Consider the following 72,089-nt stretch of genomic DNA (forward strand, 5'->3'; position numbering starts at 1 on the left):
TTCAGTTCACTGCCCAGAAACACTTTGGTCTGTATCACCATTATTTCACTTCCACGGGGTCAAAAACATGGAACTCCCTTCTCAACAGTAGATGTACCGACACGAACTGGACTGCAGTTGTTGTAGAATGCGGCTAACCAACCCTTCTCAAGGGCAATTGGGGTTGAGCAAAAATTCTGCCTCGCCAGCAACACTTACATTCCAGGGACGAACTAAAGAAAACAAAAAGCAGCTTGTTGGTGAGGAGCTGGTGAGTCTTTTTTTAAAGTCTTGATTGACAGGGGGAGGTGTTCTGTGGGAGCTGGTTGGAAGAGGGCATTCGTTTTCTAAGTGTTTAGTGAAATACTCATTTTCTCATACGCTTCAGAGAAGGAGTTGACATTTAAATGGAGCTTAGTTTCAGCGTGAGCGTGCAGGTATGTGTTATCTTCATACAGAAGCTCGATGACTGAGTCTGGGATGAATTGCTTTTGTATTGTAGGCGGTGTAGACTTAACAGTGTCCTGTCTTTTCTGTGGATTATCTCCACGCCTGTGAGTAGTTTGCTGGAGGTGAAGTGCAGCATTGCGGCAAGAAAAACAGGGAAGAGGGTTGTTGTGATGGCATAGCCTTGCTTGGTTGCTGTCTTGACTGAAATAGGGTCCAATGTGGTTCCTTTGACGAGGAGCACGGCTTGCATGTCATTGTGGAATAGATAGAGGATAAATCAAGATTAATGGCGAGATCCTGGAAAATGTGGACCATTTTCCGTATCTTTGGAGCCTCCTTTCAGCGAAGACAGACAGCGAAGATTCATTATCATCTCCAGTGTGACAGCACGGCCTTCAGCCGATTGAGGGAGGCAATATTTGAGAATCAGGATCTTGAAGCCGACACTAAGCTCATGGCTTACGTGGCGACAGTGATCCCTGCGCTTCTATATACTTCAGAGTCTTGGACAACCTACAACAGGCACTTCAAAGCAGTGGATGTGCCTCGACGAGATCCTACAAGTGCGTTGCCAAGAAAGGTTGCCCAACTGAAGCATGCTCTTTCATGCCAAACACTTCAGTGCCAGTCACCCAATGCCAGATCCGCAGGATCGGGCATGTCATTTGCATGCTCGACACCAGACTCCCGAAGCAGCTGTTCTACTCAGAACTTGACCACAGCAGGAGACTCCCAGGAGGGCAGCAGAAACACTTTAGAGATGTCCTCAAAGCATCCCTGTTTCGTGAACTTCCTAGATGGAGAAAACTCATTCTATGAAGCATTGTATACCGTGAGGGACATGTCCAGGACATGCAGAGGCAAAGTCAAATTATCAACGGGAGTGCTCCAACCTCCGAACTACTCACCTACCTGACCCTTGAAGCACCACCTTTCCCTCATGTGGCAGAGTCTGCAGATCACACATTGGACTTATCAGCCATCTCTGAACCCATCAATCCAGACTGCAAGCTAGCTATTCGCCATCCCGAAAGACCACCGAAGAAGAAGAACATTTAAATCGTAATTATCTTTATGTTAGTCAGATAATAGCCTTACAAACAGAGGCATGGCAGGAAACCTCAGTCTCGGACAATGCACATCCTGCGACATGTGTTAACTCCAGGATGCTTTTCGTATCCTAGAAAACCACTTGTGCAGGAAACGTCGGCAGCTGGAGGTATTCGAGGTCCGGGTTGCTGAGCTTGTTCAACAGCTGGCGTCGCTGCAATGGATCCTTATGCTGGGTGCTTCTTATTTCTAGAGGTGGTCACCAGGCTACTTAAGACTGTTCAGGCAAAGAGAGAATGGACGACTGCCAGACAGTCAAGGAGGACCAAGAAGATGTGCATGAGTCATTCTAGTGTCTTGCTCTGCGACACGTCCAGCTGCTGATGAGAATGATGGTTCATCTGTGAAGTACAGCAAGAGCGATGGTTGGCTCAACTGTAGAAGGGTGGCAGGAGGACGACTGGGACAGCAAAAGTGAAGGGGAATTCTATAGCTGGGGAACAGAAAGGCCGCAGATGTATGTTGAGGTGAATTGAGCGTGGTAATTTGCCTCCCTCGTGTTACTGAATGGCTTTTTTTATTAGTTCCTGGAATGTGGACATCGCTGGCGAGACCAGCATTTATTGCCCATCCGTATGTGCCCTTAAGAAGATGGTGGAGAGCTGCCTTCTTGAATCGCTTAAGTCCTTGGAATTACACCAGAAGTGCTGTTAGGAAAGTATCTTCCAGGATTTTGATCCAGCAACAGTAAGGAACGGAGATCTCGCTCCAGGTTAGGAAGATGTGTGGCTTGGTGGGGAACTTGCAGGTGATTATGTTCCCATGCATTGCCTGCCCTTGTCCTTCAATGTGGTAGAGGTCGCGGTTTGGAAGGTGCTGACTGAGAAGCCTTGATGGTTTTCTGCAACTTGTATATGGTACACACTGCTGTCACTGCGCGTCACTGGTGACGGTAGTGATGTTGAAGGTGATGGATGGGATGCCAATCAAGCGGGTTTCATTGTCCTGAATGTTGTCGAGCTTCATGTGTGTTGTGGAAGCAGCATGCATTCAGATAAGTGAACATTATTCCATCACACTCCTGACTTGTGCCTTGCAGGTGGTGGACAGTGTTTTTGGGATCAATTCCAATTGACTCCAGAAGTTTTCATTCATTTGTCTGCACTGTAACTCCATGCATCGCATCTCCAGTGAACCTGGATGTTGTTTGACTCAGCCTTCTCCATGATTCATTTTATTAATTTCCAGTTGTGTGATCTCAGTGCTTTTAGTTGTATGCCAGCCACCACATTCGGACATAGCTCAGGCTGCCGCTTGGAGGTGTTGAGCGAGTGCTGCATTGCGGGACCTGTAGTTCTTCCATAGCATATTAAATTGCTGCTTCATTTAGGTAATTGGAATGCAAGTTCCAATTTTATTGCTCTATGCTCCTCTGGACAATATTATATCATCAAACGTTCGTAGATGAATTGGTCAATAGTTACGCTGCTGGTAGTGCAGACTGACTCATTGAGAGTCTCTGCTGTGTCTGTCGAAGTCAAAACTTTCTACTGTGTTGAGAGCACAGTCAAATGGTCACGTCCTTAAAAGTCTTCAAAATCTTTATTCCATTTATTTTGATATTAACTTAAAAGTTATTTTTGGCTTCATTTTTCAGGCTGTGCTGGCTACGACTTTTAATTGAAATCTTTAATTTATTTGCATTATCTATTGATGCCCTAGCTTTATATTTTTTTCGGGAAACATTCTTTTAGATTTGAAAGTCGTGCATTACTCTGCTATTTAAGAATGGTGGGAGAGGGCAAGCAGGAAATTACAGGCCAGGCCTTAAAATCAATTGTCGAGAAACTGATGGATCTTCAAATTAAGGGTAGTGTGACAAAATACCTCGAAAGCTTTCAGCTGATCAAAAAAAAAATCAGCATGGATTTGTAAACGGTAGATCATGCCTGATGAACTTGATCAAATGACCTTCTCCACGGTAAATACAGACGAGAAATATTGAACAGGATCATGTTTATCGATGTTATTTGTATGGTCTTCCAGAGGCATTTCATAAAGTCCTTCATAAAAGGCTGTTAGCTAAATTTGAAGCACATTCAACTGAAAGCATTTTTTGTCCGGTGAGGAAATTGGCTGACAGGCAGGAGACAGAGTGCAGGGAAAATTGGTAGGTACTGTAATTGACAGTGTTTGACCAGTGCTGTCCCACAAGAATCTGTATTGGGACCTCAATAATTCACAGGATATATTCATGACTTAGATGATGCAACACCAGAGCCACGTATCCAAACGTGCCAATGACAGAAAGATAGGTTGTACCATGAGTACTGTAGTTGAGTAACATTATGAAGAGACACTGATAGATAAAACAAAAGAATGAAACTGACAAACGGATTTTGATGTTGGCAAATGTGTGGTCACTCACTTTGACCAAAAGGGATAGAACAGGATGCTTTCTAAATGGAGAAAAGCTAGAAATAGCGGCTATGCAAGGAGATCTGGGGGTCCAGGTACACAGAGCAGTAAAATTGAATGACAGGGACAAAATGGCTAATGGAATTCTGCAATGAAAACAAAAAGTGCTGGAATATTCAACAGGTCTGGCAGCATCTGTGGAGAGAGAAGCTGGAATGGAATGCTGGCTTTTGTCTCCAGAGGACAAGGATACAATTGGGTAGAAATTATGTTTTAGCTATTGAAACGTCTGGTTGGATCACACTTAGGGTACTGTGAGATGTTCTGGGAAGGATATATTGACCTTGGAAGAAGTGCAGCATAGATTTACCAGAAAGATACCTGGGTTAAATTACGCTGAGTGATTATAAAAATTAGCGTATAGTTCCTTGAACTGTAAAGTTCTGAGGCTAATGTTATCGAAGTGTTCAAGATATTATGAGGAACAGGTAGGATAGATAGATACAGAGAAAATGTTCCTAAGGTTGGGAATGCTGGGATAGGGGCCATAGTTTACAAATCAGAGCCAAATCATTTAGATGTGAATTTAGGAAACAAGTCTACACATGGTAGAAGTTTGCAACTCTGTTCTGCAAATGTTAACTGATTCTAAACCAATCATTAGCTTTAGATTTGCCACACATAGATTTTTGTTAATCATAGGCAGTAAGGAATATGGAGCAAAGGCAGGTATATGGAATTAGATAAGAAATCAGGCATGATTTCATTGAATGACCTACAGGCTCGAGGGATTAAGTTGTCTACTGATGTTCTTGTACTCCTATGTTCCTATGACTGTATTCACCATTGCACGACTGACCATTTTTCATTTCATTGAAATTTCTATTTCTTTAATGCCTTTGCTTTCATTATGAATGTCTATATTTTGTTTCATTCAACTGAGACCATTTGTTTGGCACAGCTTTGGTTTGGAAACTGACATCAGTTCCCATCACTGCAGTATTAAATCTGAGACATTGGACCATAAGAAACAAAGTCGGGCATGAGCCTCGAGCCTGTTTGGACATTCAATGAAACCATACCTGATCTGCTGATCCAATCAACACCCTACTCCTACTGCAAGTCTAATCTATTTTCTCTCTCTCCCACCTCTCTCTTACAGTTAATTGAGTGGCGCTGGTGATCCTGTCCCGAGGGAGGTGCGGTCTCTCCAGATGGATCACTCGGTATCTGCTGTCCATGGCTGTGACGGATTTGCCAGTAATGATCACTGCCGTGCTATTAAACCGGATTCCTGCTGTTTATTTTCCAAAAAGCTTCTTGTCCATTACTCCACTGTGCCGTCTCATCATTACATTAATTTATGCATCCAGAGACAGCTCAGTTTGGTTGACGGTCACTTTTACCTTCGATCGATTTGTGGCCATTTGTTGCAAAAAGTTGAAAACAAAATTCTGCACAGAGAAAGTGGTGGCCGTGATTATAGGAATGGTCTTTGAGCTTAGTTGTTTAATCAATATACCCTGGTACTTTATACACGAACCAATATACATAATAAATAATGGCCCGTGGTATTGCAGACTGAAGCAAATCCGTTAAACTTCACCAAGTTGGGCTGCTTTTCATTGGACTGACCGTATTTTAACTCCTTGTCTCCCATTCTTTCTGATTCTGTTTCTCGATGCTTAGACCGTCAGACACATTCTCGTGGCCAGTAGAGTCCACAGAAGTTTCCGGGCCCAGATCAATGGAGAGAATCAGGGTGATCCAGAAATGCAAAACCGGAGAAAGTCCATCGTTTTACTCTTTGCCATCTCGGGCAGTTTCATACTGTTGAGGATGACGTATTTTGTCCAATTCTTTTATGACAGGTTCACAAATGGTTATAAAATCAAAGGCTTCAGTGACCCCAAGTTTATTCTCCGAGAACATGCAAACATGCTTCAACTTCTGAGCTGTTGCACAAACACATTTATTTATACAGTGACTCAGAGTAAATTCAGGGTAAAGTTGAAGCATATTTTGCAATATCCGCTGACTTGGATGAGGAAGTGGAAGGCTGGGTTAGCAAGTTTGCCGATGACACGATGGTTGCTGAAGTTGTGGATAGTGTGGAAGACTGTTGCAGGTTGCAACGGGATATTGACAGGATGCAGAGCTGGGCTGAGATGTGGCAGATGGAGTTCAACCTGGATAAGTGTGAAGTGATTCATTTTGGAAGGTTGAATTTGAATGCAGAATGCAGGCTTAAAGACAGGATTCTTGGTAGTGTGGAGGAACAGAGGGACCTTGGGGTCCATGTCCATAGATCGCTCAAAGTTGCCACCCAAGTTGATAGGGTTGTTAAGAAGGCGTTTGGTGTGTTGGCTTTCATTGACAGGGGGATTGAATTTAAGAGCCACGAGGTTATGCTGCAGCTCCATAAGGCCCTGCTTCGACCACACTTGGAATATTGTGTTCAGTTCTGGTCGCCTCATTATAGGAAGGATGTGGAAGCTTTAGAGAGTGTGAAGAGGAGATTTACCAGGATGCTGCCTGGACTGGAGGGCATGTCCTACGAAGAAAGATTGAGGGAGTTAGAGCTTTTCTCTTTGTAGCGAAGAAGGATGAGAGGTGACTTGATAGAGGGGTAGAAGATGATGAGAGGCATAGATAGAGTGGATAGTCAGAGACTTTTTCCCAGAGTGGAAAGGGCTATCACCTGGGGGCATAATATTAAGGTGATTGGAGGAAGGTTTCGGGGAGATGTCAGAGGGAGGTTCTTCGCACAGCGAGTGGTGGGTGCGTTGAATGCACTGCCAGCGATGGTAGTAGAAGCAGATACATTAGGGGCATTTAAGCTACTCTTGGATAGGTACATGGATGATAGTAGAATGAAGGGTAGGTGGTTTGTTTGATCTCAGAGTAGGTTAAAGGTTCGGCACAACATCGTGGACCGAAGGGCCTGTACTGTGCTGTACTGTTCTATGTTCTATGCCAATGTTCTATGAATGTAACAGTAAAATTAGTTACATGATGAATATAATAAAGTCCAGAAATAATTATGTCGTATCCGACTACCTTTAGCCTGCCTTACATTCAGAAAGCAATGATTTCCACGACAATCTTTCCAACAACCTGCTGTCAATGGATTAAATGTGAACAGGAGGCACGTTTTCGTTTTCTGGCCTGTATAGAGAAATCGAGCGTCCCAATTTGCAGACAGACGACCTTCCTGTATCAAAGAGACAAATATCCCAATTGATCAACAGGTAAAGGTCCTTTACCAGAGTCAGAAAGAAATGTCTTCCAGCACCAATGGTGCAAACAGTGAAATTTACTGCTGAGCATCAGTCACTTGAGAAGTGTTTTGCAGGCGTTGGCCTTATGTTTGTCTGTTGTAGACGAGAATCTTCATGATAGCATCATATTCAAGTCTATCTCAGGCTATACCCCAGGATTATTGACAGAGTGTCACAAACATTTTGTGGCAAGTATGTATTTAATGTGGAAATAAAGCTGCTAATTTTCTGATGCTGATTTGATCATAGAGAGATGCAGCACTGAAACAGGCCCTTTTGACCACCAAGTCTGTGCCAACCAACAACCACCCATTTAAACTGGTCCTACATTAATCTCATAGTCCCTACCGACTCCACCCCCCCGTACTTATACGAGGGACAATTTTCCTATCAACCTGCAAATCTCCAACTGTGGGAGGAAACCGACACACCCAGCGAAAACCCACACAGTCACAGGAACAACTTGTAAACTCCGCACAAGCAGTACCCAGAACCGAACCTGGGCCGCTTGAGTTGTGAGGTTGCTATGCTAACCACCGTACCACTGTGCCACTCAGTGCGACCCCACCCCCACCCCACCCCCCCTCCCGTATCCTCTGCATCTCATTTGCTATGTCAGGGTTCATTTCTCTGGTATCTCTGGATAGCTCAACAACCCACAGGGCTGGAATTTATGGGCCCCCATGAGGCTTGTTCAGAGGTGCGCGGGGCCGATAAAATAGTGACATCTGGCGGGGAAGGAGGGCTGATCGTCACACATCTTCTAGCGAACTTGCTGCGGGTAGAATAGACCAAAAATGGCCTTCCCCCCAGTGGTAAATTGAAGCCCATAAGTGGCATTTTACCAGTCATTTAAGGGCCTTCCCCGCCGCCACTGAGAACGAAGCAGCGGTTGGGACTGACTTTGCCTGCTGGAAGGTTACCCTGGAAATCAAGGCGCTCTCCCTGTTGGCTTGGGGAGTGCCTTTTCTGTGGACAATCTGTGGCCAACGCATGTCCCTAGCTTTAAAAAAATGCAGCTCTCAGGACACTCCTCCCCCTGGGCTTTACGATCACCTCTCAAACCTTGGCTGGATCCTTCCAGACTGGCCCCTGCGACCCCACGTCACTCAACTGAGGTATGAGGTTCCAGCGCTTGATCAAGGTCCAAGAACCAAAGCAATACCGGAAGTGGACACTGCTCCCTGTGACGTTGCCGATACTTCTGAGCTGCCAGCCCTGGGATTGGTCAGCTGCTCTTGGGGACTGGATCGTTAGTTTTCAAAGGGACGGGGATGCCAGCGTGGGACACTTAGGCTTGAAAACTATGACGGATCACTGTTAAGGGGCAGGAGGTGGCCGTGGGATGGTTCCTCCAGCGGTTCAGTGCAGTTGTGGAAGCGCTGCCTCTTCCATAAAATCCAACCCATAGAATCATAGAGTTATACAGCACAGGAACAGGCCCTTCAGCCCATCGTGTCTCTGCCAGCCATCAAGCACCTAACTATTCGAATCCCATTTATCAGCACTTGGGTCGTAGCCGTGTCTGCTATGACTTTTCAAGTGCTCATCTATACTTCTTAAATGTTGTGAGGGTTCCTGTCTCTACACCTCTTCAGGCAGTGCATTCCAGATTCCAACCACCCTCTGGGTTAAACTTTTTTCCCCTCAAATCCCTTCTAAACCTTCTGCTCCTTACCTTCAATCTATGCCCGCTGGTTATTGACACCTCTGCTAAGGGAAAATGTTTATTTCTGTCTGAGCAATCAATGCCCCTCATAATTTTGTATACCTCAATCATATTTCTCCTCAGCCTGCTCGGTCGAAGGAAAACAACGCCAGTTTTTTCAGTCTCTTTTCATAGCTGAAATGCTCCAGCCCAGGCAACATATTCGTGAATCTCCTCTTCACCTTCCCCAGTGCAATCACATCCTTCCTATAGTGTGGTACCCAGAACTGTACACAGTACTCCAGCAGTGGCCTAACTAGCGTTTTATATCGCTCCATCATAATATCCCTGCAATTATATTCTAATCCTCGGCTAATAAAGGCAAGTATGCCATTAACCTACCTAACCACCTCATCTACCTGTTGTGCTGCCTTCAGTGATGTTGGAACAAGTAAACCAAGGTCCCTCTGACGCTCTGTACTTCCCTGGGTTCTACCATCCATTGTATATTCCATTGTCCTGTTAGTCCTCCCAAAATGCATCACATCTCACTTCTCAGGATTAAATTCAATTTTCCACTGCTCCGCCCATCTTAGCAGCCCATCGAGATCGTCCTGAAATCTAAAGCTTTCCTCCTCACTATTTAGCACACCACCAATTTTCATGTCATCTGCAAACTTAATGATCATACCACCTGTATTCACGTCTAAATCATTAATGTACAATACAAACACAAGGATCCCAGCACCGATCCCTGCGGTACACCGCTGTTCACGAAAGCACTGCAATGCCCTGTTATATAGCTTTATATGTGAGGTAAAGGTCTGCAAAGGAAACCGGACCGAGCCCAAATGCTGGAACCGGAAGTGCGACCCGATCCGAACCCGACACATGTCCTCCGATCCCGTCAGCGTCGGGACGGGTGGCAGGTCTTTACAATGTACTGATGGACATGCCAGCTACGCGGCCCGACCCCGACCGGACCCGACTTTACTGGTCACAGGCTTCAAATCGCAAGTTGGGATTGATACAGGCTTCTGAGCAGTTAACGGGCACTGGGATCAGTTTGAGGCTCAGAAGAAAGCTATACCGAGATGGCAGACAGTGGGATTTGTTATAAATTGCTATGAGGAGAGGGCATGGTAATGAGATACTTTATGGATTTTAAAGGCCTATGGAGAGAGCGTGGTGGCAGTCAGTTGATTTTTGAGATTGACACAAGACTGTGTAGAAAGGCTGCCGAAGTGATTTTCTTTGCATTGATGCCGATGGAGAGTGTGGAGTAGTGGAATTGGTTTGGGACTGGCACCGTGCTATGAGAAAGAGCAGGGCAGCTTGATTAAACCTGGATTGGGAGAGAGCTACGGGGAGAGATAAGGGCCGCGGAAATTGCTTTGGATGGATACAGGAATATGGGAGACAGTGGGTCTGTGGTCATTGTTTTGCATTTTTTCTATGAAACTAAAATAAATTTTGTTGTCCACTTTGGGATGTCTTGAGATCATACAGAAAAAGCTAGTTGTGGTAAATACTTGTTTTTCCAACTGAAGGATGATAGACAGTGGTATTCCCAATGGTCAGGGCTCGGACTTGGATATTGGAACACAGAGCAAAAGTTTGAAAAATTCCCAAGACTTCCAAAACTTGGAGGTATGAAAAACAGTGAGGATGATACAAATCAACTGCAACAGGACATATATCGGTTAGCAGAACGGGCGAAGTGGCTGATTAAATTTAATACGGACAAATGTGAGGTAGTGCATTTTGACACATGGGATAGGCACTGTAGACTTAATGGCTCAGTTCCAAAAGTACACAGGGACAGAAGGTCAGAAGATTTATTTGCATAGATCTTTGAAGGTGGCAGGACATATTGAGAGAGTGGTTCGAAAAGCATATGGATCTTTGGCTTCATCAATAGAGGCATACAGTACAAAAGTAGAGAAGTTGTGCTGAACAATTCTACAGCTCTGTTTACTCCTTTAGCTATCCTATTAGTTGCAGCCCTTAAAAAGCTCTGCCATAATGATTTTCTTTACATAAATCTGTGTTGACTTTGTCCGCAATTATATTAGTATTTTCTGAATGCCCTGATACCTGATTCCTAATAATGGATTCTAGTATTTTCCCTGGAATTAATTGGTCTGTAGTTTCCTGTTTCCTTTTTTCCTCTTTTTTGGACATAGTATTACATTTGCTTTCTTCCAGTTAGTAGGGCCATTTATAAAATATATGGAATTCTAGACGGTCAGATCAAAAGCAATACAGGCAGCTGGACAAATCGACAGTACGGTTAGTAAAGTGAATGAGATCTTGGGCTTCATAGATAGGGGCAGTGTAGGCAAAAGCAGCGAAGTTATGCTGCACCTTTATCAAGTTCTAGTTAGGCTCCAACTGCAGAATTGCACCCAGCTCTGTTCACCACCCTTTGGGAAGCATACGAGAGTCCTTGAATGGGTGCAGAGAAAATTTAACAGAATCATGCCAGGGATGGGGCGATTTTAGTTACAAGGTTAGCATAGAAAATTTGCGGTTGATCCCATTGGAATAAAAGAGATTGAGCGAAGATTTAATAATGGAGTACAAGATTATGACAGGCTTCGATAAGTTACAAAAGGAAAACCGGTTCCCATAAACTGATAGTACAAGGTGCAGCGGACAAAGATTAAAGGCTTTTGGCAAGAGATGCAGGGGGATGTGAGGAAGAACTTTTTTTTTCACAGCGGGAGTTAATGGCTTCGAACTCGCTGCCCACAAGCGTGGTTGAAGCAGAGACAACCAATGACTTCAAAAGGAAATTAGATGGCTACCAAAAGGAAATAAACTTGCATGATGATTGAACAGGTGAGTGGGCCTGACCGTATAGGTCTGTGGAGAACTGACTTGGCCTCGAAATGTCTCTATGACTCTACTCTATGACCTGATGGATCCTTCGTATTGGTGGGAGACCAATTGGACATTGATGGAGTGGAAGCCCTTCCTGTTCATGAAGGCTGCTTTGCAAGTGTCCTGATGGCAACATATGTACAGTTGATCAAACCATGCAGCGGGGGAATCCATCCATGGCGCCGAATCTTACAGCCCTCTCAGCCTGACTGGACAGATCAGTGTTGACGACGATGAATTAGCTGGCCCTCCTGAACATGGAACTGGTGACCATCTTGATGACTCATTGAGTCATCTCCAGAAGATCCATGAAACTATCCTGAGGCATAAAAATTCAATGGTACGGTGACCTTCAGCACCACTGGTATAGGGTACCCACCATTGTCCATGAACCTGGGCTCATCCTTCATCATGGTGAACAGCTCTGTGATGGGCTTCCTGGACGTCAGATTCTTTGGTGACACTGCTGCACTGACATGTGATAGTCATTGACTCTGGCACGATAGACCCCCTCTGGTGGTTACACCATTTTGATGACAGCAAGCTGTGACACTCTGTGCCCTCCTCCTACGGTCCCCACCCGAGGGTGAGGCTCCTGATGGACTACAGGTTATTGCTGCTACTCTCTCTGTTAGCAACTGCAACTTACAACTCTGATGCTTCTCCTCACCAGAGATTCCAAGACCTTCTTCCCCAGACGCCCCAGGCCTCCTTAAACTTCCGAAACTCCCAGGAGCGCCTCTTGAAGGTTGGCACTGTGACACTGAAGCCATCATGCTTAAATATACTTTTGATCTGCTCCCAGCTGTCAATGGCAGTGCCCACACTGTCCGACTCTTCCCTTTGTACTAATGGCTGCCTGCTGCAACTGGCCCTGACGTCCCTAACGCCTCATATTTCCTTACAACTGTCGAGGCTCTGAAGCCAATTAATCCCCTTGCAGCTCTTCCAAAATTCCATTTGGCCCATAACATTAACTAATTACCATATTTACGATGATTTAATTAATTGCTTAATTACCTTGCCGCCACCTTGAAGTGTCATACAGTCATACAGTCGTACAGCATAGACATAGGCCCTTCGGCCCACTGCGTCCATGCCGACCATAATGCATATCTATACTGATCCCACCTGCCTGCATTAACTCCATATCCCTCTATGCCTTTCTCATTCAAGTACCTGTCCAGATGCCTCTTAAATGTTTCTACTGTTCCTTTCTCCACCACCTCCTCCGGCAGCTCATTCCAGATAGCCACTATTCTTTGTGTGAAAAATGTACCCCTTTGATCCCCTTTAAACCTCCTCCCTCTCACCTTAAATCTATGCCCTCCAGTTTTAGTCAACCCTACCATGGGAAAAACAGACTATCTACCCTATCTATGCCTCTCATAATCTTATATACCTTTATCATGACTCCTCTCTGCCTCCTTCGCTCCAGGGAAACCAGGCCCAGCATATCCAATCTCTCTTCATAACTTTATAACTCAAGCCTCCAAACCAGGCAACATCCTTGTGAATCTTTTTCTGTACCCTCTCTAGCATAGTCACATCTTTCCTGTAGTGCAGCGACTAGAACTGCACACAGTACTCCAAATGTGGCCTAACCAACGTGATGTACAACTGTAACATGACGTCCCAACTCTTGTACTCAATGCCTCGGCCAATGAAGGCAAGCATGCCATTTGCCTTATTCACCACCCTGTCTACCTGTGTTGCCACTTTCAGGGAACTATGTGCTTGCACCCCAAGGTCTCTCTGCTCAACAATACTCCTCAGGGCCCTGCCATTCACTGTATCTGTCCTGCCCTGGATCATCTTCCCAAAATGCATCACTTCGCCCTTGTCTGCGTTAAATTCCATTTGCCAATCCATTGCCCACTTTCCCGGTTGATCTATATCCTGTTGCAACCTTAGACAACCTTCTTCACTGTCACTGTGCCACCAATTTTGGTGTCATCTGCAAACTTCCGAATCATGCCCCCTCCATTCACATCCAAGTCATTAATATATATGGCAAACAACAGAGGGCCCAGCGCCAATCCTAGCAGCACACCACTTGTCACCGGCCTCCAATCTGAAAAACAAATCTCCACTACGACCCTCTGCCTCCTATCACCAAGCCAATTGTGTATCCAATTGGCTAGCTCACCCGAGATCCCATGTGTTCGAACCTGCCGGACCAGCCTACCATGCGGGACTTTGTCAACGGCCTTTCACAGGTCCATGTAGACACCGTCCGTTGCCCTGCCCTCGTCAATCCTCTTGGTCACCTCCTCAAAAAACTCAATCAAGTTCGTGAGGCATGATTTCCCACGCACAAACCATGCTGACTTACCATAATCAGCCCATGCCTTTCCAAATACATATAAATCCTGTCTCTCAGAATCCCTTCCAATAACTTTCCCACCACTGATGTAAGGCTCACAGGCCTGTAGTTCCCTGGCATATCCCTGCTACCCTGCTTAAATAAGGCACAACATGAGCTATCCTCTAATCTTCCAGTACCTCACCTGTGGCTAACGATGGTCCAAAACTCTTTGCCAGGGCCCCAGCAATCTCCTCCCTTGCTTCCCATAGCATCCAAGTACACACCTGGTCAGGCCCTGGGGATGTATCCACCTTAATGTGCTTCAAAACCTCCAACACCTCCTCCTTTGTAATGTTGATATGCTCCAGGATATCGGTGTTCCCTCACTTGAACCCATTAGCTTCCGTGACCTTCTCCAAGTTAAATACAGACGAGAAGGATTCATTTAAGTCCTCGCCCATTTCCCTTCGCTCCACACATAGATTACCACACTGATACTTAACGGGACCTACTCTCTCCCGAGCTGCCCTTTTACTCTTAATATACTTATAGAATCTTATAGGATTCCCCTTTATCTTTTCTGCCAGGGAAATCTCATGGCCCCTTCTCACCCTTCTAATTTCCTTCTTAAGTGTAATCCTACAACCGCTATACTTAGAGAGACTCGCTTGCTCCCAGCTGCCCATACCTGACATATGCCTTCTTCTTTGTCCTCAATATCCCTCGTCAACCAAGGTTCCATAAACTTGCCAGCCTTGCCCTTCAATATAACAGGAACATGCCGGCCCTGAACTCTTCCTGTCTCACTTTTAAAAGTCTCCCACTTGCCAGACGTCCATTTACCTATAAACAGCCTCTCCCATTCAACTTTTGAGAGTTCCTGTCTGATGCCATTGAAATTAGCCTTCCCCCAATGTAGGACTTCAACTTGAGGATCAATCCTAACCTTTTCCACAGCTATAGAACATAGAATATTACAGCGCAGTATAGGCCCTTCGGCCCTCGATGTTGCGCCGACCTGTGAAACCATCTGACCTACACTATTCGATTTCATCCATATGTCTATCCAATGACCACTTAAATGCCCTTAAAGTTGGCGAGTCTTCTACTGTTGCAGGCAGGGCGTTCCACGCCCCTACTACTCTCTGAGGAAAGAAACTACCTCTCACATCTGTCCTGTATCTATCACCCCTCAACTTAAAGCTATGTCCCCTCGTGTTTGCCATCACCATCCGACGAAAAAGACTCTCACGATCCACCCTATCGAACCCTCTGATTATCTTATATGTCTCTATTATGTCACCTCTCCTCCTCCTTCTCTCGAACGAAAACAAACTCAAGTCCCTCAGCCTTTCCTCGTAAGACCTTCCCTCCATACCAGGCAACATCCTAGTAAATCTCCTCTGCACCCTTTCCAAAGCTTCCACATCCTTCCTATAATGCGGTGACCAGAACTGCACGCAATACTCCAGGTGCGGCCGCACCAGAGTTTTGTACAGCTGCAGCATGACCTCGTGGCTCCGAAACTCGATCCCCCTACTAATAAAAGCTAACACACCATATGCCTTCTTAACAGCCCTATTAATCTGGGTGGCAACTTTCAGGGATTTATGTACCTGGACACCAAGATCTCTCTGCTCATCTACACTACCAAGAATCTTCCCATTAGTCCAGTACTCTGCATTCCTGTTACTCCTTCCAAACTGAATCACCTCACACTTTTCCGCATTAAACTCCATTTGCCATCTCTCAGCCCAGCTCTGCAGCCTATCTATGTCCCTCTGTAACCAACAACATCCTTCGGCACTATCCACAACTTCACCGATCTTCATGTCATCCGCAAATTTACTAACCCACCCTTCCACACCCTCATCAAGGTCATTTATAAAAATGACAAACAGCAGTGGCCCCAAAACAGATCCTTGCGGTACGCTTGAAGCTAATAGAGTTATGGTCACTTTTGCCAAAGTTCTCCCCCACTGACACCTGCCCAGCTTCATTTCCTTAGAGGAGGTCGCGTGTAACCCCTTCTCTAGTTGGACAATCCCCATTCTGCTTCAAAAAACTATCCTGGACACACTTAACAAATTCTTCCCCATCTGATCCCTTAGCATTAGGGAAGTCCCATTCAATATTAGCAATGTTAAAATCACCTACTATTACAACCCTATAATTCCGACACCTATCTATGATTTCCTTCCATATCTGCTCCTCCAATTCCCTCTGACTATTGGGGGCGTATAGTATAATCCCATCAAAGTGATCACCCCTTTCTTATTTCTATGTTTTAGCTGTATGGCCTTGCTGGACATTCCCCCCGGAATGTCCTCTCTAAGTCCTGCCGTGATGTTCTCCCTAATCAACTCCCCTACCTCTCTTACCTCCACCACTGTCACGCCAGTAGCATCGGTAACCCGGAACATTGAGCTGCCAGTCCTGTCCATCCCTCAACCACGTTTCCATAATAGGTATAATATCGCACTCCCATGTACCGATCCATGCTCAGAGTTCATCTGCCTTATATGTAAGCCTTCTTGGATTAAAGTAAATGAAGTTTAGCCTACAAGACCTTCCACGCTCTTCATCGGAGAGACTACTTCTTTGGCTCCCAGCCCCCTGCCAGAATAGTTTAAACCCTCCTGTGTATTACTATCAAACCTCCCCGAAACGATAGTTGTCCCCTTCCAGTTCAGATGCAACCTGTCGCTCTTGTACAGGTCACCTCTGCACCAGAAGAGATCACAATGATCCAAGTAGCTGAAGCCCTCCCGCTTACACCATCCCCTCAGCCACACATTCATTTGCCCTATCCTCATATTCCTACCCTAACTAGAACGTGGCACAGGGAGTAATCCTGAGATTACAACCCTAGAGGTCTTGATTTTTAACCTTCTCCTAACTCCCTACATTCACTTTGCAGGACTACATCCCTTTTCCTGGGTTTGTCGTTTGTACCAATATGGACCCCGACCTCTGGCTGCTCACCCTCCCCTTTCAGAATGTCCTGCAGCCGCTCCGAGACATTCTTAACCCGAGCTCCAGGGAGGCAACATACCATCCTGGAGTAAAAACAAGAAATGCTGGATCCACTCAGCAGGTCTGGCAGCATCTGTGGAAAGAGAAGCAGAGTTAACGTTTCGGGTCACTGACCCTTCTTCGGAACTACCTCTGAAGAAGGGTCACTGACCCAAAACGTTAACTCTGCTTCTCTTTCCAGAGCTGCTGCCAGGCCTGCTGAGTGGTCCCAGCATTTCTTGTTTTTATTTCAGATTTCCAGCATCCGCAGTATTTTGCTTTTATTGTACCATCCTGGAGTCTCGTTTGCGGCCACAGAAGCGCCTATTTGCATGCCTGACGATAGAATTCCCGATCACTATAGCTCTTACACCCCTTTTCCTCCCCGCTGTGCCACAGAGCCCTGCGTGCTGTCACGAACTTGGCTGTTGCTGCTTTCTCCTGATAGGTCATCCCCTCAACAGTATCCAAAGTGGTATATCTGTTTTGGAGAGGGCTGTCCACAGGGTACTCCTGCAGTACCTGCCTGCGCCGACTGACCGTTTGGTGGTCAGCCATCACTTTTCTGTGATGCTGATTTTCTTTCTATACCAGACGCCCTTCAGAAATTATGGAACTAAGGTCAAGACAACAGTTTTGAAGCTTTCCATCATTATTTTATTGGACGTCCCACCGCCTGGATCGTCTGCCACTCGGTAAGAAAATTCAGTCCCAAACCTCCGTCTTTCTCAGCATTAAATGTATTCAATGATGGAGAATCCACAACCATCTGATGTAAAGAATTGCAAAGATTTAGAACCCCTGGGTGAAGGAATGTCTCCTCATCTCAGTCCAAAATGATTAACCCCTTATCCTGCGACTGCCCCATGTGTTTTAGATACTCTAGGTAGGGGAAACAATCTCTCACTGTCCACTTTGTCAAGCCCCTTTCGAGTATTGTATGTGTCATTGAAATCACATCTAATTCTTCTAAACTCCAGGGAAAAGAGACCTAATTTAGTCAGCCTTTGATTCGAGATCAATCCCTCATCCTAAGGAACCAATGTAGTTAACCTTTGGTCTACCGTCTGCAATACAAGTATATATTTCCTTTCATATGGAGATAAATACTGCGCACAGTTCTCTAGGTATGGTCTTAGCAAGGTCCTGTACACTTGTAACAATGTCTTTTTATTCTTGTATTCTAATCTCAGCAATAAAGGTCATCATGCCATTTGCCTTCCTTCATTCTAACGTTGTGTGTTTTTGGTACAACATTTACAAGTTTCCCACCTTTTAAAACTATTCTGCTCTTCTATTCTTATTACCAAAGTGAACAACCTCTCATATCGCAACACTATACTTCATCTTTCACCTTGTCGCGCGCTCATTTAACCTGTTTATACCTATTTGAAGCCTCTTTATGCCCTCCTCACATCTTGTACTCTCACCTAGCATTGTGAGAATAGCATCCTTAGGTAGATTGGATATTTTCTCTGGATGGGTAATCACGACACGGGGTTACATTTTCAGCACAAGCGGCCGACCACTTGAGTGAAATTCCTTCACTCTCAATCTATTGAATTCTTCACTTAATAAGGTGATGGATGCTGCATCGTTTAACATATTTAAGACTGAAATTGACAGATGTTTGGTCTCTCAGAAAATCAAGGGATATGGGGAGCGCGCAGAAAAGTGGAGTTGAAGCCGAAGATCAGCCATGCTCATATTGAATACTGCAGCAGGCTCTACAGGCTACATAGTCGACTCTTGCTCAAATTTCTTATGTTCTTACGTTCTTATGTTTATTGTGCAAGATCTTTGTATCAGCAGCCGATTGGAAGCAACCTTGGAACATCTATGGATACCAAACTGCAACCCAATACTATGCCCACATACCATCCAAGAAAAGGGGGAGCAGAACCGGATGGAACTTGCTGCTGACCTATCTCAAGATTGACAACACAGTCTGACTTGCTCAAGAACGTTCAGAAAAAAAACTGAAAGGAAGACTGGCGTAAGCGGTTTTGGATTAAAACAAATACGTTTAAAGGCTTAAAACAACAGTTAAAACTGCTGTGAGAAAGAAACAAGCTGCATACTCTAGTTTGAAGAAAAAGGCAATTGGATTTTGTTCTCTGTTTCTGACCGTTGGGGAAGTATCATGCGAATGAAAGACTGAAATAGTCTGAATTCTGCTTTCTTTTCAGTGTCAGCATGCTTTTCTATTCTGTTCAACCTATTATAATTATTAATCTGTATTGCTTTAGGTTTGTTGATTTCTCTTTATGTATATTGTTTTTCGATTAATTAAGACATATTTTTGGTATTGAACGGTTTAAAACTGCGGACTGGATTTTATTCCAGTGATAGGAGTCTCAGCGGTAGGCTGGAAGGCAACGAGACTCCTCGGCTCCACTCCCTCTGAGACCCTTGGGCCCCACATTTATGCCCAACCCCAGAGCAGACGAGGAGCCTGAGGGGCTGGCGGGCAACATTCCTGTCACCTGCCTGCCCCCACTGTTATTTTACCAGTGGTGGCGGATTGAAAGGCAGCCTGCTCACCCTGAAGCCATTTCAGGCCAGTCGAGGGTCATTTACTGCGCACGTCGACACCAAACGAGGCCACCTAGCATTGCCTCCTGGTCTCCTTGCGGGATGGGGGGGGGGCACTCCTGATAGGACACCCTGTGCCCAATGGATGAACAGCGCAGGCTACCCCATTGCCTTACGTTACAATCATCACCTGCCTGCTGGGAATATTCGATTGCCGTTGATCCCACTTAGTTTCTCGGAGGCTGATGTCCATGATCCTTCTCTCTTTGGGTTCCCGCCCAGCAGTGGCCACTTGTCCCGGTGTCGCTGCTGGAACTGAGTAGCCTCTGGCACTCTGATTGGTCGGCTGCTCTTGGAGGAGCTACTTCGCACCTCAGTGGGGCGAAAAATCAAACTGCGTTAATTCAGAGATTGAGCCATGCTGAATAGCAGCATGGCCTGTAGGCTGGGTCAAGCTGGCCTCACCGCCGCTTGCCAGCCAGTGGGTGTGGCCACCTACTCCACCTTAAATTCCAGCCGGAGTGTTCAGTGGCATTGTGTTTGACAGGGCCATTGTTTCTAGGCCCGCCGACAGGTTGGTGGGGGGCGTTTGTGAAGAAGAGTCTTCTTGGTGGGGGCAGTTATGGCTCCCTGCAGGCCCTCTACAGCTATGGATTCATACCTCCAAATGAGCCTCCCCAATCCCCACCCCACTTTACCTGACAGCATCTCCCAACAGCAGCAGACGCCTCCCCATTCAACAAAATTGAGGTGGAGAATGGAAGCAACCCGTAAGTGCCCATTCATTAGGCACTTAAGGGCTTTAATTGGCCTGGGATGGGAAGACGAGACTGTGGCCGTCCCCGCCGAGGAAACATAGCAGGGAGCCAGCGTGACATCAGAAACAGAGTCCCCTGGCATTTTGCTTGCCACCACCTCTCTGTCCACTTCTATGGGCAAGGCAGAATCCTGTGCCGTTGTCTTCCTTGGGCTTGAGACCTTGTAATGGAGCACAACATTTGCCAATTTTCGTTTACATTTCATTACAGGGATCAATATTTCCAAGATGCATTGAAGCATGAATGTGTGGAGATGATTGTTGCATGTGTTCATTTCAATTTAGGATATTACAACCAATGTTGTGGAAAAATTGGATTGCATTTTACATTGAAGAATTTAGTATGGAAGATTCTCAGCTCATAGGCTGGAGGACGAACCATCCTACTAAACTTTGGTCTACGTGTTGAAGCTTTAGTTTCACTGTAAATTCTAAGCTTTTCTTCAGTTATTTTCAGTATTATAACAATAATTTCGAAAGGCGCCTGATGAAAGACCAAAAACAGTTATGATATCTTAGCATGAATCGAAGATTGGCAAAATAAAAGGAAACAGAGGCCAGAATTAAAGGGTCATTTTGAGATGGAAACGCAGGCTGTCGCGGGATGGGGGTGTGGGGGCGTTCGGGGGGCTGGTGATGCGGGGGTGCATAAAATAGGGAGGGAAGACGGTGGAAAAGAAGTCTGCCCTCTCGTTGCCCGTTCTGGATTTTACTGTCCATGGCCATCACAGACGGTGGGCTTCGCACATCTACAATACCGGAAGGTAAATAAGGTAATTATGGGTCCAGTAGACTGCAATTTTATTTCATTTAACCGATTCCACGAATGGTGCGTGGACACTACGGCCGTGTAGGGCCTCGCCTGATTAAAGGTGGCGGCAAGGGGGCGGGACATCTGTCGAAGCTTCCCTAGGAGGCCAGCCGGCTGGATTTTACTCTGGTGTTGGGGATCCTGACGGCAGGCTGGAAGATGTCTGAAGACCTCGCCTCGGCCCTCCGACTGAACACGATTGCCATTCCACAGAGGGCAGTCTCTTACCTGCCCACTGTCGAGGACACCATCCCTGAAGGATGAACTTCCACTTCCAGAGATGACGTTTAATTGGAGCGTGGTTACTACAGCTCTTCAGAAAGAGAAGGCCTGTGGACTCAAGTGAGTGGGGTTGGGGTCGCGGTAGCCAGTCAGGCATACCCCTGCAATGGGGTGAGGGGTATGCTAGTGAAGTTGGTGGTGTCCTGCCTGGTTGTTGCTGTCACTGCTGGGGGGTTGGTGCGGTGGGGAGGGGGCGCCTCTGTGTGCCTTGGGAATTTTCTAAATGAGGGAACCCACCAACTCCACTAGCAGGACGCACTTTCACACATGGCAGCGCTTCCACTCGGCGGCAGAACGCTCCTTCTTCCACATGACGGCAGTGGAGGTGGTATAGGCCCTAATTGGGTACTTGGAGCCTCAAATTGCCTGGGAGTGGATGTCTCCAGCGCAGGGATGAATCCTTGGGAACAAGAGCTACTCACTGAGGACATGGCTAGTGACACCTACGAGGAATCCATGCACGAAATCAGAGGAGAGGTACAATCCCTGCTGTAGGTCAAGACGAGGGATCATCAAGCTGGTCACTGATCTCTTGAAGATGAGATTTAGGTGCCTAGATCGATCCAGTGGAGATCTTCAATATGCCCCAGCGAAGTCCTCGCATAATCTGGTGGCTTGCTGTGCACTGCTCCACCTGAAGCCACAGATGGGAGAGGCATTGACCAGTGAAGATATTGTGGGACACGATGAGAATGTGAAGAAGAATGATGCCCAGAGAGTGTCAGATGAAGGCCCCCAAGAAAAGCGCCATGAGATACACGCAATACATTTAAATTTCATTTGTGCCTTACCACCTTCTGGAATAGCACCAATGAAGCGTCACATTTAAGCAGCCCTGTTGTCACCTCAGTCCTCTGCACTGCAGCGCCCAGGAGCACTGTGCAAAATGACAAGGACAAAGCTTTGCTCGCTTGGGGCATAGTCCCTCACTTCCATCCCCTTGGGAGGAAGGGTTGAAATGAATTCCTTCCTTATTCCATTTAACACCACATGCAACCCTATCCATATTAAATTCACATTCAACTGTGAACCCTAAATGCATCTTCTAAAATATTTTCCAGGTGCTCTATTTGGTTCTCCCCATATGCTGTCAGCTGCGGTGGAGGCAGGCTGCTGACCTTGCTGGCCCCTGGCTTGGGATGAACGTGGCAGCCATTCTCTGGCTGCTTGAGACTTCAGGCCTCTGGCATACTGACAGGTGCAGGGACATCCCTCTGTTCTCGGAGATGATACAGGTGAGGAGCTTTGGAGCGACTGTCCACTCCAGGAGTATCCTGAGAGGAGCCCCAACAGGCCTCAGCCAGCCACTCTGCCTCATCTTATAGGGCAGACATGTACCTTCCCAGTGACCTGAGAGGGACATGGGCCTGGTGGAGACTCCCGGTGACTCACCCACTCTCACCTGCCATTGCTACATGGAGTTAATTAACAATGTGATGTTGTAAGTTCTGCGTGCAGTTCTGGCAGCATCTGCTTGGTCTGCTGGATCGGCTTTCCATGACGGTCGCCAATCGCTGAATGCAGAAAACTAGATGCACAGCTGGAAGAGACTGTGCTGCATCCAAGGCCAGGATGAACTCCTCCATCGCCCATGCTTGGGTACACAAAGCCTGTGGCATCTCTGCCAAATGTTGCCTTAGCTATTGCTGAAGCTGCGGGATATCCCATGTTGCCAGCGAATCTGGAGGCATGTCATCAGCCTGTGGTCTTGTCTCATCTTGAGTTGCACGAGAAGGTCTAGACATTAAAGGGTTAATTTCCGGTTATCGCGACACTACAGCGACACTTTCTGAGCAGCTCCATTGATGCAGTGGTAACTGGCTGAGTGGTATGGTTCCATTGCAGCAAAGGCACGCTTGTGCCCCAGGAAATGCTCACTCCCTTGCTTGTGTAAGCGCCCGTCTCGCCATGAACTATGGAGCCATCGCTTTGCTGCTTTGCCAGCTTGATGGCCTCCTCCTCCACCACACTATTTCCAATTGTATTCTGTCTTCTCCTGCAGCCACAATGATGAACAATGTTAGTCTCCAAGTGGAAACCTATATTGGTCATAGACAAGCAGCAGATGATGCGGGAACGCATATGCCTCTCGAGACACTGTGTGGGTTTATACAATGAATGACGTGTGCCTGTTACAGAGATGTAGCCAAGCCTCAGGCAGCATGTCGTGCTGCCCTTCCCCAATGCACATAACTGGCTGGTTTACACCAAACGTTCCCTCTCACTCCGCCACGAACAATGTCTGGAGGATTCAAAATCTTCGGGATATTCACAGATGAGCGCATTCACCCGCTTCCTGCACTGGCTCCACGTTCTGTGAGCGACCTCCTGGCTGCTGAACTCTCCGCCACCCCGCCTCTAGCAGCCTTACGTAGTCAGCCAGGCAGGTCACCTCCTTCCATCAATGGGAAGAGGACCTCATGCCTTTCCCTTGCATCCAGGAGAAGAACATGTATGCAGGCATCACTAAAACGTGAGGCCACCCAATCCCTTCCTTCAGCCACGGTCGCTGCAGGCTCACGTTCAATTCCTTGCCTCTGAAGCATGAGAAGCTCCAGAGTGGGATCTGGGACATCAGAGGCAGTAGAACGCGTCCAGTAGCGGCAGAGTCAGGAGGATGTGTCCAGGGGCGTCAGAACGGATCCATCAGCTGCAGAGGCAACAGAAAGGATCTTGGAGCAACAGGCAGCAAAACTGGTACTGGGGCATCTGAGGCACCCGAAAGGGTCCAGTGCCTGCGGAGGCAGCAGAACGGGTCATGGTGAAGCAGCGGCAGCAGAAGGATTCCTGTGACAGCAGAGGCAGCAAATAAAAAAGGTCCTGGAGCCGCTGACGCAGCAGAAGGCTTCCAGAGGCAGGAGAGGCAGCAGAATACGTCATGGGGAAGATTTCAGCTGCCACTGCAGGCCTCTGACACTTGAGTGCACTGAACAAAGAACAAAGAACAGTACAGCACAGGAACAGGCAATTCGGCCCTCCAAGCCTGCGCCGATCTTGATGCCTGCCTAAACTAACACCTGCTGCACTTCAGGGGCCCATATCCCTCTATTCCTTTCCTATTCATTTATTTGTCAAGATGTCTCTTAAACCTCGCTATCGTATCTGCTTCCACCACTTCCCTGGCAGCAAGTTACTCACCAGGTACTCACCACCCTCTGTGTAAAAAGCTTGCCTCGCACAACCCCTCTAAACTTTGCCCCGCGCAACTTAAACCTATGTCCCCTCGTTACTGACTCTACCACCCTGGGAAAAAGATTCTGACTATCCACTCTGTCCATGCCACTTATAACTTTGTAAACCTCTATCATGTCGCCCCTCCACCTCCGTCGTTCCAGAGAAAACAATCCGAGTTTTTCCAACCTCTCCTCATAGCTAATGCCCTCCAGACCGGATAACATCCTGTTAAACCTCCTCTGTACCCACTCCAAAGCCTCCACGTCCTTCTGGTAGTGTGGCGACCAGAATTGCACGCAGTATTCTAAGTGTGACCTAACTAATGTTCTGGACAGCTGCAACATGACTTGCCAATTTTTATACTCTATGCCCCGACCGTTGAAGGCAAGCATGCCGTATGCCTTCTTGACTGCATTATCCACCTGCGTTGCCACTTTCAGTGACCTGTGGACCTGTCCGCCCAGATCTCTCTGTCTGTCAATACTCATAAGGGTTCTGCCATTTACTGCATACCTCCCACCTTCCAAAATGCATTACCTCACATTTGTCCGGATTAAACTCCATCTGCCATTTCTCCGCCCAAGTCTCCAACTGATCTATATCCTGCTGTATGCTCTGACAATCCTCATCATTATCCGCAACTACACCAACCTTTGTGTCGTCCGCAAACTTACTAATCTGGCCAGCTACAGTTTCTTCCAAAGCATTAATATATAGTACAAACAGCAAAGGTCCCAGCACTGATCCCTGTGGAACACCACTAGTCACATTCCTCCATTGAGAAAAACACCCATCCACTGATAACCTCTGTCTTCTATGACCGAACCAGTTCTGTGTCCATCTTGCCAGCTCACCTCTGGTCCCGTGTGACCTCACCTTTTGTACCACTCATGCGGGACCGTGTGAAAAGCTTTACTAAAGTCCATATAGATAGCATCCGCTGCCCTTCCTTCATCAATCATCTTCGTCACTTCCTCAAAAAACTCAATCAAATTAGGAAGACACGACCTCCCCTTCACAAAACCATGCTGTCTCTCGCTAATAAGTTTGTTTGTTTCCAAATGGGAGTAACTCCTATCCCGAATTATCCTCTTTAATAGTTTCCTTACCACTGACGTAAGGCTCACCTGCCTATAATTTCCTGGATTATCCTTGCCACCCTTCTTAAACAAAGGAACAACACTGGCTATTCTCCAGTCCTCTGGGACCTCACCTGTAGACAATGAGGATGCAAAGATTTCTGTCGAGGCCCCAGCAATTTCCTCCCTCACCTCCCTCAGTATTCTACGGTAGATCCCATCAGGCCCTGGGGACTTATCTACACTAAGTCCTTCTCTTTGGTGAATACTGATGCAAAGTACTCATTTAGCACCTCGCCCATTTCCTCTGGCTCCACACATAAATTCCCATCTCTGACCTTGAGTGGGCCAACCCTTTCCCAGTTACCCTCTTGCTCTTTATATACGTATAAAAAGCCCTGGGATTTTCCTTAATCCTGTTTGCAATGACGTTTTATGACCCATTTTAGCCCTCCTAACTCCTTGCTTAAGTTCCTTCCTACTGTCTTAATATTCCTCAAGTGCTTCGCCCGTTCCTAGCCTTTTCGCCCAGACAGATGCTTCCTTTTTCTTTTTGACTAGGCTCACAATATCCCGCGTTATCCAAGCTTCCCGAAACTTGCCCAACTTGTCTTGCTTCCTCACAGGAACATGCTGGTCCTGGATTCTATTCAGCTGACGTTTGAAAGACTCCACATGTCAGATGTTGATTTACCTTCAAACAGCCGCCCCCAATCTAAATTCTTCAGTTCCTGCCTAATATTGTTAGAATTAGCCTTCCCCAATTTAGCAACTTCACCCGAGGACTACTCTTATCCTGATCCACAAGTACCTTACAACTTATGGAATTGTGGTCCCCCACTGAAATTTGGACCACCTGGCCGGGTTCATTCCCCACTAGCAGGTCTAGAATGGTCCCATCCCTAGTTGGACTATCTACATACTGTTTCAAGAAGCCCTCCTGGATGCTCCTCACAAATTCTTCCCCATCCAATCCCCTGGCACTAAGTGAGTCCCAGTCAATATCGGGGAAGTTAAAATCACCCACCACCACAACCCTGTTACCTTTACATCTTTCCACAATCTGTCTACATATCTGCTCCTCTACCTCCCGCTGGTTGTTGGGAGGCCTGTAGTAAATCCCCAACATCGTGACTGCACCCTTCCTATTCCTGAGCTCCACCCATATTGCCTCGCTGCATGACCCCTCTGAGGTGTCCTCCCGCAGTACAGCTGTGATATTCTCCTTAACCAGTAATGCAACTCCCCCACCCATTTTACATCCCCCTCTATCCCGCCAGAAGCTTCTGAAGCCGGGAACATTTTTCTGCCAATCCTGTCCTTCCCTCAACCAAGTCTCTGTAATTGCAACAACATCATATTTCCAAGTGTTAATCCAAGCTCTAAGTTCATCTGCCTTACCTGTTATACTTCTTGCATTGAAACAAATACACAGGCCTTCCATCTCCCTTTCTTTTATTGGCCACCCGCTGCACGAGGTGGTCGGCCAGCTCCATTTTGCTCACGCGATGATGGCACCTGCTTCCTGTGCTTCGGATGCCATATGCCTATCCTGCCCCTGGGAGACCACTTGGCGATGCTAAGAAGATGGGCCCTCCAACTCCTGTACACACCCCCACCCACCTCCCACCGCCACCCGTTGCAATACTTTGTGCTCCGTGTCTGTCCTCCCGCATCAGGTGGGTACATAAAATCCAGGTGGCTCTGCAAAGAGATGTAGTTAGGTTAATTGAACTGGTAAAACATTGGCAGGCTCAGTATAATGCGTTAAAATGTGAGGTGAACCACTTTGGTTGGAAGAACAGAAAATAAGATTAATATTTAAATGGTAGGAGATTACAGAATACTGCAGTACAGAGGGACCTGGGCATTCTTTACTTGAATCACAAAAAAGTCAGCATGCAGGCACAACAAATAATAAGGAAGACCAATGGCCTTTCTTGCAAAGGGGATGCCATAAGAGAATTATAATAACAAAAGCAAAGTGCGGCAGAAGCTCGAAATCTGAAACAAAAAGAGATATCTCTGGAAATACTCTGCAGGCAGGCAGCATCTGATGGGAGAGAAGCAGAGTTAATGTTTTTGATTTGTGACCTTTCATCAGAACTGGCAAAGGTTGCAAATGTGATAGGTTTCAAGCAATTAAAGCAGGGGTGTAGGGAAGAGATGTGTGATCGAGCAGAGAGCAAGAGAGATTAAATGACAAAGGTGTCACGGAACAAAGGGATCGTTCTTGGCTCTGTTGGAAGACAACATATTAGTCCAGAGAGAGTGTTAATGGCAGAATAATGAACAGCTCTGTCCAAAAGCACAACATGAAAAACCAAGTTTAAAGCAGGCACATGGTTAATAACATAAAATGAAATAAAGTACCGTAATAAAAAGATCAGTCATGCTCTGAAATTGTTGATCTCAATGTGAAGTCCAGAAGGCATAATTGGAAGGCGAGGTGCTGCTTCTCGAATTTGTGTTGACGTTCACTGGAACAAGCCAAGGACAGGAATGTGGGCATGGGAGCAGGGTGGTGAGTTGAAATGGCAAAGAACCGGAAGCTTGGGGCATGCTTGTAGACTGAGTGGAGATGCTCTGCAAAGCAGTCACACAATTTGTTTGGTCCCTCCAATGTAGAAGCGACCACATTGTAAACAGCAAACAGAGTTTATTATACTGGAGGAAGTACAAGTAAATCGCTGATTCACCTGGAAGGAGTGTTTGCGGCCTTGAAAGGTGAGGAGCGAGGAGATATAAGGGCAGGTATTACACCTCCTGCAATTGCATGGAAAGGTGCAGTGGGAAGGCGATGATGTTTCTGAGGTAATGGAGGAGTGGACCAGGGTGTCACGGAATAAATTCTCCCTTTGGAATGCTGACAGGAGAGGGGAGGGGGATATTTGTTTGGTCGTGGCATCACGCTGGAGCTGGTGGAAATGGTGGAGGATGATCCTTTGGATGTGTAGGCTGGTGGAGTAAAAGTAAAGGTAAGAGGAAGACTTAGGAAGGGAGGGGAAGGGCTGATGGCAGAGGTGTGGGAAATGGGTCAGGCACAATTGATGGCCCTGTCAGTCTCATTGGGGATGGGGGTGGCGGGGGTATGGGACGAGGGGGGAATCCTCGTTTGAGTCAAATGACGACATACCAGAAGTGCTAAAATACTGCAGATGCTGTAAATCTGAAATCAAAACAAGAAATGCTGGAAGTACTCAGCAGGTCTGGCTATATCTGTGGAGGCAGAAGCATAGTTAAAGTTTCAGGCCAGTAATGCTTCATCAGAACCAGTTGTGGAAGATTGCACCATCTGAACAAATACATTGGACACAGAGAAACTGGAAGAGTGGAAGAACGAAGTCCTTTCAGGAAACAGGGTGTGAGGAAGTGTAGTCAAGCTATCCATGGAGTCAGTGGGCTTACAATGAGCATTAGTGGACAGCCTATCCCCAGAGAAGTGGAGGAAGGGAAGCGAATTGCCGGAGATAGATTATGGAAATGTGAGGGAAGGGTGGAAACTGAAAGCAAAGTTGATTACGTTTTCCAGTCCGGGGCCAGAGCGAGAAACAGCACTGATATAATCATCAACGTACCAGAAAAAGAGATGAGGAAGTGTGCCTGAGTAGGAATGGAACATGGAATGTTCGATATATCCCACAAAAAGGACAGGCATAGTGAGGACCCATGTGGGTACTAATATCAACAGCTTTTATTGGAAGAAAGTGATTGGAGTTGTTGAAGTTTTTCAATGTGCAAACAAGTTCAGAGGCTGAAGGGGATGCTGATGGATGGGGACTGATTATGCCTCTGTTCTTGGAAGAAGCAGAGAACTCTCAGACCGCCCTGGTGCTATATGGAGCTGCAGAGAGAATAAATGCCCAGAGAAAATCTTAAGCTCTTCTGCAACTGTACAGTGCATTGGTAAGACCACACCGACAGAACTGTGTACAGTTTTGATCACTTTATTTAAAAGAATTTGTTTGCATTGGAAATAGTTCAGGAAAGGTTCACCAGTTTGATTCATGGGATGAAGGGTGTATTCGCTAAAGTGTATAATGTGTCATTTTAATATTGTCCAGAAGCAATTTTATACATTTCATTGCATAAAAATGGTAAATTCGACGATATTAATCTGTCTGTTCAATATCTGTAATTAAAATTAATGTTAATGTAACCAAATCTATTTGTTTAGTGACTGTACCGAATGTAACTGGTGATGTTTCCGAAGTTGGTTGTTCAGTGACTGTCGCTAGCATTAATGGTGATGTTATCTAATTGTGCCTCTGGGGGTTTAACATCGGGTATATTAGGGTATCCTTTGAATGGCGAACGGAGTGCATGTGGGATCCCAAAGAGACATCACTGCTTCTCAGAAAAAAATGCATGCCCCACCCAAAGGCCTCGTGTATGCCATTTACTACACTGCCCTTGCAGTTTTTGCAATTCCAGGTAAGTATTGCAGCAGATTATGCATTGTCTAATTGAAAATTAGCCTTTCTTGCAAGGGGCTGGAGTACTAAAGCTCGGGTTAGATCGCATCTGAAGCATTGCTTTCAGTTCTGGGCACTGCGCCCAAGGAAAGATTTATTGATCTTGGAGGGCCTGCAGCGTAGAAGCACTAGAATGACATCGGAGCTTTGGTTTCTTTACCTCACTGCCTTTGTTGGAATGCAACGATGCTAATCAGTACTGCTACCGACCTCTCGTTTTGTTCTTTCCCGATCCTTTGAAACAATTGAATCCTTGAATATTCAGCGCCCAGTCCTCACCATTTTAATTTACGTTTCCGTTATTGCCACTACATCATATTCCCACGTGACTGTTTGTTCTTATCGCTCACCAACCTTTTTCACCATACTTTGTGCATTTACATATATGATTTGTAAACTTGTCTTTGCATTCCTCATAGTCTTTCTTATTCTTTTCTATTTCCTTCTCCAGTCGTATCCGACACTCACAATCTAGATGCACCGTATTCTTCTTTTCTACTCTATATGCTGGTGCCCATCCCACTTTCAACAATTCAGGTGTTTCATTAGTCTGAATGAATAGCAATACTTTGAGCTATAACTTATCTTCATTGGAACACGGCAGCAAGCCCAGGACAGAGAGTCTGGCATGAGAGCAGGAGAGTGTGTTGAAATGGCAAGTGACCGGAAATTCGAGGTTATCTTTACGGACTGAGTGTATGTGTTCCACCAAGTGGTCACTCAATCTATGTTTGGTCTCCCCATTGTAGAGGTGACCGCAGTGCGAGCGGCGAATGCAGTATACTAAATTGAAAGATGCACATGCAAATCGCTGCTTCACGTGAAAGGACTGTTTGGGGCCTGGGATAGTGAGGAGAAAGAAGGTAAAAGGGCACGCATCACACCTCCTGCAATTGCATGGCAAGTTGCCATGAGAAGGGGACCAGGTGGTGGGATAATGGTGGAGTGGACCAGGGAGTCACGAAGGGAATGATCCCATCAGAATGCTGACAGGGGAGGGGAAGAAGCGTTTGGTGGCGTCATCACGCTGGAGGTGGCGAAAATGACGCAGGAAGATCCATCGGCTATGCAGGCAGGTAGGGTGGAAAGTGAGGTCAAGGCGAACCCTGTGGCAATCTAGCAAGGAGGGGAAGGAGAGAGAGAGAAATGCAGAAAGTGGGTTGGACACGGTTGAGGCCCTGTCAACCACAGTGGGGCACGGTGGGGTGGGGATGGGGGGTGGTTGTGGTGTCGGGGTTGCGGGGGAGAATCCTCGGTTGAGGAAAAAGAAAGACATATCAGAAGCGCTGTTGTGGAAGGTTGAATCATCAGAGACTTCTACCCTTACCCCTTCCCTCCCTCTGTCCCATTTCCGTCACCTCCAGTGTGATGCCATCAGCAAATGCACCTTCCTTCTTCCTCCCCGTCAGCATTCTGAAGTGATTGCGCCCTCTGCGACATCTGGCCCGCTCCTCCAGTACCCCAACACCTTACCACGGCACCTTTCAAAGCAATCGCAGCAGGTGTAATCCCTGCTCTTTTACCTCCTCTCTCCTCCTGCTGTGCTGGGACCACTGTTGTTTGTGATATACATAAATGATTTGGAGAAAAGTATAGGTGGTCTGATTAGAAAGTTTGCAGACGACACTAAGATTGGTGGAGTAGCAGGTAGTGAAGGGGACTGTCAGAGAATACAGCAGAATATAAATAGATTGGAGAGTTGGGCAGAAAAATGGCAGATGGAGTTCAATCAGGGCAAATGCGAGGTGATGCATTTTGGAAGATCCAATTCAAGAGTGAATTAAACAGTAAATGGGAAAGTCCTGGGGAAAATTGATGTACAGAGAGACTTGGGTGTTCAGGTCCATTGTTCCCTGAAGGTGGCAACGCAGGTCAATAGAGTGGTCAAGAAGGCATATGGCATGCTTTCCTTCATCGGACGGGGTATTGAGTACAAGGGTTGGCATGTCATGTTACAGTTGTATAAGACTTTGGTTCATCCACATTTGGAATACTGCGTGCAGTTCTGGTCGCCACATTACCAAAAGGATGTAGATGCTTTGGAGAGGGTGCAGAGGAGGTTCACCAGGATGTTGCCTGGTTTGGAGGGCGCTAGCTATGAAGAGAGGATGAGCAGATTAGGATTATTTTCAATAGAAAGTCGGAGGTTGAGGGGGTCCTGATTGAGGTGTACAAAATCATGAGAGGTATAGACAGGTGGGATAGCAAGAAGCTTTTTCCCAGAGTGGGGGATTCAATTACTAGGGGTCACGAGTTCAAAGTGAGAGGGGAAAAGTTTAGGGGGGATATGCGTGGAAATTTCTTTACGCAGAGGGTGGTGGGTGCCTGGAACGCGTTGCCAGCAGAGGTGGTAGACGCGGGCACGATCGCGTCTTTTAAGATGTATCTAGACAGATAGATGAATGGGCAGGAAGCAAAGAGATACAGACCCTTAGAAAATAGGCGACATGTTTAGATAGAGGATCTGGATCGGCGCAGGCTTGGAAGGCCGTAGGGCCAGTTCCTGTGCGGTAATTTTCTTTGTTCTCTTTGTTCTTTGTTCTCACTATCCAATGCCCCAAACACTTATTTCAGGTGAAACAGCAACTTACTTGCACTTCTTTCAATTTAGTATAACATATTCGTTGCTCACAATGCTGTCTGCTGTACATTAGGGAGATGAAACAAAGATTTGGTGACCGCTTTGATGAATACCCCAGCACATTCCGAAAACATGACCCCGAGCTTCCAGTCGTTTGCCATTTCAACACGTTCGTTTATAATGCATGTCAAGCGAATTCTTCAAGTGAGAACCATGCCTTGTAAAGTAAGTTGAGAGGGGCGGTGAAGATGAAAATAGGAATGACGAAGAGAGAAGAGGAGAATAGAATGGCAATCAACATAAAAGGCAATCCAAAAATCGGCTACTGGCATGAAAATAGCCAGCGTGTAGTGAGAGGTGAAGTGGGCCCTTTTAAATATAAAGAGGGTGATATATTCTCAGAGGCACAGAGATAGGCTCGCATACTTAATGGGTATTTTGTATTGGAGTTTACTAAGGAAGATGAATCTAACAAAATATCGGTGGACGCAGAAACAGCAAGGCAATGGACAGGGTAAATATTGATTTGCAGTAGTACAGGAAAGAATGCTGAGGGTAGATAGGTCACCTGGTCCGGATGCATCTCAGGTTGTCAAATGAAGTAGAGAGAGCAGAAGGGCTTGTCGTAATCCTTCATTCTTATTTCGATATGGGGACGTGCCAAAGGATCAGTGAGTGGAAAATATGTCACCCTTAATCATGAAAGGGTGTAAGGATGGTTGTAGCAACTGCAGGACAGTGAGTATAACATCAGTGGTGGCAAGATTCCAGAAAAAAATAATCAAGAGAAATCTTGGAGAGTTTGAGTTAATATAGGATAGCCAGCATGGATTTGTAAAAAGGCAGGTCTTGCTTGACTGATCTAATTGAATATTTTGATGAAGGGAATGCATTGGATGCTGTTTGGGTTTTATGAAAGCGTTTGAAAAGAACCACATAAAAGGCTGGTTAAAGAACTTGAGGCTCATTGGCTTGAAGGGTAAGGGACCAATGCGATGAAAATTTGTCTTCAGGAAAGAACACTGATAATCGTGATAATTGGTTGTTTTTCAGACAGTAGTATGATCGAGAGCGGTGTTCCTCAAGGGCCAATGATAAGGCAACATTTTCTTATACTTTATGGAAATGGCTTGGATCTTGGAATACAGAGAAGAATTGCAAAATTTGCCAATTATGACAAATTTGAAGCAGTGGAAAATATTGAAGATTCTAAGAACTGCCCAAAGCAGGGCATAGAAATGCTCGCAGAATGGGCAGACATGTGGTGGATGGAATTTAATCCAGATAAGGGTGAGGTGATGTAATGTGGCAGAAGGACTGTGGTAAGGCAATGTAAGCTCAATGGCACAGTTCCAAAGAATGTGCAGGAACAGAGGGACTTGGGAGTGCATGTGCATCCATCTTTGAAGCTGGCAGGACATGTTGAGAAAGTGGTTAGCAAACCGTATGTGATCTTGGGATTCATAAATAGAAGCATACAGTAGAAAATGAGGGACGTTTTGCCAAACCTTTATAAAGCTCTGGTTAGGGCCAAACTAGCGTATTGCATCTAGTTCTGATCACTGCATTTTGTGAAGGATGTGAGAGTCCTAGTGCGGGTGAAAAGGAGATTTCCCAGAATGGGACCAGTCTTAGAAATTTTAGTTGCAATCCTAGTTTTGAACTGCTGTGATTGTTTTCCCTGGACCAAAGGATATTTTGGGGATAGTGGCCATAATACAGTTAGCTTTCGCATACTCATTGGAAAAGACAAAGACAAAACAGAAGTGGTGCAGTGCTCAGCACCACAGCTCCAGGGACCTGGATTCGATTCTGGGTACTGCCTGTGTGGAGTTTGCAAGTTCTCCCTGTGACCATGTGGGCTTTTGCCGGGTGTTCCGGTTTCCTCCCACAGCCAAAGACTTGCAGGTGATAGGTAAATTGGCCATTGTAAATTGCCCCTACTGTAGGTCGGTGGGAGGGAATAAGGGATTACTGTAGGGTTAGTATAAATGGGTTGTTTTTGCTCGGCACAGTCTCAGTGGGCCTTTTTCAGTGCTGTATCTCTAAATAAATAAATACATTGCGGGGAAGGCAAAGTTTGCGAAACTGAACATGGCAATGTGGCCTGGATACAGCTACCTGAAGGAAAATCAGTGGCAAACCACTGTGAGGCATTCAAGACCGAGATACTACTGGCACAGTGTAGGCATGTTCCCAGATAAATTATGGGTGGTACTCACCAATCTAGAGACCCCTCGTTGTCTGAAAGCTTACAGGGTAAGTTAAAGCAGAAAAAGAAAGCTTATTATGATCACAAATATCTAAATACGTTTGACAACCGAGAGGAGTATAGAAAGTGCAGGGCATATTATAAAGGACATTAGTAAAAACAAAGATATGACATGAACAATTACTGGCAGGTAAAATCAAGGAAAACCCGTAGATGTTTTAACACTAGATTAAGAACCAGAGGATAACTAAGCAAAGGGTAGGGCCTGTCAGAGATGTCCAGGGGAATTTATGTGTGGATACAGAAGATGTGGGAAGAGTTTTGAATGAGTTTTTTGTCTCTGTCTTCACGAAGGAAAGGGTTGATGCATATATTGTAGTTAAAGAGGAGAGGTGCGTAATATTAGATACGATAAGCATAAAGAGAGAGAAAGTGCTTGAGGGTCTGGCATCCCCTAAAGTGGATACAACGCTAGGAACGGATGGATTGCATCCCAGGTTGTTAAAGAATGCCAGGGAGGAAATGACGGATGTGCTGGGGATCATCTTCAATTCCTCCCTAGGTACAGGTGAGGTAGCAGATGTTTGGAGGTCTGCGAGCTTTGCATCATTGTTCAAAAAGGGTACGCGGGATAAGACAGGCAATTATAGGAAGCCAGTCTGAACTCTGTGGTGGGTAAATTGTTAGAATCTATTCTGATGGATAGGATAAACTGTCACTTAGAAAGGCACAGATTAATCAGGGATCGGCAGCATGGATTTGTTTGGAGAAGGTCATGACTTACTAGCTTACTTGAGTTTATTGAGGAAGTGACAAGGAGGGTGGATGAGGGTAGTGAAGTGGATGTGGTTTACATGAATTTCAGTAAGGCATTTCAGAAGGTTCCGCATGGCAGATTGGTCAGTAAAAGGAAAACCCATGCGATAATTGGGGATGTGGTAGGTTGGATCCAGAATTGGCTAAGTGATAGAAAACAAAGGGTAATTATCGACGGATGTTTTTTTAATGGAATGCGGTTTCCAGTGGTGTTACAAAGGGAACAGTGTTGAGTCCCTTGCCGTGTGTGGGATATATTAATGATTTGGACTTAAATATGGATGACATGATTGGGAAATTTGATGATGACGCAAAAATCGTTCGTGTAGTTACTAGTGAGGGGAAAAGCCATCGACTCCAGAATGATATCAATCTTTTGGTTGAGTGGGCAGAAAAGTGGTAAATGGAATTCAATCCAGAGAAGTGTGACGTAATGCATTTGGGAATGGCAAATAAAGCGAGGGAATATACAGTAAATGGGAGGATATTGAGCTGGGTAGAAGAAGTGTGATACCTTGGAGTGCTTGTCCACAGGTCTCTGAAGGTGGCAGAATCGCTGGATAGAGTGGTGAAGAAGGCAGAAGTATTGCTTTAATTATTGGGAGAGGTATAGAGTGCTGGAATTGTATAGAGCATTGGTAAGGCCATTGCCGGAGTATTGCGTGCAGTTCTGGTCACCACATTAACGAAGGGACATAATTACTGTGGAGAGAGTACAGAGGATATTTATAAGAATGTTGCCAAGGGAATGTTGCTAGGGCTTGAAGGTTTCAGCTTTGAGGGAAGATTGGATAGGCGTGTGTTGTTTCCCTGGAACTGAGGAGGCAGAGGGGTTACTTGAATGAATGAGGTGTATAAAATTATGAGCGACCGAGACAGAGTGGACAGGAAGGACCTGGTTCCACTAGCGCAGAAATCAAGTACCAGGTGACACAGATTTCTGGTGATTCGTAGCAGGATTACAGGGGACATGAGGAAAACCTTTTTACCCAGAGGGTGGTGGGTGTCTGTAATTTACTGCCAGGATCGGTGGCGGAGGCAGAAACACTCAATTCCTTTAAAAGGTACCTGGACATGCACCTGAAGTGCTGTAAGCTGCAAGGTTCTGGACCAGGTTCTGGAAGGTGGGATTAGATTGGGCGGCTCGTCTGTTCGGCCGAAGCAGACTGGATGGTCTGATTGACCTCTTTCTGAGCCGTAATTTTATCTATGGTTCTCTGGCTCTCTGACTTGATGGCGCAAATTCCCTCCTTCTCTGTTGCAAAAGAGCGAATGATTCTATTGTTAGAAACGGTTGTTGTGCCAGAAGATTGGAGAGTGGCAAATACGAAACGCTTCTGCAAGAAAGGAAATAATGACATTCCTGGTACTTATAGGCAAGTAAGCTTGACATCAGTAATGGGAAGGTTTTTAGAAGAGATAACCAGGGGGGAAATGAATAGACAATTCGAGAGGTTTGGCTAAAGAGCGAGAGCCAGCAAGATGTTTACAGAGGCATATCATACTTGACGAATCTCGTTGATTTATTTTGATGAAATAACAAAAGTGTGATGAAGTGAGTGCAATGGATGCGGTCTATTTGGATTTTAAGAAAGCATTTGACAAAGTACCACATGAAAGGCAGATTAACAAAATTGAAGCTCATGGCGTATGAGGGTCAATGTCAGCTTGGATTAAAAAAAATAGCTAAAGGACAGAAAACAGCGATTTGTTGAAAATTGCTGCTTTTCACACGAAATGATGAGAGAAACTAGTCATCCCCAAAGTTCAGTGCTGGAACCTCTGCTTTTTTGCTACATACGTAAATGACTTGCCGATTGGAATACAGATTTCAATTTCAATGTTTACCTATGATACCAAATTCAGAGGTTTGGCACACAGGCAGAAAATAGCAATTAACTGCATCAGGACATAAGTAGGCTCGCAGAATGGGCCGACAAGTGGCAGATGGAATTTATTGCAGAAAAATGTGAGGTGATGCATTTTGGCAAAAGTGGCAGGGAGATGCAACATAGACTTAATGGCACAGTTAGAAAGAATATGCAAGGACAAAGGAACCTCGAGTTCATGTGCATAGATCTCTAAAAGCGGCAGGGCACGATGAAGGAGAAGTTTGCAAAACAGGTACAATCTTGGAGTTCAGAAATAGAGGTATTGAGTACAAAAGCAGGGACCTTATGCTGAACCTTTAAAGGTCTCAGGCTAGGCTATAACTAGAGTATTGTTTCCAATTTTGGTTACCAACTTTAGGAAGAATGTAAGAGTTCCTGAGGCGGTGCAGAGGAGAGTTATCAGAATGGTTCCAGGCAGAAGCTGGGGTTGTACTTCTTGGAGAAAGGGAGATTGCTTGCTGAAAAGGTAGAAGTGTACAAGATTATGACAGCTTTAGATGGGGAAGAGAAAGAAAAGTTGTTCACATTAGCTGCTGGTACACGACTAGGGGGCACAGATTTAAGGTTATGGGCAAATATAGTTGCAGGGAGTTGTGAGGACTTTTTTTATGCAAGAGTGGCAATGACCTGGAACTTGTTGCCTACAACTTGTTGCGGAGATGATGAATGATTTCAAAAGGAAGTTGGATGGCTACTTGAAGAAAATAATCTTACAGGACTGCAGATTCGAGCAGGATTCTGCGGCTGGTTAGATTGAGCTACAGAGAGAAAGTATGGACTTGATAAGACACCGTGGTTCATCAAAGATCGGTTTCCCATGGGCGTCCATCTTTGACTTCTGATTCCATCCATTTGGTTTAGCTCTCTCTGCTCCTTCCATCCGTTTGATTTATTTCAGTTCCTTTCCAAACCAGCTACTACAGTTCTTTTATGCTAGAACCAGCACTCATCCCAAATGTTATTTCTGATCCTTTCACTGGTCATGGTACTTGAAGTTTCTAATTCTAATGTTTTTGCCCAACCTTGTTTGTGGATTGAAACATCTCGTATAACCCTTAGATTCCCACTTTAGATTAAAGGACGATTCCTTTCCATCAGATCACTGGCTCACTTTTACTCAATCATGTATTTGGAAGCCCATATCTCAATGAAGTCCGCAAGATTACTCTTCCTGGTATGACTCAATTTTCCGCTGTCCCGGTGACCGAAGATGTTCTTTGAAGTGCTCTCATACCTAATATTGTACATTTATTTCATGCTGCACTACCTTTGTTCAATTGATCAGGACTTAGTCCACGTTAACACTGAGAAGTATTGAGGGAGTAATGCATTGCAGATACTATGGTTTTCACATGAGACGTCAAGCCAATAGTATGATTTGTTAATTGGGATGGAAGTTAAGCATTACATTGAAGAACATCTAGAAGATTTCCTGGTGTTTTGGACAATATTATTTTCTCGACTGATATGGTTAGTTCAAGACCGATGGGTTCAATTTCTCACTACTCTTTATGTGGTCTGGTTCATAAAGACTGTCTGCTGTGTCGAACAAAGTGAAACAGTTCTAATCTATTGTGTGAACGTTCAGACGGCAAAGCAAATACAAAGCTACACACACGTTTTTCATTGCTGCATTTTCCTATTAAATATATTCTGATTTTTATTCAATTTGTTCCTGTGTCGATTGTGTGTTTTAATTCATTATCTTAAATTTGTATGTATTACTTAGTGATTTATTTCATTTTTGACTTGGTAATCAAATATTTTTACGTATTTGACATTTCCATTTATTTTAATGTAGTTTATTTCCAAATGATATTTAATACTTTCTTTGAAGTCTCTGACCTATATTAATCTCTATTGCATTAAGTTTCAAAGCTGTGAACTGCATGTCACTCTGAAAAATGTATTTCCTCTACTGTGAGTGTATTCTGTAGTTTCTTCTCTGTCTCCCTCTCTGGCAGTTAATTGCATGAACCGATGTACATAATTGACAATGTCCCGTGGTTTTGCAGGAAAAAGGATATCCGTTACACGTCATGTGCATGGACAGCATTTGATTGGACTGACCGTATTTTAACTCCTTCTCTCCCATTCTTTCGAATCCTGCTACTCAATGCTTTGACCGTCAGACACATTCTAGCGGCCAGTAGAGCCCGCAGGATACTTCGGGTTTGCAGTCATGGAGAGAATCAAAGTGACCCAGAGATGGAGAGCCGGAGAAAGTCCATCATTTAACTCTTTCCCATCTCGGGTAGTTTCATCTCGCTATAGACGACAGACGTTCTACAATTCTTTTTTGAGAGATTCATAAAGGATTATGAAATCAAAGGTTTCGGTGACCCCAAATTTATCTTCTTAGAAAGCGCAAATATGCTTCAGCTGCTGAGTTGTTACACAAACACGTTTAGTTATGCAATGACACAGAGAACATTCAGGGGAGAAATAAGTAACATGGTGCAATATCCACTGACGCTAATTAGAAAATTATGTAAACAATGAAAAGAACAAATTAAAAAACTATTTCTCCCTTACATGAATAAACCTATCCTAATTTACATTTGGAAAACAAAAATCATTTGCCCGATGGCTAAGGAAAAATGTGAGGTGGAAACATTTTTCTGTTTAGTGACATGAATGAAAAAATCTGACTTTTATTAGTGTAAAGACATTGTTGAAACAATAAAATGAGCGGAACAGTGATGTGCAACAGGGTTTCTGACCTAAAAACTAATTTAAAGACAGGTGAACACTCTCTACCAGAGAGACAAACATTCCAATTTACTGTTGGGTGACGGTGTTGTATCAGAGGCAAAAATATCCGAACTTACTGGCAGGTGACCTTCCTGTACCACATAATCACAGAATCATAGAAGGTTTAAGGCACAGTGCCTGTGCCAGCCAAAAGAAAAAACGATTAACCTATTCTAATCCCACTTGACTGCATTTGGTCCGTTGCCCTTCAGATTACGGCACTTGAGGTGCATATCCAGTCTCCTCCTCAATGAGTTAAGGGTTTCTGCCTCAACTATCCATTCAGGCAGTGCGCACCAGATATCCAGCACCCTTTGGAAGAAAAAGTTTTCCCTCATCTCCCCTCTAATCTATCTACCAATCACTTTAATCCATGCATTCTTATCATTGACCGATCTGCGAAGCAGAATAGCCCCTTCACTTCGAATTTATCCAGGCCCCTGAAAATTTTGTACATTTTAATCAGATCGCCCCTCAGCCTTCTCTGTTCCCAGGAGAACAAATCCAGCCGATCCAATCTTTCCTCATAGCTGCATGTTTCCAGTCCTGGTAAATCTCCTCTGTACCCTCTCCAATGCAATTACATCCTTTCTGTAATGAGGTGACCAGAACTGTACACAAAACGCAAGTTGTGGCCTAACCAATGAGTTGTACAGTTCCAGCATAGCCTCCCTGCTGTTATATTCTGTACCTCGGCTCAGAAAGGGAAGGATTCCATATGCCTTCTCAACCACCTTATGGCCTTGTCCTGCTAACTTCAGGGATCTGTGGACATTCACTTCAAGGTCTCTCACTTCCTCTACACTTCTCAGTATTTTCCCATTAATCGTGTATACTTATGCCCTGTGTGACAGCACCAAATGCATCACCTCACACTTCTCCAGGTTGAATTCCATTTGCCACTTTGTTGCTCATCTGACCAGATCATCGATATCTTCCGGCAGCTTACAGCTGATCTCCTTGCTATCTACCATACGGCTAATCCTTGTACCGTCTTGTTCTTTAGAAACAAACATCCCAATTTACTGACAGGTGACCTTCCTGTACCAGAGACACAAACATCCCAATTTACTGACAGGTGATCTTCTTTTACCGGAGAGACAGACATCCCAATTTACTGATGGCTGACCTTTCTGATCCAGAGACGGGAACATACCAATTTATTGAATATGATCTTCCAATACGAGTAAAACAAACATCCCAATTTACTGACACATGCCATGACTCCAACAAACACCAAGTTTAATGTGTCCTTACTATGTCAATCTGACAAGCCTTGCAATTACTGACCGGTGGAAAACAAATTCCAGTCAATTGGGAAGAGTTAAGCAGGTTCTGGGCCTTCATATTCCTTGAAAAACATGAATCTTCATGAGAGTGCGAACACTAATTCTGCCCTGATTAGCCCATATTTCCTCTACGAAAGTGAATAGTCGTTATTTTACTTTTGTGTATCAACTGGTTGCTGTTTGTTAAATCCGAAATAAAGCTCACAATGTTCCATTACTGATTTATGCCTGTGCACATTTTCTGGAATTTAAGAGCCCATTATTCTGTGTAGCCTCATAGTCCATGATTCCTCTGATTGCGATCAGTTTGGGGTTGCTATAACGATATTGGGAGGGAATGGACACTTTGTGATTAATTCCGACCTTTGGATAAAGTTTGGGGCCGGAAGATGATTTTGGGATTAACACGAGGTTATGGGGAGGTAGCAGGGCATTTGGATTAAAGAAAAACTGCAGAGAGTACTATCTGTGGGAATAACTTTGGATAACTATGGGGAGAGAGCATGGTGGTGAGATTAGTTTTGGATTGATATAGGGCTGTGGGGAGAATGGGGCAGTGAAACTAGTTTGGGGCCTAGTACAAGACTATAGGGAAGCAGTTCAGTGGCATTAAGTTGTAATGAGACAGGGTTACCAGGAAAGAACGCCGCAGCAGGAATATGTTTGGATTAATGCAGTGCTTTGGGGACTGAGCTTAGCAATAGCAATTTTCGTTGATTTATCTATCAGTCCAAACCAGATCCCACATTCACTTTCGGATATCCTGAGGACTTGCAAGCACTATATAAATAGAAATTAATTCTGGTTTTCGTTGTCAATTGGCTGGCGCAGGAGGGTCGAATTTTCTACTTCTGTAAATTTAAGTCACTCTATGGCTAATGCATATTGATTTGAAATGAGATAACACGGCACTATACTTTTAATTTAATGAAGTTATCCTTCTCGACACAATTAGATTATCAATACATGAGTCCTTGGTTGTTCAGCAAAAGGGTGGGAGGAAAATAACTGGTGCGAAGGTCAATTTATGTTCTAGATCAGTCTTTCATCCTCTGTGATAAGCGAACAATTCAACATAATTTAAACCAATGCTGCACTTTACTACCCGTAATTGAATGTATGTGAAAGAAAAACAAAACATGCATTTACATAGTGCCCTTCCTGACATCAGGGCGTCTCAAGATGCCTTGTGGCCTATGACATATGTTTCAAGTGTAGTAAATGCGGCCGCCTAACCAGTACCCAGTAATCTGACACACGCAACAATGTGATGTTGCCTGCTTCGAAGTTTTCCTGACGTTGCTTGAGGAATAAATATTACTCAGAACGTTGTTTTTGACTGAGTTTCTTTTTAACTAATGAATCAACCCATCAATGACAAATCTAAGTCCTTGTTTTAGCTTAGGATTCTCCAAGTGGCATGAATGCAAAGAACTGGGAGTTGAACTTGTTTCTAGATGGTGACGCTAAAAGGGCAATGTCAGATGGGTCACCAGTTGTACACAGCACATGATATTTCATTCCACTGACCGTTTACCTTCAGAGATGAATTTCGATCACTGAATATTTAATCAACTGAACTAAGTACATAGTCAATTTTAAGTGACAGGAAGATTAAACTAAATGTTTTCCTGTAGCTTATCTTCCTCCGCTGTTTAGAGTCAAAGAATAATTCCAGCACAGAAGAAGCCCATCGAGTTTATGCCGGCTGTCTGTAGATAAATCCACTCCGTCTCACTCGCCCGCTTGATCCCGGTCGCCTTGGAAGTTTATTTCCCTCAAGTGACATTACAGAGAAGATTTACAAGGTTGTTGTCAGCAACGTAAAATTGCAGCTGTCAGGAAAGATTGGATAGGTGCCTGAGGGAAGATTAGATTGAGGTGTACAAGGTTGTGAAGTGGCCTGGATAGAGTAGATGGGAAGGACCTATTTCCCTTAGCAGAGGGGTCAGTGACGAGGAAGCATAAATTTAAAGCATTTGGTAGATGTATAAAAAGGGATATGATGATAAAGGACTGCAAAGGAAACCCGACCGAGCCCGAATGCCAGACACAGAAGTGCTATCCAACCTGACCCGAATCTAACACATGTCGTCATGTCCAGTCGGGGTCGAATCGGGTAGCGGGCCTTTACATCAGTCCATGAGCCTGCTACTCGACCCAACCCCATCGGGACTGGAAGACCTGTGTCGGGTTCCGGTCGGGTCGGGACGCACTTCCGGGTCCGGCATTCAAGCTCTGTCGGGTTTCCTTTGCAGACCTTTACTTCACATATAAGGCTATCGAACAGGGCATTGCAGTGCGTTAGATGAGGATTTGTTTTCACCCAGCGAGTGGCAGGGGTTTGTAACGCACTGCCTGAAATGATAGCAGTGGCAGAAACCTCAACCTATTTAAAAGATATTCAATTGAATGCCATAACCACCAGGGATACCTCTGCTTAACACAAACCGTTCCAAGTGCCTGTTGATTTTTTTTTCTAAAAGTGTACTTATCACTGATGTTAAACTTGCCAAACTGTAATTACTGAGAATGTCCTTACAACATCTCATGAATAACTTTGTCTTATCTGCCACTCCCCAATCCTTTGTCACCCCCCGCCCCCTCCCCCTTTGTATCTTGGGAAGATTAGAAGCTAATAGGAATCCCTTCTGCTAACCTTCACCATAACTTCCTGTAGCAACCTGGGATGTAAGCCATCCGGACCAGGTGGCTCTCCACTCTAAGCGTAGCCAGCTTTCCCAGTACATTGTGAATATCAATTTTCACCCTATCCTTTTGCCCTACCAACTCTGCTTCTACAGATAGTTTAACAGCATCTTCTTCTGTAGGTAACACCGATACAAAGTAATTACTAAGAATTCCAGTATAGTGTTGCGTCTCTAAGCCTTCTGCCCCTAATCAGACCAAACCCATATCTTACGATCCACTTATCATTTACTTTGTAAGATTGCATTCCCACTTATGTTAACTGCCATTCCATCCTCATATACTGTTTTTGTCAGTCTTAGCTTCCTTTTCATTTCGCCTCTTACCTCATTGTTTTCGGTTTTGCTTCCGCTTGATGAATTCACCTGATCTGCATTATGCAACCTTTTTTGTTTCATCATATTTTATATCAGCCACGTCATCCACGAATCCCTGAATTTGGTTACCCTTGATTTCACTCTTTTTAGAATGTCGCTCCTGTACCTAAAACATTTCCCCATTAAGGTTCACGCAATGTTCTGTTGCAGGTTTTCCTGTCAATCGTTGGTTCCACTTAACCTTGGCTGCATCCCCTCTCATTTCACTTAAGCTATCCCTCTTCCAATTTAGAATTCTGCTTTAGAATTTGTCTTGCTCTTCTCCATTATTGGACTGAAGCTTGCAATTCGACAATTACGCTTACCAGAGACACTTGGTCCACTTAGCCCACCTCATTCCCCAGAACCAGATGCAGCAATGCCTCCCGCATAGTTGGACCGAGAACATATTTTTCAAGGAATATATCCTGAAAACATTTCAGAAGTTCATTTCCCTCCTTATCCTTGAAGCTAACGCTGCCCCAATCCATATTTGGATCATTGAAGTCACCCAATGTCACCACTCTATCATTCTTGCAGATATCTGTGATTTCCCTGCAAATTTGCTCATAGCTCTCCCATTATTGGGAGACATATAGAATGCCCCAAGCGGCGTGTTACTTCCAAGATATCCTTTTTTTTAATGCTACAGTGTCTTCAAGAATCACGAAGAACATCACCTCCCTTTTCCTTTCCTCATCTTTTTACTGAACACTTTGTATTTTTAAATATTAAGCGCCCAGTCCCCGTCCTTTTTAAGCCACATGTCTGTTCTTGCCACCACATCAATGTGTGCCTGTGTCTCACCAACATTATTCACTATATTTTGTGCATTTTCATTCATGCAGTCCAAACTGTCTGTATTTCTTGCAGTTCTTCACAGTGTATTCCTATCTATTATGAGACTGCTTCCTTCCCCAGTCCTTTCCAACATTCTGCCTCCCTTATGCATCGTATCCCTCTTTTGCACATCGATGTAGGTGCCCAACCCCTTGTCAATTAATTTTGAACACTCTCCAACAAGAGTGGTGAAACTCCCTGCGAGGACATTGGTCCCAGTCCTGTTGAGGTTCAACCTACTCACTTTCACTAGGTGCCCCCAGAGCAGTACTCAATGCCCCGAGAATCTGAAGCCCTCCCTTCTGCACCGTACCTCAAGCCATGTATTTATTGTTCCTCGCGAGAAGATGGAGTAATGCAGAGATTAATGTTTTCAATGTTCTTTGCGCCTGGAAATCTTACCAAATGACCTCAATAACTGTATATTTCATTGGCACCGATGTGGACCACAATGTCTGTCTCTCTACTTTCAACTGCATAATATACTGCACCCTCTTCATAATATCCTTGACCTTTGCCCCAGTGAGGCAGGACCCGATGCGGGACTCAGTGTGGTCAATACAGAAGTGCCTTTCTGTTCACCTAACTATGGAATCTCCTATAAGGACTGTCTTCTGGTCTTTGCTGGCCCTCCTGGGCATGCCCTTACCCTTTGGTGTCATGGTCTGGACTGCAGTTCTTCGAAGTGTTGGAGCACACTGCCGTCTCCAATGCTGTGTATTGGTTTGGGAATACTCTTACTTGCTGTGATACTTCAACTGATTGATTCGTATGAAAGAAAAGGCTCCTTGTAGTTTGAACGAATGCCCTTGCTTGGAGAGAGAAAAAGGGAAATGCTCACCATTCGAGCACTTACCAATTACCAATATACACAATTTCTTCCTTTTTTGTCAATGCGTTCAGTGCACTCCAAACCTCTTTTGCAGTATAGCTCTGCTGCTGCTTATCTTCAGCCTGCTGTGCCACCACTGTTTATCCCCGTGCCCATCTAGCTATCTGCCCACTCTTGCTGCTCTCCAGGGCCTGCTCTGACTCTGATCGTTATTTGTCTCTGGTTTCACACTGCTCTTCCTCTCCCTGCTCGTTTCGGGCCGCTGGTTCTCTCCAAACTAGAATCGGTTTGTGCTGGGATGTCACTTTGTAATTTTTCTCCTTTGCCATTTACAGACAGACAAGCCACTGTTTTTATACCATGTTGCTCTCAGTCTCACCCCTTTCTCCCACTGCATTCTCGCCTTCGCCTTTTTCTCAAACGGTTCTTCCCCAGAAACTTTTCAGATCATTACATTTATGCAATAACATTTCTGTTAACCACATTATGGAATAAAATGACGTAAGCACAAGCGAATTATCTGATTGGTTAGTAGCTGGTGAGTCTTTACTTAAGTGGCATATTCAATCGTGTTACGACCGCGGCTGAAGGAATTTACTGCCGTTGTCAAGTTCCAGAGAACCAAGAACAGTAAAGCACAGGAACAGGCTATTCGGCCCTCCAAGCCTGCGCCGATCTTGCTGCCTGCCTAAACTAACACTTTCTGCACTTCCGGGGCCCATATCCCTCTATTCCCTTCCTATTCATGCATTCGTCAAGATGACTCTTAAAAGTCGCTATCGTATCTGCTTCCACCACCTCCCCTGGCAGCAAGTTCCAGGCGCTCACCACCCTCTGTGTAAAATCCTTGCCTCGCACATCCCCTCTAAACATTTCCCCTCACACCTTAAACCTATGTCCCCTAGTACGGACTCTTCCACCCCGGGAAAAAGTTTTTGACTATCCACTCTGTCCATGCCGCTCATAACTTTGTAAACCTCTATCATGTCGCCCCTCCACCTCCATCGTTCCAGTGAAAACAATCCGAGTTTGTCCAACCTCTCCTCGTAGCTAATGCCCTCCAGAGCAGGCAACATCCTGGTAAACCTCTTCTGAACCCTCTCCAAAGCCTCCACGTCCTTCTGGTAATGTGGTGGCCAGAATTGCACGCAATATTCTAAGTGTGGCCTAACTAAGTTTCTGTGCAGCTGCAACATGCCTTGCCAATTTTTATACACTATGCCCCGACCGATGAAGGCAAGCATTCCGTATGCCTTCTTGACTACCTTATCCACCTGCGTTGCCACTTTCAGTGACCTGTGGACCTGTACGCCCAGATCTCTCTGCCTGTCAATACTCCGAAGGGTTCTGCCATTTCCTGTGCACCTCCCACCTGCATCAGACCTTCGAAAATGCATTACCTCACATTAGTTCGGATTGAACTCCATCTGCCATTTCTCTCCCCAAGTCTTCAACCGATCGATATCCTGCTGTATCCTCTGACAATCCTCATCATTATCCGCATCTCCACCAACCTTTGTGTCATCCGCAAACTTACTAATCAGACCAGCTACAGTTTCCTCCAAACCATTTATATGTACTACAAACAGCAAAGGTCCCAGCACTGATCCCTGTGGAACACCACTAGCCACATTCCTCCATTCAGAAAAACATTCCAGTTCTCCACTGGTCACAACCTATATTTAAATGATTAGCTCGTTACCGATACGACCAATTATATACTCTATTTTTATTTCAGAATAAAATCTGACAGGCAGATTTCTTTCATGAGAAACAAAATTATTAATTTATTGTAAAGCAAGGCTTATTCAGTAAATGTGCAGAGCATTAACACATATTGCGATATGAAAGTTCCCTTTTAAATTAACCCAACGCACACACACCAATTAAAGGAAAAAGTTTTCTCTGCAGAGATCTCTTTACATAAAAGAAACAAAGATATTTTGGCGAAATCCCTATCAATTCTTGAAGAAAATGGAGAGGATATAGTGTCATAGACTTACACAGCACATAAACAGGCCCTTCGGCCCATCGTGTCTATGCCAGCCATCAAGCATCTAACTATTCTAATCCCATTTTTCACCACTTGGCCCATAGCCTTGTATGCTATGGCGTTTCAAATGCTCATCTAAATACTTCGTAAATGTTGTGAGGGCTCCTGCCTCTACCACCCCTTCAGGCTGTGCGTTCCAGATTCCAAGCACCCTCTGGGTGGAAAATCTTTTCCTCCAATCCCGTGTTAAACTCTTGCCCTTTACCTTATATCTATGCCCCCGGTTATTGAACCCTCCGCCAGGGAATATTGTTTCTTCCTATCTCACCGATCAATGCCCCTCATAATTTTGTAAAGCTCCATCAGGTTCCCATTCAGCCTTCTCTGTTCCAAGGAAAACAAACTTCGCCCTTTCAGTCTCTCTTCATAGCTGAAATGCTCCAGCCCAGGCAACATCCATGTGAATCTCCTCTGCACCCTGTTCAGTACAATCACGTCCTTTCTGTAGATATGGAATTATACCAGTTGTCCCTTTATTCTGGCATCCCAAATACATGTAGACGGCTGTCATTGGGATCTTTTTAGTGCAGTTCTCTTCAGCCACGTCGAAGATTAGTCTGTCAGGCTTTCCAGGGGAGATGCAGCATCAATTTCTCCAGTCCCCGCTCTGGATTCTCAGGGTTTCTTAGAAAGGTGAAAAAATGATGATCTGGGTTCCTCTCTCAGGAGAATGCAATCCCAACTTACACAACACTATCTCCATAACGGAACCGACTCGACCACCTTAAATATTGACTTGTCACGCCACGTTAAACAACTGCTCTAGTCAAAAAGGCTCCTGTTGTGCATTTAGCTTAAGGCGTGTGATTCCAGTAAGGGTTTGTTTTTATAAACATAATTTCCAAGTCCTTCTTGTGACTTAAAAAAAATAATAAAAAAACAATATCCTGCATCTATGGAATGCATTCAGTCCAAAATCCATCTCCACAATCTTGAAACACAATTCCTCATAAACTATTAAAAAAATGAAGTACTTTAATAACAATAGTCAGATAAACACTGTTACTTGCTGTGATACGTGGTGCATCTGCAAGGCTGAGAGTTTCTTGGATAGCCTGGTTATAGTTATGAACACCCTACATTTTAAGTCTATGTGGGCAGAAACGTAATCGATGAGCAGCAGGCAGTCAAGAAGGATCAAGCAGCTGGTGCAGGAATCCCCTGAGGACATCTCACTCTTCCACCAATATTCCATTCTCAATACCGCTGAGAGTGATGGTTCTACTGGGGTATGCAGCCAGAGGCTATTTCACAGGACCATGATTGGGTCAGCTGTCCAGCAGGGCAGGGGAAAGATTGGAAACACAATAGTGATGGGGGATTCAATAGTAATTGGAACAGTTGAGTATTTCTGTGGCAGGAGACGTAAAGCCACGATGATTTGTTGCCTCCCGAGTGCCAGGGTCAAGGATGTGGCTGAGAGGCTGGAGAGTAATATGAAAGGGAGGATGAACAGCCTGATGAACAGTTCTTATCAAAAGACACTGACCTGAAACCCTAACTCTGCTTCTCTCTCTAAAGATGCTGCCAGACTTGCTGAGTATTTGCAGAATTTCTTGATTTTATTTCAGATTTTTAGCATCTGCAGTATGTTACTTTTGTTTATATACATTACTCGTTGTCTCTTCATCTAAGTATTTTAAGATAGACTGTTAATATTGAAGGCCCCAGCACTGATCCATGCGGGACTCCACCATTTACTGCCTGCCAGGCTTGAAAATTCTCCTTTAATGCCGACTCAGTGCTTCCTGCCGGTGAACCAATCCTCTATCCACGACAACATATTCCCCCAGCTCCATGAGCCCTTACCTTGCCACTTAACCTTTTGTGGGTTACATACCCAAAGAACTATAATATATTTGTAAACAGGATTTCCCTTTAGTAAAGCAATGTTGACTTGTTGCAATCATACCGTGCTTTTCTAAATGCGTTGTTAAGACTTCCTTAATAATAGATTCCAGGATTTTCCGAATGACTGATGCTACGCAAACTGGCCCATAGTTCCCTGTTTTATTTCCCCCTTTTTTCTTAAAAAAGCTGTGTAATATTTGCTAACTTCTAATCTGATGGGACCGTTCCCGAATCTAATGATTTTTGGAAAATCATAGCGTGTGCATCTACTATATCTCTTATAGAAACCAAGGGTATAGGCCATCAGGTCCTGGTACTTTGTTATATTTCATTCATTAAATTTCTCCAATACATCTTCTCTGCTGAAATGAATATTCTTAATTTCCTATCTCTTTTCAGCACCTTGGTTACTGTTTATTTCCAGAATTAAACTTGTGTCTTCTACTATGTAGAGAGACACACTATATTTGTTCAACACTTCTGCCATTTCCTCATGTACAAGTCATGTTCTCAATTACTCCTGGCAATTTCATTGTCCCAGTTGATAGGAAAATTAAATTCCCCCACAATTTTGACATTGCCTTTGTTACAAGCACCAATAATTTATCTTTAATGCTCTGTCCAATGGCATGGCTGCTGTTAGGGGACCTATAAACTACTCGCAATGTTTCTTTTTTATTTCCACCCATACCGATTCTACTTCACGTGCTTCTGAGTCCTGATACGTTGTCACTCATGCTCTAATGTCATCCTTTACCATCATTGCTTCCCCAACTTGTTTGCTATTTTGTCTGTCTTTCCAAATTATTGTGTACCCTGGAATTTTTATTTCTCAGCTTTGATCGCCATGTAAACATGTTTCTGTAATGGTACAAAATGTAAATCATTTTCCTCTGTTTGTGCAACTAGTTCATCGACATTATTAGAGATGCCTCATGCATTCAGGTACTGAACTTGATTTTTTTTGCTGTTGCTTGTGCTCCCTTCAGTTACCTGGTCTGATGATGTACAACTGTTGTTAAACTCTTTGTCCCTTCCTGTCCTATTCTGCTTACCTTTACCAAAAATTGCTATAATGTTCCGATGCCTTTGCCTTTCCGTTTGGATTTCTAACTTCCACCTCTCCCTCGCCCTCCTCACACTCTGATAGTTCACAACCTCCAGTCTTAACTGCCGGCTCACTCTTGAGTTAGTACCCTTTTTCCTTCCTGTTCCATCCTGTTCATCGTGGTCTTTATTGCTATTTTTCTGTCTTGCCTTCCTCTTTATATTATCACATACTCCCTCACTTGATCCTATGATACTTTGATTACTGTAGATGCGTGCAATGCTGGAAAAAAAAAAGGTTCGGTGAGCGGCAAGAGCATAGGGCCGCATGGTAATAATTGAAACCTAGGCCAAATAAAAGTATGGACTGGGTAGCAATTCATACTGGATAAAATATAGGAGAGGAAACGAAGGAGTAAGAGTAGCAGTATTGATCAAGGGGACCATTGCAGTGCTGAGAGGGAAGATGTCCTCGAGGGTTCAAGGACAGAATATATTTGGTTTGAAGTAAGAAACAATAGAGGTACATAACGTTGCTGGGTATATTCTATGGGCCAGCAACTAGTGAGAAATATATAGAGGAAAAAGATGGCAAGGACATTTACAGAGATGTGCAAGAATGAATGAATAAGTAGTCATTTGGTAGTACAGAACTTGAGAATTGCTGAAAATAGAGACATGTTGTCGAAGCTTTTCATCTTGCACTCATCAGGAAAATACGCAAGAATAGCCAGTTTAGGGGGAAACAACATCTTCTGCTGCATGAGAAGAGAGTACTGATTAGTTGATAAGTGAACACTCATTGGTAGAGTCGTTGCCATGGAGAATGCAACAGTTTACGGTGACTGACAGTTAACTTACAAGCTTTGTTTGAAATTTAAACCAGGCAGCTTGACTATGATAGGCCAAGGAATAAACCAGCGAATGGTGTCACTTATTTTGTTCAGCTGAAACAGGGACAATGTGTGTACATGTTATTTCTGTCTGCAAAGAACAGGATCCTGTGTATCAATATATGTAGCTTCAATTACGCGCAGATGCACCACAATACTAACCCGACTGATAATCTTTAATTGTTATTCTTGCATTAAATGTTTATTCTTGTCTTTGTACTGATTAGTGAAAAATGAAAAGCTCCCACAACATGCCTCGATTTTCAGCAATTCTCAATTATAGAGTAGTTGTCATGGAGGACTTTACTTTTTCGAACTTTGACATTAATAGCAATAGTATAAATGGCAGAGTTAGGCAGAAGTGCTTTCAGGAGAATTTTCTACATCTGAATGTTTCCAGTCAAACGAGGAAGGAGGCTTTGCTGGATCTGGTTCTGAAGAATGATTTTGGTTCAAATGGACCAAGTGTCACAGGGAGACATTTCGAGGACTGTGATTAGAGTATCATGAAGTTTAGATTATCTATGGAAACGGACGAGGAGAAATCCAGAGTAAAGTTGATAAATTAGGGGACGGCCAATTTGAAAAGGGTAAGAAGGGATCTGGCCAGATAATTTTGGATCAAAAGATTGGTCGGCCAAACTGTAAACGAGCAAAGTACTGCAATAAAAGGAGCAATTCAAATGAATGCTCTGGACATGTAACAGAGGAGATATTTGAAACACTGGATGGGCTATAAATTGATTTTAAAAAGTGGTATTAGAGGGGCTGGTTGTAGTTAAAATTGAAAAATCGCCAGGACCGGATGAGATGCATACAAGATACTGAGGAATGTAAGGGTGGAAATTGCAGAGGCACTGAAAACAATCTTCCAATCCTCCATAGTTGCAGGGGCATTGCCAGAGGACTGCAGAATAACAAATGTTGCACCCTTTTTAAAACGAAAAGTGTCTAAGTATGAGCCAAGCAACCACAGACCAGTCATTGTAACCTCGGTGTGGGAAACGTTGAGGTATGGTAATTTGGAACAAAACGAACATTCACTCGGACAAACGTGGATTAGCTAAGAAAGTCAGCACGTAATTGTTAAGGGCAAATCCTGTTTAATTAATTTATTAACTTGCAAGAGACATTTGGTAAAGTTCCATAAACCAGGTTTGTCAGCACTGTTGGAGCCCATGGAATATAAGGGACAGTAACAATTTGGATACGAAATTGGCTTTTGACAGGTAAGAAAGAGTAATGGTGAACAGTATTTTTTTCAGACTGGAACAAGAGATAGAGTTGGGTCCCCCAGAGGTCGGTGTTAGGATTTCTGCTTGCCTTGATACCTTCTGCCTAACCATCTTTTTTTTTCAGAGGTACAGCACTGAAACAGGCCCTTCGGCCCACCTTGTCTGTGCTGACCAACAACCACCCATTTATACTAACCTCACAGTAATCCCATATGCCCTACCACCCACTTACACTAGGGTAAATTTACAACGGCCAATTTACCTATCACCTGTAAGTCCTTGGCTGTGGGAAGAAACCGGAGCACCCGGCGAAAACCCACGCAATCACAGGGAGAACTTGCAAACTCCACACCGGCAATCCCCAAAATCGAACTCGGGTCCCTATAGCTGTGAGGCTGCGTTGCAAACCACCGCGCCACTGTGCAGCCCATAGCCCAAACGCTGCCATCACCTTCACCAGGTATGTCCTGCTTTACCAGCAGGACAGGCCCAGCAGAGGTGACAACACAGTGGTATACAGTCGGGAGGGAATTGTTTTGGCTGTCCTCAACATCGACCATGAAGTCTCATGGCATCAGGCCAAACATGGGCAAGGAAACCTCATGCTGATTACCGCCTACTGCCCCTCGACACGACTGATGAATCAGTATCCCTCCATGTTGAACACCACTTGGAGGAAGCACTCAGGGTGCAGTATGTACTCTGGCTGGGGCACATCAATGTCCATCACCAAGAGCGGCTTGTTAGCACCACTGCTGACCAAGCTGGCTGAGTCAAAGAACAAAGAACAAAGAATAGTACAGCCCAGGAACAGGTCATTCGGCCCTCCAAGCCTGCGCCGATCTTGATGCCTGCCTAAACTAAAATCTACTGCACTTCCAGGGACCGTATCCCTCTATTCCCATCCTATTCGTGTATCTTTCAAGATGCCTCTTAAACGTCGCTATCGTACCTGTTTCCACCACCTCTCCCAGCAGCAAGTTCCAGTCCTAAATAAAATATGCGCTGGACTGGGTCTGTGGCAGGTGATGAGGGAAATAACAAGAGGGACAATATATTTGACCTCATCCTCACCAATCTACCTGCCATAGATTAATCTGTCCATGACATTATTTGTAGGAGTGACCATTGCACAGTGCTTGTGGGGACAAAGTCACGTCTTCACATTGAGGATCATCTCCGTCAGGTTGTGTGGCACTACCTCCGTGCTAATTGGGAAATACTGTGAACAGATCTAGCAGCTCCAAACTGGGCATCCTTGAGGGGATGTGTGCCATCAGCAGCAGCAGAATTGTATTCAACCACAATCTGTACACTCTTGGCCCGGCATATCCCCCATTCTACCATTACCATCTCGCCGGGGAATGAACCCTGGTAAAATGAAGAGTGCAGAAGGGCATGCCAGGAGCAGCAGCAGCAATATCACAAAATGAGGATTCAACGTGGCTAAGCTGCAACACAATACTACTTGCGTGCCAAACTGCGTAAGCAGCATGTGATAGACAGAGCTAAGCGATCCCACAACCAACGGATCAGATCTAAGCTCTGCAGTCTTGCCACATCAAGTCCATAATGGCGGCGGCATTTAAGCAAGTAACTGGAGGTGGTGGCACCAAACATATCCCCATCCTCAATGATGGGGGAGCCCAGCACAACAGTGCAAAATATGAGGCTGAGGCATTTGCAACTATCTTCAGTCAGATGTGCCGAGTGGATAATACATTTCTGCCTCCTCCTGAAGTCCCCAGCATCACAGTGGCGCAGTGGTTAGCACCGCAGCCTCAGAGCTCCAGCGACCCGGGTTCAATTCTGGGTACTGCCTGTGTGGAGTTTGCAAGTTCTCCCTGTGTCTGCGTGGGTTTCCTCCGGGTGCTCCGGTTTCCTCCCACATGCAAAAAAGAGTTGCAGGTTGATAGGTAAATTGGCCATTATAAATTTCCCCTTGTAAAGGTAGGTGGTAGGGAATTGTGGGGATGTGGTAGGAACATGGAATCAGTGGTTGATCAGTGGTTGATCAGTGGTTGATCAGTGGTTGATCAGTGGTTGATCAGTGGTTGATCAGTGGTTGATCAGTGGTTGATCAGTGGTTGATCAGTGGTTGATGGTCGGCACAGACTCGGTGGGCCGAAGGGCCTGTTTCAGTGCTGCATCTCTAACTAACTAACTAATCACAGATGTCAGTCTTCAGCCAATTTGATTCACTCAACATGATGTCAAGAAACGACTGAAGGCACTGGATACTGCAAGGGCCATGAGCCCTGACAACATTCCGGCAATACCACTGAAGACCTGTGCTCCAGAAATTGTCGAAACCCGAGCCAGGCTGCTCCATTCTAGCTGCAACACTGGTATATAATCGGCAATGTGGAACATTGCCAAGCTATGTCCTGTACAAAAAGCAGGCAAATGCAAACCGACCAATTACCGCCCCATCAGTCATCAGTAAAGTGATGGAAGGTGAGATTGGCAGTGCTATCAAGCAGCACTTGCTCAGCAATAATCTGCTCACTGACATTCAGTTTGGGTTCAACCAGGGCCACTCAGCTCCTGACCTCATTGCAGCCTTGCATCAAACATGGGCAAAAGAGCTGAACTCAAGGGGTGAGGTGAGAATGACTGCCCTTCACATCAAGGCATCATTTGACCTAGTATGGCATCAAGGAGCCCTACCAAAACTGGGATAAATGGGAATCAGGGGGAAAACTCCCTGCTGGTTGGAGTCAGAACTAGCGGAAGGGAAGATTATTGTGGGTATTGGGGGTCAATTATCTCAGCTGCAGGACATCACTGCAGGTGTTCCTCAGGGCAGTACCCGAGGCCCAGCCACCTTCAGCTACTGCAACAATCACCTTCCTTCAATCATAAGGTCAGAAGTGGGGGTGATTGTTGATGATTGCACAACGTTCAGCACCATTCACAACTCCTCCGATATTGGAGCATTCCATGGAGAAATGCAACAAGACCTGGACAATATCCAGGATTGGGCTGATACGTGGCTACTACTATTCACGCCACACGAGTGCCAGGCAATGTCCATCTACAACAAGAGAGAATCTAACCATTTCCCCTTGACATTGAATAGCATTATTGTCGCTGAATCCCCGACTATCAACATGCTGGGAGTTACCATTAACCAGAAACAGAGCTGGAGTAGCCATGTAAATACCATAGCTACAAGAGCAGGTTTGAGGCCAAAAGACTTGCAGGTTGGTAGGTAAATTGGCCATTATAAATTGCCCCGAGTATAGGTAGGTGGTAGGGAAATATAGGGACAGGTGGGGATGTGCTAGGAATATGGGATTAGTGTAGGATTAGTATAAATGGGTGGTTGATGGCCGGCACAGACTCGGTGGGCCGAAGGGCCTGCTTCAGTGCTGTATCTCTAAAAAAAAATATCCTGCGGCAAGTAACGCACCTCCTGACTCCCAATGCCTGCCCACCATCTAAAAGGCAGAAGTCAGGAGTTTGATGGAATACTCTCCACTTGTCTGGATGGGTGAAGCTCTAACAGTACTCAAGAAGTTCAATACCATCCAGGACAATACAGCCTGATTGATTGGCACTTCAGTCACAACCCTCAACATGCATTCCCTTCACCACTGATGCATGGTATCAGCAGTGTGCACCATCTATAAAATGCACTGCAGCAGCTCCTTCGACAACACCTTCCAAATCCACGACCTCTAGCAACTAGAAGGACAAGGGCAGTAAATGAATGGGAACCTCAGGCTCTGCAGGTTCTGCTCCAAGCCACACTGTCCGACTTGGAACTGTATCGCCATTCCTTCACTGTTGCAAGGCTCAAAATCCTGGAACTCCCTTCTTAACATCACTTTTGTTGCACCGACAAACCAAGGACTGCCGCGGTTCAAGAAGGAGGCTCAACACCACCTTCCTAATGGCAATTAAGGATAGGCAATAACTGCTGGCCTATCTAGTGACGCCTAGATGCCACGAATGAATAAAAACATTCGATAGTTATCTGAAGAGTAAAATAAATCTGCAGGGCCATAGGGAAAATTTGAGGAAGTGGGACTAGGTGAGATCTCCTTGCAGGGAGGCGATATGGACACAAATGGCCTCCTCTGTGTTTTAACCATTCAATGATTCTTTCAACTCTGCTGCGACCAGTCTCGCTCTTGTCTCCCTCTCTCCACTTGGGCTTGATCTTTGCTAATGCGCCAGGATGAACGTGAGACAAACAAACAAATAGGCACTGCATGGCTGGATCTCATTGTACCGTCCCTCCTATTACCTGATCTTTACAAGAGGGAAAAATATTTTCATCTAACTGAAGGCCAAGGAATAAATAACCACAGGCAGCTCAAAGACATGTTGCAGATACCACACAGAATTATGTGTTCCCACATTAGAGCTTCCCCAGTGACACGCGGTCATGCATTACACTCTCTAATGCCTTTGATTCATTCGGCAGTCGCATGAAGAGTTGCACAACGCTAAGAGATACCGAACAGTTTATTCCCCAGGAAATGAAAGAATGAGTGATTTAATGAAGATTCAAATGGGATAATAAACGGATATCGCAGCAGCTTACACATGATACCGTGCTTTAACCTTTCCTTTCCTAACACAGTGAATGCAAAACATTTGAGTGAGGCATCTCTAATGTGAGATTGTGTGTGTTTTAGAAACCACATTCATGAATAGCTTGAATATATTGGAGGTGATGTGACCTTAATCCAATGCCACGAGGACACAGATGAGCAGATAGGTGGCTATGTGCAGGTTATATTCTGCCTGGATAACAAATGTCATACTTCATTTCTCAAGAATGGTTATAATGCAAGTGCTGAGGAAAAACTGATAATTTAACACATATGTTGCCCAGAGCCCGTAAATGTGGGGACATCAAACTTACAGGTGTCAGATTTTGAGAGGTTCGTATCAGCCATAGTGCCACGAGAATAGACTGTTTTCCACCTATAGTTTGGCAGGCACCGGAAATAGAGAAGTGGTCAACAGTTAATGTTAGATCGAGGACTTCTGTCCAAGCCCCTTCACACCTCCCCAAACAAATATAGAGGGAATTCCCAGGATAGGTGGCTTCAGATAGACTTTCTTCCAGACTATAGAATGAGGTCACAATCTCCTCCCTTGTTTAATATTTGTGCGAGAATGAGAACATCAGACAAAACTTCCTGTAGTCTAATAACATTTGCCATAACTTATCAGTAGTTTTCTTCGCTTGCTTGATTAGCAATTCAGCAGCTTTATTTAACATTTACATTCATTAAATTGATCAATGGCATTATCGAGTGAAATCCTTAGCGTTTTACTCAATTCCTGCGTGAATAATGTGACCTGAATTGCCGCAAATCTGAGCATTAATAGCTAAATAAATTACCATTTGTTAATAAAATTACTAAACATGTAAAATCTGAACAAACGCTTTCAGTGGCAAAACATCATTTATTGACAATAGGCCAACTCTCACTTAGTGAACGCATTGTTTATTATTAGTTAACCAGCTGTCATTTAGTAAACGCATGATTTATTTTCAATAAACAATCTGTCACTTACGAAATACATTATTCATTGTCAACAAAGCAGTGTTCACTTACTAATTGCATTGTTTATTCCCATTAGACAGGCTGTCACTTACTAAATACATTACCTGCTGTCACAAGACGATCAATCACTTTCTAAGCACATTTCTATTCTCAATAACCCGGTCCTCACTTATTAAACAAATTATTTATTGTCAGTGGGTGATGGGATAGACGATATATACTTAAATTTGGTATGCCAGCAAGATTGGATGAGATGCATCCAAGGATGCTGAGGGAATTAATGGTGGAAATTGAGGAGGCTCTTACAAAACTCCTTAGATACAGGGGTGGTGCCAGAGGCTTATAGAATTGAAAATGCTATACTCTAGTTCAAGAAAGGATGTAAGGATGAGCCTAGCAAGTGAAAGCCAGTCAGTTTAACCTCAGGGCTGGGAAAGATTTAAGAAACAATAATTCAGAACAAAATCAACAGTCACTTGGACAAATGTGGACTAATTAATTAAGGAAAGCACAGATTTGTTAAGGACAAATCATGTTTAAATAACTTGCTTGAGTATTTTGATGAGAAAACAGGTAGGGATAATAAGAGTGATGGGGTTTGTGTGGTGCCCATGGAATTCCAAAAGGGCAATGGTAAAGTGCCAAATAACCCGCTGGTTGGCACATTGAGAGCCTATGGAATAGTGACAGCAGGGAGATCAAAGTGGCTGAATGCTAAATAATAGGGAATAATGGTGAACTGCTGTTTTTTTGGACTGGGGGAAGGTATACAGTGGAATTCACCGGGAGTAAGTGTTAGGACAGCTGCTTTTCCTGATGTATGACTTTGACTGGGGTGTGCAGGGCACAATTAAATAATTTTCGATGACACAAAATATGGAAAAATTGTGAAGTGTGAGAACGATGATGATAAACTTCAAGAGGATATAAACAGGCTTGTAGAATGGACAGACAAGTCGCAGATAAAATTTGAAGTGATTCAATTTGGTAGGAAGAACATGAAGTGGAAGAGCGGAGGGGTCTCGAGGTATATGTGTCCAGTCATTGAAGTTGGCGGGGCAGGTTGAGAACACAGTTAATGAATCCTGCGGGATTTGAGCTTTATAATTTGTGGCATAGATTAAAAAAACAAGGAATTTATGATCAATCTGTATAAAACACTGGCTCGGTCTCAGCTAGAGTATTGTGTCCCCCCCTAAGCACCACACTGCAGGAAGTTTGCAAAGGCATTCGAGTGGTTAGAGAAAAGATTCACGAGATTGTTTCAGGGATGAGGATCTTCAGTTACCTGGACAGAATGAAGAAGCTAGTGCTGTTCCCCTCAGAGAAGAGATTGAAAGGGGATTTGATAGAGGTATTCAAAATCATGAGGTGTCTTGACCGTGTAGATAGGGAGAAATTGTTTGCATTAGCAGAAGGATGGAAAACTTGAGAATACCGATTTCAGCTGATTGGTAAAATAAGCAAACACAACATAACAAACATTTCTTATGTCAAAGAAAAATACTGTGAATGCTGGCAGTTCTGAAGAAGGTTCACTGACCTGAAACATTAACTCTGCTTCTCTCAGCACAGATGCTGCCAGACCTGAGTATTTCCAGGGTTTCTTGTCTTTATAACAAAAAAAATCTTCCTCGTGTGTAATTAGGAATAGGAATGCACTGCCTCAGAGTGTGTTGGAGGCAAATTCAATTGTCGCTTTCAATTGAGAATCGGACAATTACCGGAAGAGAAATTAATCATGGCTACGAGGAAAAGGGACGGCAGTGGGACTCGGTGTGTTGTTCATGCTGAGAGCCAGCATGGATAGGATGGATTGAATGGTCTCCTGCTGTGTTGTAAGCATTCTATGAATCAATGGGTGCATGGACATCAGGAGTCGCATCACACACGAAATCATGGATTTCCACGAAATAATGCAACGAGGGTATCCATGTTGGCAATCCGTTTACTGATTCAATAGCAGGTTTCAATGGCAGAATTGCAGTGAGTGTATCTGCATTGGAATTCGGTCTAGATTGAGAAGACAGGTTTATAAGACAGGTTTATAAGACAGGTTTATAAGTATAGCATTATGGGTACCTGTATTGGACGTCGGTCTAGAAATGTATGAGCAGTTGGATTGGAATTCACACTCGCAGCGTAAAAGAACGTTTGACTATTTAATGAGCTGAACCATTGCAGTAAAAGGATATTATGGCACAATCTTCAGCTCCTCTCCGAATTTTGTCTGGGCCACTGCACAAATAGATGCATTGTTGCAGCAACTCAGGAGCTGAAGCATAAATCCGTATTCTTGTAACAACCTGGTCGACATGTAGGAATAAGGCCTAAAATATAAATTCGGTTACATGCACAATACAAAAGATGCACAAACCGTAGCAAGATAAAATTCTTGGATATAACACAAAGTAAAACAATGGATTTATTTCACTTCTCCTTCTCTGGATCACTGGGACTGTCCATTGGGAATTTCGCCGCTGCTTTGGGCTCGGTGTCTCCATCAGAGTCTGCTCGACACTAAAAGGTGTCTGATGGTTAAAACATTCATAGAATCATAGATTAATGGAAGGGTTACAGCACAGAAGTAGGCCATTTTGGATTGCTATGAAATTGCTGGCTCTCTGAAAAAAGCCACTCTCCAGTCCTTTCCCCGCAGCACTATAATTTTCTTTTCCCGTCAGATAATTGTCCAAATCCCTTTGGAAAGCCACTATTTAATCTTCTTCTACCATCTCTCAGGCAGTACATTCCAGATCTCAACCAATCCAGTGTAAAATATGCATGCTATCACATGTCACCGTTGGCTCGTTTGCTGTTCACCTGTGTCCTCTGGCCCTGAACCCTTCCACCGAAGGGAACAGTTTCTTTCTGCCGCTCATGATTTTGAAAATCTTTATCAAATCTTCTTGCAACCTTCTTTTCTCTAAGGAGAACATCCAAGGATACTGCAATCTAACAACATAACTGAAGTGTCTCATCTTCTTTCTCTCTGAGAGGGCATCAAAGCTGCGTCTCATTCAGTCCTAACTCAACAACCAATTCTCCAATCCATTGGTTCCTTCAATCGTGATCCAGCACACACACTTTCCATCCACTGGTTAAGGTGGTCCTGACCCAACACCTGCATGTCACATCAATTGTCGTAGAATCATGGAGACATAACGGCATAGAAGGAAGCCATTTGGACCATAGAGCCGATTCCAGCTCTCTGTAAAGCAATCCAGTTAGTCCAATTCCACTGCTGTATCCCCATAGCCCTACATATTTATTCCTTGCAAATGTCCATCCAATTTCATTTTGAGATCGTTCATCTTCTCCTTTTCCACTATCAAATAAGCAGCAAATAGCAGGTCATTATCACTTGCTACTCAAAGTTATTCCTTAGATCCCGCTGTATCTCCTTCTGAAAACTTCAAATTTGTTTCTCCTTCTCCTTGTACCATTAGCTCATGAAAACTGATTTTGCTTGTTTACCTTAACTGAAGCTATCCTAAATACAAAGAGGACAACTCCAACTTTTGCAATCTAACCTTGTAGCTAAAATCCCTCATCCCTCACAACATTCTGATAAATTTACTCCACACCCTATCCAGGACACTCACATCCTTCCAAAAGGATGGTGACCAGAACTGGGTGCAATCCTCCCCTGTGCCCGAAACAGAGCTTTGGACCGGTTCAGGATAATTTCCCTGCTTTTGTATTCAATATTTCGATTTACGAAATCCAAGATTCTAAATGCTTGATAACTATTCACTCAGTATGCCATACCTGACCTGTGCACATGAACATCCAGGTCCTCAGTTTGAAGAAGTACCAAGTAATTTTTTGTTCTCCAGTCCTTTGACATCACTCCTGTATCCCAGCAACCACGTTGTTTACCATAGTTTTGGGAAAGGCAGATGAGTGGAACTAACTAGATTGCTCTTTGAAAGACACGCTAGCGACTCGATCAGTCGAATGGCCTGCTTCGATGCTGTACTTTTCTGTGATTCAAATCTGATAATGTGCAGAAACCGCTTTATTTTCACTTGGTTTGTTGATTGGTACGTGGAATGCTTAAAACTTTGTTGAGATTCGAGCTGGCATGAAAACAGAAACCGTGGGATAATGGGCTTGCTGGTAGACAATGTTCCTTGCTATATTTCGGCCTGAGGCCTCACTGTATGTTTGAGAAGCCTGTGCCCCAATGGAATTTATTTGCAGAGGCCTGTCCATCCATCTCCTGCTGCAGGCATCTCATGACCGGTTCTCTCCGTTTTCACAGGCTCAACAGTGCCCAACAATGATCCTCTTCTGCACGTGGCACGTTGTGTTCATCTTATAATGCGCGGGAACAATTCACCCCGCACTAAATTCTCACAGCAGCCAATGGGTTTCTGATCTGGAAGACAGTTTCTCCGATCGGATTATGATTGAAGCTAGGAAAAGAAGAATGTAACTAAAATCAACTTAAACCCGAAAAACCACGGTGATTCCGGGGACACAAATGGGGCATGAAGTCACACTCAGTGGAAATGGACCTACTCGGCAATGCCAGGGTCTTCTTTGATCCCTGGAGGACAGGCCCTAGTTCCTGTAGCAGACAGACCTGTCTCTCCAAAGTACACCGTCAGCGGCCAGCTCACGAGACACATATTGCCTGTTTTCAATTCTCAGCTGTCTTCATGCTGGCTCCTGCACTGCAAACAAACTTCATTCTCTCGATATATAATACCACCACTGATAGCACAAATTCTCAGTAGCATGTGATAAAGCACAATCACCCGATTTTAAACTCAGTTCCATCAGAACAGATGAAAGATCAACGACCTCAAACATGAAATCCGTTTTTCTTTCCACAAAAGCTGCCTGATTGCCGAAGCGTTTCCAGAATTTCCTGTTCTTGTTTCAATTTTCTCCTACTCGAGTTACCAAATGCGAAGAATGGTCATGTTTGGTGCGTGTTTGACACCAATACAAAGCCTGCAGGGAGGCTTGTGCCAAATCCGGTGATCACCCAATCAATTGCAACAGGCACTGTTTGGCATTTCTGCTTCTGCCTCTCTTATTCCTCCAGTCGTGAGCATGTTTTTAGCTTCATATTCCATCATTTTTGCAGGTGACATCGAGTTGATTAAAATATGGGAAAAAAATCAACATTTGATGTGGGGGAATATTTTACCATTTGTCATTAAATGTGGTAGATGTTTGGGGTTTTATAATTCGCTTCAGATATTTATAAAATATGGAAGAGGGCCTGCTCTGGCTTTGTAAGTAGACGTGCATTCGCAGATCACGGAACAGACAGAATTTGAACTGTTGATTGTTAAAGAGAGAGTGTTTCGCTTCCCTGGAGCAGGAACTTTGTCATTGGTGAAATCAAGTTAAGTCAAATCTTTGTTCTGATATCAGAGCCACGGTCAAGTGTTCTGATAAGATTTGGTGTCGGAAATAATGGACACCCGAAGGAGACAGCAGAGGGGAACAAGCGGGTGCTCCTTTGTTATCTCTTACCCCACCCCCAGTTTACTTGCTTATAACCTTTGACATTTCTAATATTTGCCAATTCCGAAGAAGGGTCACTGACCTGAAACGTTAACTCTGCTTCTCTCATACAGATGCTGCCAGATCTTCTGAGTATTTCCAGCATTTCTTGTTTTTCTTACAAGGTTACCAATAGTTATGTTATTAAGATAGGGAATGCTTATAAGGCTAGAATTTGTGCAGAACAATATCTTGAAAGGCTCAAGAAGATTTCAGAGATATGGAGCGGTGAGGGGATGGAGGGTTTTGAAAAACTGGATGAGAATTTTAATTAACTACAGAATGGGCATGTTATTTAGATGAGTTTGAGGTGATGCAATTTGGGAGGAAAAACGGATAGGTCACACACTTCTCGGAAAAGAAGATTTGAAATGGATAAAGGGATGATGGAACATTGGGGCATAAAAATGTAAATCGCTGAAGATTGCAAACAAAGCATTGGGGTTCATTTCTAAAGGACTGAATTGTAAAGCCAAGAAATAAAATTAAAGCTGTATCGAAATTTGCTTAATTCAGCCTTGCAGTACTGAAAATAATTCTGATCTCCATATTAGAAAAACAATGTATACGCACTGGAGGAGGCGCAAGAGATATTTACTTGAATTATAACAGAACTAAGAGGTTCTTCCTCAAGACAGATTACACAGGCTGGCGCTTTTTCCCCTTGTAAAAAGAAGATTGAGGTATGAATTGATCTTTAAGATCATTCCAGGGTTTGTGATGTAACGTGGAGAAATTGTTTTCACTTGCTGTTTGCATCGTAACAAGGGACCATAAATGTAGGAAAGTCACACATAAATCTATAGGGAACTCGGAAGAGTGTTGTTTTACATCCAGATAATGATGTCAACGCCCAATTATCTTCTACATGAGGTGAATAAGAGAGATAGATAAGGTGAAGCTGGATAAGTACTTATAATGAAAAGAAGGACATAGTAATAGGATAAGATGAAGAAGGGCTGGACGCGGCTATTGACGAGCATGAACAAATTACATATACCTGTTGGGCCAAATGGCTATAAATACTTTGTAGCCACTTGTATTTATTTAACTTATATTATTTATTTACTTCAGGAACTTCAGATACATGGATAGATTGGAAAAGCTGGGGCTGTCCTCCTTGGAGAAGAGAATATTAAGAGGAGATTTGATAGAGAAGTTCAGAATTATGAGGGGTCTGCACAGAGTAGATAGGGAGAAACAGTTCCCGTTGCTGGAAGGATCGACAACCAGAGGACACTGATTTAAGGTGATCAGAAAAAGAAGCAAATCTGACAAGAGGAAAATCCCTTTCTGCAGCAAATAGTTAGGATCTGGAAAGCTCTGCATGGTAATGCAATGAGGGCAGATTTAATCGAAGCCTTTGAAAGAATTGATAAACCATCCAAAGAGAAAGACATAGCAGCGCTATGAGGAAAAGGAGGAGGTGTGAAACTGGGTGATTTGTTCTTGCAATGAGCCAACTTGAACACGATGGGCTGGATGGCCTAGTTCTGTGCTGTAACCATTCTATCATTCTGTGACTCCATTTCTGCCCAATTTAGTTAATTTCATTAGTTGTTCCCTTACTGACGTTAGTCGGTGTTTATTTAATGTTTTACGTTTTCATTGAAAATGTGTTGCCCAATCATTGTAACTGAGCGCTTCCCTTCAGTTACTGCAGAGATCATATGAAACAGTACTCGAAAAATGACGTGACAAGTGACTTAGAAAATGACATGACGAAGTCGTGAGAAGACCATATGGATAGAAATTATGCAAATTATTTGAATCGGTCGTGGCAGATCACATGATGAGGTTCTTGGGAGATCACATGTTGAGAGGATTGGAGGTCTGCAGACGTTGTGCCATTGCTCAAAAGAGAGTGTGAGGATTAAGCCAAATAATTATAGGCCAGTCAGTCTGACTTCGGTGTTGGGCAAATTGGTACAATCAATTCTGAGAGATAGGATAAGCTGTAACGTAGAAAGACACGGATTAATCAGGGATAGTCAGCATGGATTTGCTGAGGGAAGGTCGTGCCTTACTAACTTAATTGAAATGTTCAGGATGATACAAGGAGGATTGATGAGGGTAATGTAGTGGACGTTGCCTAAATGGATTTTAGTAAGGCATTTGACAAGGTGCCACATGGCAGACTTGTCAAAAATGTAGACGCCCACGGGATTCAGGGGAATGTGGTGAGTGGATCCAAAATTGTGTCAGTGACAGGAAGAAAAGGGTAATGGTTGACGGATGCTTTTGCGAATGGAAAGCGGTTGCAGTGGGGTTCCCCAGTGCTCAGTCTTGGGCCCCTTGCTTTTTGTGGTATATAGAACATAGAACATAGAACATTACAGCGCATAACAGGCCCTTCGGCCCTCGATGTTGCGCTGACCTGTGAAACGATCTGACGTAAACTATTCCATTTTCATCCATATGTCTATCCAATGACCACTTAAATGCCCTTAAAGTTGGCGACTATACTACTGCTGCAGGCAGGTCGTTCCACGCCCCTACTACTCTCTGAGTTAAGAAACTGCCTCTGACGTCTGTCCTATATCTCTCACCCCTCAACTTAAATCTATGTCCCCTCGTGTTTGCCATCGCTATCTGAGGAAAAAGACTCTCACTATCCACCCTATCTAACCCTCTGATTATCCTATATGTCTCTATTAAGTCATCTCTCCTCCTCCTTCTCTCTAACAAAAACAACCTCAAGTCCCTCAGCCTTTCCTCGTAAGACCTTCCCTGCATACCAGGCAACATCCTGGTAAATCTCCTCTGCACCCTTTCCAAAGCTTCCACATCCTTCCTCTAATGCGGTGACCAGAACTGCACGCAATACCCCAGGTGCGGCCGCCCCAGAGCTTTGTACAGCTGCAGCATGACCTCGTGGCTCCGAAACTCGGTCCCCCTACTAATAAAAGCTAACACACCATATGCCTTCTGATCAGCCCTATTAACCTGGGTGGAAACTTTCAGGGATTTATGTACCTGGACACCAAGATCTCTCTGCTCATCTACACTACCAAGAATCTTCCCATTAGCCCAGTACTCTGAATTCCTGTTACTCCTTCCAAAGTGAATCACCTCACACTTTTCCGCATTAAACTCCATTTGCCATCTCTCAGCCCAGCTCTGCAGCCTATCTATGTCCCTATGTAACCGAGAACATCCTTCGGCACTCTCCACAACTCCACCGAACTTCGTCGCATCCGCAAATTTACTAACCCACCCTTCTACACCCTCTTCCAGGTCATTTATAAAAATGACAAACAGCAGTGGAGCCAAAACAGATCCTTGCGGTACACCACGAGTGACTAAACTCCAGGATGAACATTTGCCATCAACCACCACCCTCTGTCTTCTTTCAGCTGGCCAATTTCTGCTCCAAAGCACTAAATCACCTTCAATCCCATACTTCCGTATTTTCTGAAATAGCCTACCGTGGGGAACCTTATCAAACGCCTTACTGAAATCCATATACACCACATCCACGGCTTGACACGCATCCACCTGTTTGGTCACCTTCTCAAAAGACTCAATAAGGTTTGTGAGGCAAACCTACCCTTCACAAAACCGTGCTGACTATCTCTAATGAACTTATTCTTTTCAAGATGATTATACATCCTATCTCTTATAACCTTTTCCAACATTTTACCCACAACCGAAGTAAGGCTCACAGGTCTATAATTACCAGGGCTGTCTCTACTCCCCTTCTTGAACAAGGGGACAACATTTGCTATCCTCCAGTCTTCCGGCACTATTCCTGTCGACAATGACGATATAAAGATCAAGGACAAAGGCTCTGCAATCTCCCCCCTGGCTTCCCAGAGAATCCTAGGATAAATCCCATCTGGCCCAGGGGACTTATCTATTTTCACGCTTACCAAAATTGCTAACACCTCCTCCTTGTGAACCTCAATCCCATCTAGCCTAGTAGTCTGTATCTCAGTATTCTCCTCGACAACATTTTCTTTGTCCACTGTAAATACTGGCGAAAAATGTTCATTTAACGCTTCACCTATCTCCTCTGATTCCACCCACAACTTCCAACTACTATCCTTGATTGGCCCTAATCTAACTCCAGTCATTCTTTTATTCCTGATATACCTATAGAAAGCCTTAGGGTTTTCCTTGATCCTATCCGCCAATGACTTCTCGTGCCCTCTCCTCGCTCTTCTAAGCTCTCCCTTTAGATCCTTCCTGGCTAGCTTGCAACTCTCAAGCGCCCCAACTGAGCCTTCACGTCTCAGCCTAACATCAGCCTTCTTCTTCCTCTTGACAAGTGCTTCAACATCTTTAGTAAACCATGGCTCCCTCGCTCGACAACTTCCTCCCTGCCTGACAGGTACATACTTATCTAGTACACGCAGTAGCTGCTCCTTGAATAAGCTCCACATTTCGATTGTGCCCATTCCCTGCAGTTTCCTTCCTCATCCTACGCATCCAAAATCTTGCCTAATCGCATCATAATTTCCTTTCCTCCAGCTATAATTCTTGCCCTGCTGTATATACCTGTCCCTGCACATCGCTAAGGTAAACCTAACCGAATTGTGATCACTATCACCAAAGTGCTCACCTACATCTAAATCTAACACCTGGCCGGGTTCATGACCCAGTACCAAATCCAATGTGGCATCGCCCCTGGTTGGTCTGTCTACATACTGTGTCAGAAAACCCTCCTGCACACACTGGACAAAAACTGACCCATCCATTTGGACTTAAATGTGGGAGGCATGATTGGGAAACGTGCAGATGGCACAGAAATTGGTCCTGTAATTGTTAGTGAAGAGGACAGCTGTAGACTGCAAATGATATTATCAATGGTTTGGATAAGTGGGCAGAAAAGTGGAAAATGGAATTCAATCCGGAGACGTGCGAGGTAATACATTGAGGGAGAAGAGGAAAAATCAAGAGAATACACAATAAACAGGAGGACATTGAGAGGGGTAGAGCAGTGAGAGCCCTTGGAGTGCAATTCCACATGTCCCTGAAGGTGGCTGGACAGGTAGATAAAGTGGTAAAGAAGGCATATGGAATGCTTTCATTTATTGGCCGAGGTACAGATTACAAAAGCAGGGATGTAATGCTGGAACTGTATAAAACGCTGGTTAGGCTACAGCTGGAGTATTGCGTTCAGTTCTGCTCACCACATTGCAGGATGGATACAATTGCTGGAGAGATAGTATAGAGGAGATTTACAAGAATGTTGCCAAGGCTTAAAACTACAGCTATGAGGAAAGATTGGATCGGCTAGGGTTGTTTTTCTGAGAAAAATTGAGACTGAGGGGTGACTTAATTATGTGTGTGAGATTATGAGGGAACTTGTTAGAGTCGGCATAAAGGACCTGTTTCTCCTTGTGCAGAAGAAAATTAATAGGGGACACAGATTTAAGGGGATTTTTAGAATGATTGGAGAGGTCATGACGAAAACCTTTTCATGGTTCGTGTCTGGAATTCGCTGCTCAGATCAGTGGAGGGGGCAGAAACCCTCAACTCATTTAAAAGGTACTGGATTTGCGTTTGAAATGTTGCAATCTACAAGGCTACGGACCAGGTGGTGTAAGGTGGGATTAGAGTGGGTGGTTAGTTTTTTCAGCCAACGCAGACACGATGGGCTGAATAGTCTCTTTCTGTGCTCTAACCTTTCTACGGTTGTATGAGATGCTGGGAGATCACACGTTACGATACTGGAGAGATCACACAGTGAGGCACCGGGGAGATGACATGGAGATTTACTGGAATAATCAAATAAAGATTGTTAGTACATGCAAGGTACTCGTGAGATCATATGATGAGATACTGGGAGTTCACATGGCATAACAATGGGGAGCATACTAGATGACGTACAGGAGGAATCACTCACGAATGTGGTTGGGAAGTTATATGGCTTCAAATTATGAAGGAGTATGACAGAGCTGCTGCTACACGGTTAATATCTAGGCACTTGTACTCAGCAGGCAGGTGGGATTTTCTCACAGTGAATTTCCATGACTCTGTGGTCACCAAAAGGATGGGACTCTCTCACAACAAATATTCATGCCGCTGTGGTTACTGCCAGGTGAGATGATTCACAGTAATGCCCAGGTAAATGCAGTCACCGTGCAGGTAGAACATTCAAACAGAGAATAGATAAACACACATCACATCCTAATCAGATAATCCCTCTACGCTGCTGATGCGACACTAGTCGCTCACACAGAAACTCAGCTACGAAGACCCATGTCTCTCTCATTCCTGTAATTTGTTCTCCTTGACTACAAGCGTCAGGAAAACTGTCGTCATGGGACAAGATGTTGCATCTCTGCCCCTGAGCACATCAAATAAAAGCCCACTGAAAGTGGTTTACAGATTCTGAATCTTTGCGTCCATGGTGATAAACAATCTGACCCTAGCTGCAGAGCTCAATACATTCATCGGGAAAGCAGCTACCACCTTTGGCTGATTTGCAAAATGATCATGGACTAACACCAAGCTGACTCTTGGGACGAAGCTGATGGTTTATAGCGCATGTGTTCTCAGCACCTTGCTTTGTGGCTGAGAAATATGGCCATCTTCTAGCTACTAAGATACGAAGCTCAATCATTTCCTTCTTCACTGTCTGCAGCAGATTATATCCTGGCGGGATAAAATCATAAATGCGACAGTCCTCTCAAAGATAGAACTCCCATGTGTGTTGGCACAAACCAAACAGAGGCAGCTGTGGTGGATCGGATGCGTCTATAGGTTGGGAGACAATTGCATACCGAAGGAACCTCTGTATGGTGAAGGAGCTAGGTCCAGACGACCAGTGGGGTGTCCAAAGTTCCGCTTCAAGAATGCTTTCAAGCGTGACATAAAGGTGCTAAATATCCACTATCGTCTCTGGGACTCTGTAGCTGGTGAAAGAAGGAACTGACAACATATCCTGTGGACTGGTGTGCTCTACACGACGACCAGCCACTATAGAAACATGGCAACAGATGCCAACGCAAACCTTCACAGCTTCACTTGGCAGCTTCACGTGCAGCCTTTATGGCAGAACCTTCCATTCAAAGCTTGACCTTCACAGCCATCAACAAAGGTGAAACAAGAGAGATCAGCCCACCTAAATGCACTGTTCGCTATGTGTCCATCATCATCATCGTCCGAGTGTGTGGGTCTTCTTCTCAGTGTAATATAGGCACTGTAGAAAGTACAGAAACAATTTGATATTGGGAAGATGGTCATTAATAAATTCAATAGCGAATTCAAGAGAAATTTCTTGAGCCTAAACGTGGTAAGAATGTGGATCTCACTACCAGAGGGAGACATACAAAGGAATAGTATAAATGCATTTAAAGGAAAGCTAGGTAAGAACCTGTGGAAAAATACATAGAACAAATTGCTGTTCGGGTTGGGATAAAATGGGATGGGGGAAGTTTGTCTGGAGTATAATCGCTGGATAGAGCAGTTGGGCTGAATTGCACAGACAAGCGGAATACATTTTGTTCGACAGAC

Source organism: Heterodontus francisci, chromosome 34 (genome assembly GCF_036365525.1).
Source record: "Heterodontus francisci isolate sHetFra1 chromosome 34, sHetFra1.hap1, whole genome shotgun sequence".
NCBI lineage: Eukaryota > Metazoa > Chordata > Chondrichthyes > Heterodontiformes > Heterodontidae > Heterodontus > Heterodontus francisci.